This window comes from Staurois parvus, unplaced genomic scaffold (assembly GCF_062004578.1).
Source record: "Staurois parvus isolate SC_StPar_1 unplaced genomic scaffold, SC_StPar_1.0 ptg000682l, whole genome shotgun sequence".
In the NCBI taxonomy this organism is placed as follows: Eukaryota; Metazoa; Chordata; class Amphibia; order Anura; family Ranidae; genus Staurois; species Staurois parvus.
The window spans coordinates 2,770,219-2,842,307 of NW_028318478.1; the positions used below are offsets into that span (position 1 = coordinate 2,770,219).

The following is a 72,089-nucleotide window of genomic DNA, read 5'->3' on the forward strand; positions in this document are numbered from 1 at the left end:
TATAAAGAGATACTTGTACAAATATGGTCTTCATGGAAGAGTCATCAGAAGAAAACCTCTTCTACGTCCTCACCACAAAAATCATCGTTTGAACTTTGAAAATGAACATATAGACAAGCCTGATGCATTTTGGAAACAAGTTCTGTGGACCGATGAGGTTAAAATTGAACTTTTTGGCCGGAATGAGCAAAGGTACGTTTGGAGAAGAAGGGGCACAGAATTTAATGAAAAGAACCTCTGTCCAACTGTTAAGCATGGGGTTGGATCAATCATGCTTTGGGGTTGTGTTGCAGCCAGTGGCACAGGGAACATCTCACGAGTAGAAGGAAAAATGGATTCAATAAAATTTCAGCAAATTTTGGATGGTAACTTGATGCCATCTGTGAAAAAGCAGAAGTTAAAGAGAGGATGGCTTCTACAAATGGATAATGATCCTAAACAAACCTCGAAATCCACGGGGGATTACATCAAGAGGCGTAAACTGAAGGTTTTGCCATGGCCTTCACAATCTCCTGACCTCAACATAATTGAAAATCTATGGATAGACCTTAAAAGAGCAGTGCGTGACAGACAGCCCAGAAATCTCAAAGAACTGGAAGACTTTTGTAAGGAAGAATGGGCAAAGATACCTCAAACAAGAAGGCTGGCTATAAAAAGCGTTTACAAGCTGTGATACTTGCCAAAGGGGGCAGTACAAGATATTAACTCTGCAGGGTGCCCAAACTTTTGCAGACGCCATTTTTTTGTTTTCTGTTATTTTGAAAGTGTAAATGATGGAAATAAAATCTAACTTTTGTTGACATATTATAAGAATGTCTAATCTGTAATTTGATGCCTTTTGGAGATTTTTCCATCTTTCCTTGGCTTCTTTATGCACATTAATACAAATTTTTAGCTGGGGTGCCCAAACTTTCGATCCCCACTGTATATAAGATGTGCCTTAGAGATAGAGCGGCACACGCACACAGACACACAGCCATACATTATACAGCTGACACGCACTGACATTTTTGTTTTCTTAAGGCCTACAAAGCCTTGATACACCTGTTGTCTTCCCTGCCAAGACTGAAACACTTGTCATAGAACAGGCAAGAGATTAGATATTTTTTTTCAAAGCTAATTTATTTTTCCATAATCTACAACTTTTGTTATATTTTACTCTGTATTTTATTTTATCTTTTGTATTCATTTTATGTTGATGCCAAGTGTGAATTAAATAAAAGTCACACTGTTTTAAATCAGCCCGGCACTAGAACACTTTACCTCAAACGCCTAAGACAGACACTTAAATAATATAAGTGTCACGATATTTAACAGCAGCCTTCTCTTCTCTATATCTATTTAAAATCCTGAATTTATAAAGCTTTTCTGAGAGTTCAGAAAACGGGGTGGAAAGCTTAAATGTACACTGCAGAGCTCAGAGATGAAAGTGCAGAGAGCTGATTGGAGGGAAGAGACACACCCCCTTCACACAGCTCACAGGAACAGAGCTGAGGCTGTCAATCTGTTGGAGGCCCCTCCCCCATCACCATTTTTCTCTTGGAGTCAGGAAAACTTGTCAGAAGTGACTCATGCTAACAGCAGAGGAACAAAGCAGCAGACAGAAATGACACCTTGTGCTTAATTGAGACAAGTACACACTATAAAGCAGGCATCACTAAATGGGTCCGAATGTGGACTGAGTCACTATCCTATCCGGACCCACGCGGTCCCTCCATTTAGGAGACTTTTCTACCCCCAGCCATCTCGTGGTCATTCCTTCCTTTAGATTGTAAATTCCACGAGCAGGGCCCTCATGTTCCTTCTGTACTGAAATGTATTGTAATTGTACTGTCTCCCTTTTATATTGTAAAGCACTGCGCAAACTGTTGGCACTATATAAATCCTGTATAATAATAATAATCCTCACAGAGCTGACAGTGGGAGACAGGACAGTTCTGGATGGAGAGCAGGAGCTGCCCGAGGTTGACAAGCAGGTGGTTGGTTGCTGGGATGAAGGGCAGTCTTAGCAATCAATCACTGTCTGTGTAAGTTAGAAGTGTGTGTGTGTGTGGGGGGGGGGGGGGGGCGAAGTTAAAGGGGCTAAGGACATTAGTGTGAAGGGGGGCTGAAGTGAAAAGGAGGCGAGGACTGAATGTAGGGGGACTGAGGACTGAATGTGGGGGGCTTAGAACAGTAATGTTGGGGGACTGAGGACAGTAGTGTGGGGGGGACATTAAAATTAAAGTGAAGGAACTGAGAATTTTAAATGTGGGGGGGGGGGGGCTGGGAGCATTAAAGTGGGGGGGGGGGTTGAGGACAGTAATGTGGGAGATTAAGGGACTGCAGTGTGTGGGGGCTGAGGACAGTAATGTGGAGGGAAGGCTGAGGATAGTAATGTGGGGGCTGAGGACAGTAATGTGGGGGGATGATGTAAAAAGGGGTGGATTACTCTGCAGTGAAGGGGGAAGAGGGCAGTATTTTTTTTTGGGGGGGGGGGGTTGATGTCAAGAAAGTGTGGGAACACTAATGTGAAAGGGGTGGAGGGGGTGATGGAAAGGGGGAGCTGAGAACACTCATCAAGAGGGGACCTTGCTGTGAATGAGGAGGGACTGTGATGTGCTGTGGTGATTGAGGACACTGATGTTAGAACAGGCTGAGATCTGTCCAGTGCATTTGGTGTACACGTCGTGGGTAAGTCATCCCATTCATTTTAATGGGCTGCACTACGTGCGAGATACATGAAGAAGCCCCCCGACCCTCTTTTTCAAAATTGCACCGCAGCAACACACAGTATGTTACCACAGGGGCTTACATGAGATTCAGACCTCTGATGGATGAAAATTTTACTGCCCGGACCTCAGTGAATTTTAATTCAATATCCCTGCTATAAAGGGATATGCTTTGTTCATATTTCATGTCCGAAGTTTACAACCACTTTTAGTATAGACACCCCTTCTGTCCCTGGGGCAGGTTGGTTAGGCATCAAGCTCTGTATTGTTAGAGGTAAGTAGAGTGAACATGTTTGCCCCATAACCAAAAACTTGAGTTTTTTAGGGAGCTCAATTAGAGCTCTTGAGCCATGGACGTAATAAAGCATTGAAGGTTGACCTCACTATAGCTGCAGGCCCAAGCTGAATACACACAAATCAAAACTCAGCTAGTTCCACAGGGGCCAGACAAACTTCAATCCATGTGTTGCCCTCCCTGTTTGACAGAAGCCAATCATTAGATTGGCTACTGTTGAATGAACCTGCTGGAAAAAATAAATTCAATCAGCTTCTACAGCCAATCAGCTGCAGCTCTGATCGATGTATTCTGACCATGGGGAGTCCTCGGTGTCAGATTACAATGCCCTGGCAGGGGGATTCCTGCATCCGCTTCACGTGTGTGGATTCAGGAATCTATTAGTTTTTTCGTTCAACAAACAAAAAATGACCCGTGTGTACCTAGCTTTAGTTTTTTCTATCTTTATATAGATGTATTTTATTATACAAAAGCATAACAAATATTAGTGATAATAAAATAATGCAGTGCAGGTATCTCTCAATGGACCACTAAGGTGCACACATTACATTGTAGGGTGTAGGTGTCAGAATTCTTAAAGTGATTTTTTTATTAAATAAGAAACATGTTATACTTACCTGCCCTGTGCAGTGGTTTTGCACAGAGCAGTCCAGATCCTCCTCTTCTCATGTCCCCCGCTGGTTCTCCTGGCTGCTCCCTCCGCCAAGTCCCCCCACAGCAAATGGCTTGCTATGGGGGCACCCAAGCATGCTCACTCCCGAACCGCTGCTCTGTGTGTCCATTCGTACACAGCCACGACTTGGCCCCTACCCTCTTTCTCTCCTCATTGGCTCACTGGCTATGTCTCAACCAGTGAGGTGGGGGGGACCCGGGATAGCCGAGGTTCTTGTGCACATCACTGGATCGAGATGGGGCTCAGGTAAGTGTTAGGGGGGACGTTAAAGCCTCCTATTCTAGTCTATGGTGCTGCTCCACAAATGCCCGGCAGCGTTTGCGGTGAAATTGCGATGCGGTTGCGGGCCGTTTGCGGAGCGGTAACACCATTCAAACTTCATTATAGGCGTTTGTGGGGTGTTTTTAACACTCGGCAAATGCCTAGCAACCGCCGCTGAACCGAGCATGCGGCGTTTGCGGAGTGTTTGCCGAGCATTAAAAAACGCTTGCCAAATGCTATAGGGGCATTTGGCAACAGTTGGTAAAACAGTCAAGTTTGAACAAGCCCTAACATTCCCTTTGACTGAGTGAGGCGACAATGTCTCTTTAAAGTCAAACTTCTGGCCATTTAGAAAATACACTGCATGAGCTGTTAATAGATAAAACTGCAAGTGATTTCAAGGACAAATCTATGAAATTCACAATATAATACATTTGACAGCATGAGTGGAAATTAAAATATAAATATCATTTTGCATTTGACAACATGGGTGGAAATTAGAAATATAAATTTCATTTCACTGAGATGGCTGCAGATCGGGGCTGACTTTCCATAAAGTCATCATATGTCACAACATGGGTACCAGATCTTGGAAAGTATTTATTACAAATGTATGTTTCTTCCAGATACTTTGGTCTAAATTGGCCCTAGTATGTATTCATGTGAGATAAGGAACCTTATGTTGGCCATAGATGATTTGATCATCACCCAGCCAGCTGATAGTAAAAAATAAAACAAATGCATTCCCTATCCACAGAAGTAAGGTGGATGGAGGAATACTCCTGCTGTGCCATTGTATTCTGACAGTGGTGAATTTCTGCTGTCAGAATACACTGATCAAGCCAATTGGCTGCAGCTGCTGATCAAGGAAAAATTTGCAGCAAGCCCGTTTGACAGAAGTCATTAATTACATCAACTACTGTCCAGTGAGAGCAGCCACATATGAATCAAAATGTGACCAGACCCTGTTGTCAGCACTATATAAATATCTGAAAAATTTAGATATTTAACACGTTCCTGCTTGGCCTATAGCAGATTGACAGCCGGGCGGGACACTCGCCGTTGTGACTGGGCATCATATGACATCCTGTCAAAACGAGCCACTCACGCGGCCGCAGGCCATGCAGCGGCGCGATCTGTCACCAGCTGTGTCCATGGGACACAGCCGATGACATCACTACACTGGTCCCGTTGCCAGTGTCATGTGACTGCTGTGACCAATCACAGCAAATCACATGTCAATTGTATACAATGGATGGCTTCCATTCATGCCATCCATTGTATACAATTATGTTGTCAGCTGTGTCTTGTCAAGGCAGTCACATGATACAGACAGGGCCAATCACAGCCCATCTGTATCATGTGATCAGCTTTGCCCAATCACAGCTAATCACTGAATAGCTAATCACGGTCTGAAAAGACTAAATGAATCAGTTTCATTCAGTAACAATGATTGCAAATATCAATGAAATACATTGGTATTAGCAATCATAATGTGTTAAAAAAAAATAGAAAATCCTGATCACTTGCCCAGAGTAGTTCAATGTTACTATGGTAACATTATATTGCTTTGGTCACAGTGCTGAAAAACAAAATAGTAAAATAAAGAAAAAATGTAATAAAAAATAAAAAAAATAGAAACATTTGAAAAAAAAAAACAAATTCAATTATTATTATTATTATTTTCACCAAAGAAATGTAGCAGAATACATTTTGACCTAAATGTATGAAGAAAGGTTATTTATTTGAAAAATTTTGTAAAAGAAACGAAGAAAAGTGTGGTGTTTTTCAAAAGTTTCAGGTGTTTTTTGTTTTATTTAGCAAAAAATAAATAAAACACTCAGTGGGGATTAAATACCACCAAAAGAAAGCTCTATTTGTGTGAAAAAAAAATATAAAAATTTCATATGGGTACAGTGTTGTGTGACCGCGCAATTGTCATTCAAAGTGCGACAGCGCTGAAAGCTGAAAATTGGCCTGGGGCAGGAAGGGGATATAAGTGCCTGGTATTGAAGTGGTTAAACATCGGTATTGAGCTAAAATAATGTATACTTAACAATGAAAAAGATTAGACTTTAGTTGCTCAAAATCATTTAATGAACTTTAGAAAGGCATTATTGCTGCATCAACATTATATACTGTACAGAGTGAGTTCACATGTTACATTACCATTGAGAAGGTTTACATCATTTTTGTAACAATCATAACTAAAGTATGAACTGATAATAAACATTCACCCAAGAATATCAATTGTGGCTCCCATGTCTGATATGCTGCACATATTGACATTGCGTTTGACGTTTCCAAATCCTTTGTTTCCCCACTCCTCTCCCCAGCTGTAAGGAATAAAAAGTAGAAATAAAGCTTGGATGGGAGTACTCAGTAACAAATGCAATAATTACTGAAGCTTGAAAAACATTTTTTACTATTTGGCATCTTGCCTATATGTACGCTTCATAACCCTTGGGCTTTACTGACATTAAAGCAGTATTAAACCCAAAAGCAAGCATTTATTATATTGCAGCTTATGAATTAGATGTGAAGACTGCATTAGTTTTCTTTTTTAGGATTCTTTCCCTTATTTTCATCTTGTAATCTGGCCAGTAAGTCTGCTGATTTTCAAAAGAGCAAGCTGTCCTGCAGATGTATTGGTTTACAGGGTTGAGACAAACCATTTACCCAGAGGCGTAACTAGAACCTTCAGGGCCCCGATGCTAGAAACCATGAAGTGTTCCCCAGCCCCCCCACCCACCCCCTGAGCCGGGGCCATTCCCACTGATCCCAGGGCCCTTTACTCCTGTTGTAGAGCCCTTTCTTACAGTCTAGTGATAGGCCAAACACTCCACTGTTTGGTTCCCAGTCAAACAACTGAACCCACCAAAAGTTTGACCGTGATCTTCGAACAGGGACAATTCACTAAGCGGTATCTTACCACATCTGTGTATGGGGTAAGATATTGCACAGCTACTAAAATACCACAAGTTATATTATTAAGTCATGCGGTATTTTAGTAGTGAATACATTCTTTAATGTTTCAGCTGTCAGCAGGGTTCCCCGCTGACAGATGAATGTAAACAGAATTACCAGCACTGCCTGCCATTTAAAAAAAATTCATACCAAGCTCTTTGGGTCTGATATGGATTTTAAGGGGAAACTTCTCAAAAAAATGAAAAAAAAAAAGTGGCATGGGGGACCCCCTCAAAATCCATACCAGACGCTTATCTGAGAATGCAGCCCGGCAGGTCAGGGACCATACCAGGCCCTCCCAAAGCACCTTGTCCCCATGTTGATGGGGACAAAGGCCTCTTCCCCACAACCTTAGTCGGTGGTTGTGGGGGTCTGCGGGCGGGGGGCTTATTGGGATCTGGAAGACCCCTTTAACAAGGGGTTCCCCAGATCCTGGTCCCCTCCCCTATTTGAATGAGTATGGGGTACATGGTACCACTACCTATTCACAAAAAAAGTGTAGTGTAAAAATGACAGTAGACGGTCTTCAACAAGTTCTTTATTAAAAACAAAAATTAAAAAAATGTCCCCAAAAGCAGATCCAACATCAATCAAGATGCCGCTGCCCCCCTGAAAAAAGAAAAAAAATGCTCTGCAGTTGACACTGGCTCCCACCGACTGACAGCTGCTCCGGGATGACAGTCACCCCCGCTCTCTTGTGATGTCATCATGCGCTGTGATTGGCCAAAGCATTGCACCTGACCTGTGGTTAGGTGCATTGCTTTGGCCAATTACAATGCATGTGATTGCAGCAGGACAGAGTAGTAGACACTGGGCAAGCTAGTGCATCCGGTTCTCTCCTGTCAAGCCTGCCACATTGCACCTGATGGCGTCACCCACACCAGGGCTTTTTTTCTCAGAGAATAGGTGCAGAAAGTCATCCACACCTCCACCGCAACCCCCCACAGGGGAAGAGCACACCCCATGAAAGGGTAGGTGTGGTCGAATTGCACTAATAGTGGGAGGGCCGTACAGAGGCATTGTTCAATATCATGGGTGCATTATGTACAGGGTTTAGAAGTACACTACAGTACAGGGTTCAGGAGTGTTATACAAACAGGGTGCAAAACTCAGGAGTGCGTTATGTACATATTGCAGGACTCAGGAGTGTGTTATGTACAGATTGCAGGACTCAGGAGTGCCCTATGTACAGATTGCAGGACTCGGGAGAGCATTAGGTACATATCGCAGGACAAAGAACCAACAAACACAAATGCTCCTGCGCTTGGGGATGGACTCGATGCTACAACCACATTAAGAATGTCCTGGAACATGCACACCTTGCTGCCCTCAAATGGACCGGGGGAATCCAAATATACTGAATGGGGAAAGAACAAAAAGAGGGCGCACAGGCCTAGTGCATTACCATAAAAAATGTTTAATAAAAAATAAAGTAGGTGTTGTACTCACAAACGACAATAAAGTCAGAGTGGCTCTGAGGAAGAGGCAAGTCCTCGAAACGCGTCAGCCTTTTGGATGTCTAAACTCCCTATTGCGGACTGTTACTCAGCGCGGTGTTGATCCAGCTGTTCTTCTATGATGTGCCTTGACTTTATTGTCGTTTGTGAGTACAACACCTACTTTATTTTTTATTAAACATTTTTTATGGTAATGCACATATCGCAGGACACCAGAGTGCCCTATGTACAGATTGCAGGACTCAGGAGTGCCCTACGTACAGATTGAAGGACTCAGGAGTGCCCTACGTACAGATTGAAGGACTCAGGAGTGCCCTACATACAGATTGCAGGACTCAGGAGTGCCTTACGTATAGATTGCAGGACTCAGGAGTGCCCTACGTACAGATTGCAGGACTCAGGAGTGCCCTACGTATAGATTTCAGAACTCAGGAGTGCCCTACTTACAGATTGCAGGACTCAGGAGTGCCCTACGTACAGATTGCAGGACACAGGAGTGCCCTACGTACAGATTGCAGGACTCAGGAGTGCCCTACTTACAGATTGCAGGACACAGGAGTGCCCTACTTACAGATTGCAGGACTCAGGAGTGCCCTACGTACAGATTGCAGGACTCAGGAGTGCCCTACGTACAGATTGCAGGACTCATGAGTGCCCTACGTACATATTGCAGGACTCAGGAGTGTGTTATGTACATATTGCAGGACTCAGAAGTGCCATATGTACATATTACAGGACTCTGGAATGCCCTATGTACATATTGCAGGACTCAGGAGTGCCCTTTGTACATATTGCAGGACTCAGGAGTACCCTATGTACATATTGCAGAACTCAGGAGTGCGTTATGTACAGATTACAGGACTCAGGAGTGCCCTATGTACAGATTGCAGGACTCGGGAGAGCTTTAGGTACATATTGCAGGACTCAGGAGTGCCCTACGTACAGATTGCAGGACTCAGGAGTGCCCTACGTACAGATTGCAGGACTCAGGAGTGCCCTACGTACAGATTGAAGGACTCAGGAGTGCCCTACGCATAGATTGAAGGACTCAGGAGTGCCCTACTTACAGATTGCAGGACTCAGGAGTGCCCTACGTACAGATTGCAGGAGTGCCCTACGTACAGATTGCAGGACTCAGGAGTGCCCTACGTACAGATTGCAGGACTCAGGAGTGCCCTACGTATAGATTAAAGGACTCAGGAGTGCCCTACGTATAGATTGCAAGACTCAGGAGTGCCCTACGTACAGATTGCAGGACTCAGGAGTGCCCTACGTACAGATTGCAGGACTCAGGAGTGCCCTACGTATAGATTGCAAGACTCAGGAGTGCCCTACGTACAGATTGCAGGACTCAGGAGTGCAAGGCTCAGGGGCTAGAGAAGAGAGGGGCTGCTGCTGAAGTGCAGCTACAACTTACGAAGTGTGCTCAGTCTGCTCATACGGGCTTCAGAAGGAGCTGCCGCCGGGACAGTAGAGCGGTGGTGCACATCCCCCGCCCCTTCCTATATGGGCGGGCTACACAGTGACTGATCACTGTGATAGCCAAACAGAGACTATCTCAGGTGACTGAGAACCAGGGGTCCAGGGTCCCAATCGTTAGTATGAGACCATGGGCTCTCAGTGAGAGCCCAGTCACTGTTCTGGTAGCGCGCTGTGGAGCAAGCTCCCAGCACAAACACGAGAACACATATATGCGGCGCTCAGGTTTAAAGCCCACCTCCTGGATGCTGCATACATGTGTTACTGTGTTGTTATGGGATTAAACTTTTATTGCAATGTTCATTTGGATTTAGAGAAAGGAAGCCCACACTTAGGCTCATACAAGTTTCTTCATCAAATCCAAGTTATGCAAACAATTCCACAGGCCAGTGTCAACGAACTTTTGTTCACTTCAGAATGGCTTTTGTCTCCATAAAAATTTAAGGGAATGAAAAAGCAGCTGAAGAAGGTTCATAAAGCAGCACAAAGATCTGCGACAACATTTAAAGTACAGTAACCCATAACTCATTTTTATTTATCATTAGCAGGTTGACAAAAGTTGATGTCAGAATGGTTGTTATGAAATGCAACACTCTTATGCCCTACAGAATATACGACTATAGTTTGCGTAGGTAGACATTGTACATACCTGTTCTTTATTATCCAGTAGTCCTGGCTACCATTTATATCATCATTTTCTGTCCCATAACCCACAATAATTATTGCGTGATTCGGACGTGGAGCACATGATCCATCAAAAACACCTAAAAATAAAATGTAAAAAATATTTTCTGCATGTTTCACATTATTAGAATATTAACTTTTGTATATTAAAAAGGCCATGAGCGAATCTAGTACTATAGTATTAATATAATTCCTGGAGTAGAATTCCAGCTTGACGTCACTTTAAACTATCTCAATTAGGAAACGGTGAAGCTGTTGTGTGTGCTGTAATATACAGTAGCAGCAATAGCTACTTTCTCTTCCCGTCTGCTTCTGGAATTAAAAAGAGTCTAGCTGATTGCTCTTCTGCCATTCAGAAGAAGCCTTGTATTTTTATCAATGAATACAAGGCTTACTGCGATTGGCTGAGGTGGAGAGGTGGGCTGATGACACCACGTTTTCTACCTCGGCTAGTCAGAGGAAACTTTGTATTCACTGATAAAAATACAAGCCTTCTCCTGAATGGTGAAGATGCACTCAGCCCAGCATTATTTGATTCTGGGAAGTTACCTGTACTTGAAGGTGTCAGCTGGCTGTCCACACACACTCATATTTTTGTTGCGCACACAGTAACCTTCTTTATTTTTAAGTCACCTGTACCGCTCCTGGTACATACTGTAGTTCCATATGTAGCTAAATACTACAGTATATTACAGCACACGCACAGGGGTTTGAATAGTTATGTTATAGAAATAGTTTATTTGGGTCAGCTTGGCAGGATCAACAGCTAGTAATTCTACGTTACAGGAGGGGCTTAGGAATCAGAAATTGCTGTGTTAATGTTAGTGACAGATAAATATATTTATATTTTATTTTGCCCCTAGTTCTACTTTAAAGCATGATAAAGTTGTGGGCATGGCTTAGTGCCTGATACGGGGACTCTTTGAACATGCTTGCTAATGCTCTGGGAACACGGGCACGGGGCCGCAGTCAGGCCGGACTTAAACTTAAGGTGGCACCCCAACTCGGAAGCAAACTGTTCACCTTTGCACAGTTCCACTTGTTGGCTTAAGACACTCTACAGCAAAAGCACTCTTCCCATGTCACTGTACACTTCCCTTACCGAATGCAGCAATTACGATGGGGACACAGCAGAGCTCATGTCCCACTCACCAACATAGCTTGTTACCTCACTCCCAATGACATTGCAAGTTCCCACCAATTTCCCAGTTTAGAAGTCTGTTGCTTTTGAGCTTCACACTTGACTTGGATCCACTTCCTTGCTGTCTTTTCCTTCCTCCAAGCTAGGTCCCTAAGTCTCCCTTGCCGCAATATAGGTCCGGTGTAGGGGGAACCGATTACTAGAGCGGAGCCTTCACTATTAAGGTGAGCATCACCCTTACCAGGTACCAACCACCCGCTGGCTGGTCGGTATTGCATTCTCACCACTGCGCTGGTTACCCATAGCAATGGCATCTTCCCTTCATTCCCTTTTGTACAAGCCCTGCATGCACCCTTTTTTACGGAAGAACTTCAGACCAGGCACTTCAACAGTTCATGGAACTTTTGCTGGAGAACTTTGTGGCAAGTATAGACACTTTCAACAGTGTCTTACAGGCATACTATGGCATAACTCTCTCTCCTCTCTATCTCAGATTGCCAGTCCACTTTATCTTCTGTGGGACCCTGACTGTGGACCTACACTGGGGTTGCTCTCTTTGGAGGTGTCAGCTACATCAGTGCATAGCCAAGCTTGCTTCCCTTCCCATGTGCTCCAGCCAGCCCAGGAGCAAAGTCTTCCCCCTTTTATAGCAAGACAGGGTAGAGGGCAGAGCACAAAAAGACCAGGAAAATACAGAGCCTATAAACACAGACCCCATGTTAACCCTTTACTAGACCCCTGGCAGCCTGCTAGCTAAAGCACAATATACATAACTCAAAGTAATCATGAGACAGCAATAAACAGTGGTCTGTCAAAATTACAAAACATTTTAAGTTGTGCCCCACACTGTAAGCATCAGCCTACAATCTGAGGACGCCCAGTGGGAGGGGCGAAACGCATTAGGTACAAACCGTGGTGACGTCATTACTGGTGTTTGGAGCACACAAACGGTGTACTGCCTTCCAAGCTAGTGTTTTATGCCTTTTTTACTCTGGGAACATGCAAGTGCAATATAAGTGTAGCTGCTTCTATTTAATAAATGGAATCACACTATTTGGATGCCTTTCTCCATTCTTTGCATGCACAAACTCTACATTATGGCACTATGTTGGGGTGATTGAGGAGGATAAGCATCATTTAAACCAGGAGGACTACAAGACCCAGCAAAAACTCCACATGCCCCACCAAAGAGTGGATGACTCTTGTTTCATTATGAGTCCAATATAACTGGTGAGTTAGTGGGCACACAGGTGGGGAGCACAGAGCACGAATCACCTATTGTTTGTGGAAAAAGCACAGGCACTAATTATTTCACACCAAGGACTTTATTATTATTTTCACACCACGGACTTCACTATTATTTTCACACCAAGGACTTTATTGGTTTATTGTATGCATATATAATGGTCATTTAGTCTACGCCATTTCTTATAATTGCATTTGAGCAGCGCTTTTATATGTATGTTGTTTAGCAATAAGCAGTGGTCTGTCAAAATTACAAAACATTTAAAATGTTGCCCCACACTGTAAGCATCAGCCTACAATCTGCTTACAACTTACCTTCATGATATAACATGAATTCTAAGGTCACTGCAAATCCGACAGTAATTGGACCTTCAAGTGCCACTGAAGATGCCATGTTGTCTTCTCCAGTCATATAGTAGGATTTGCTAGCATTCAGAAATAACGCCTTATCAGAGTTATAGGAACAGGCCATTTTCTTTAACAAATAAAATGGAATTCAGATCAGTATATAGAATGGCATCTCTGATTTTAACTGTTACTTTGCTTTCTCCAAACAAAAAATTTGCTTTATAGCAATGACCTTGACTAAAGGAAACACTTCATGGTTGCTATTCAGTGCTGCTTCTCTTTGTTGAAGAGTATTGTGTCATTTGTCACAGCATATGGATGGAGATGAATATGGATGTATGTGGACATGCCATTGAAATATGTCTGCTATCTCTTCTATTGGTGCAAAGAGAACAAAAGGTCTTCAAAAGAGAAACCAATGTCTTCATGACTCTTGGATTTCACTGCCAGAAATATATTAATCCTTGAAGGCTTCACATTCTGCAAATTTTGTAAATTTTTTATATCAATCTAGGGCACATGGATGCACATGGCCATGAACAATAAACAATACATAATACATAAAAAAACTTTGGAGGGGTTTTAGTTTTAAAGTCTATGTCTGAGTGAAATAAAAACATATTGAGGTAATGAAAGTGGTTCTAAAAACGCAAAAGTTTTTTTTTTCTTACCTTAATGCAATGTCTGCATTAAGTAAAAAAAACCACTACCTGTTCTCCCCCTTCCCTCATCCCTAAACACTTACTTGATTCCTCTGACTGCTCTCCTCATTGAGGGCGGGCTCCTGCAATTGTCAGTCGAACTCCTGTGAGGAGAAAGCGGGGGCTTGGCTAGCACTGTGTGTGTCTATGGATGCACAAAGCCCAACTCAGGAGCATACTTGTACTGGTGTGCCTTTAGCACCCAGCTTGCTGAGGGGGCACTTAGAAGAAGAAGAAAAAGCAGAGAGCACTAGCGGGGGAACTCCAAAAAGAAGATAAGGGACCGCTCTAATTGCACAGAGCAGCTAAGTATAACATCTTTTTTATATCAATAAAAAAAATTGCCTTTAATACCACTTTAACAAAGAGTGGTGCAAGCAAAAATTTTGTGAAGATGCTGCTTCAAATTAACAAAATTGGCACAATTAGGAGTGATCAGAAAGCTCCCTGGCTCAATAATCAGTCCAGGGGTTTTTCCTTTTTTCTGTGGTTTTTATTGGGGAACAATGAACTTGGATGGGGATGGGGAACATGGAGACCCCAGAACTGTAGAACTCAAACAACTTGGGGACTGCAAACTTTCTAGCTGCTCTTGCTCAACACTTGAAATTTGTACAACTCTGGCTGCACTTGTACAACACCCGATGGTATTTCACTCCTTTGTGGCTGTATTTGCACAACTTCTGTCTGCCCTTCTCCCAGGAAAAGGTTCCAAAGAATCTCCATACTGCCTGTTACCTGATATCTTCCCAGAGACTAAAGCACCACACAGTCACTCTTGCAGCCCTCGGGTCTTGTACTCACTCAGCAACAGGATCATTGGTTACATCCTGCTGATATCCACCAGGATCTTTCCCCATGAGGGAGACAGAGACCCACCTAGCCTCTGGACAACATGGGCTCTCTCCCACAGCTTCCTTCTTGGCTTTCCTAACTTGAGCTTTCTCGTGACCTCCTGGATTCTCAGGATGCTCTGCAAATAGGCCCCCAGCTAAGCCTAGCTGGGACCTTAGTGTCTTCAAATTGGCTTCTTCCCCTGGTGTTTGACAAGGAGGGGAGGATATACCCAGTATTGCATAATTCAATCGCTCCTGCTACTCAGGCTTTAGGCTATTTATGGGCTCTTCCCCACCTTCTAGTCACACCTCCTCAGGGATTGGCTGAAGCTTTATAAATTTTCAGGCTGCAGCATTTACCCTCCCTTCCACTATGTTCTATAAATCTCTAGAATACAAGGGGAAGTAGTAGATCAGTAGCCTGTGAATACCCATGCAGCCCTAACCCATCAACACCTAAAATACTAAATACTTAGCAGCCTACCCTAAACCTAGGAGGGTGCTACACATACAGTCAGGTCCATAAATATTGGGACATTGACACAATTCTAACATTCTAACAAATCAGGTGAACGGTGTAGGAATTACAACAGTTTGCATATGTGACTCCCACTTGTTAAGGGACCAAAAGTAATGGGACAGAATAATAGTCATAAATCAAACTTTCACTTTTTAATACTTGGTTGCAAATCCTTTGCAGTCAATTACAGCCTGAAGTCTGCAACGCATAGACATCACCAGACGCTGGGTTTCATCCCTGGTGATGCTCTGCCAGGCCTCTACTGCAACTGTCTTCAGTATCTGCTTGTTCTTGGGGCATTTTCCCTTCAGTTTTGTCTTCAGCAAGTGAAATGCATGCTTAATCGGATTCAGGTCAGGTGATTGACTTGGCCATTGCAAAACATTCCACTTCTTTCCCTTAAAAAACTCTTTGGTTGCTTTTGCAGTATGCTTTGGGTCATTGTCCATCTGCACTGTGAAGCGGCGTCCAATGAGTCCTGAAGCATTTGGCTGAATATGAGCAGATAATATTGCCCGAAACACTTCAGAATTCATCCTGCTGCTTTTGTCAGCAGTCACATCATCAATAAATACAAGAGAACCAGTTCCATTGGCAGCCATACATGCCCACGCCATGACACTACCACCACCATGCTTCACTGATGAGGTGGTATGCTTAGGATCATGAGCAGTTCCTTTCCTTCTCCATATTCTTCTCTTCCCATCACTCTGGTACAAGTTGATCTTGGTCTCATCTGTTCATAGGATGTTGTTCCAGAACTGTGAAGGCTTTTTTAGATGTCGTTTGGCAAACTCTAATCTGGCCTTCCTGTTTTTGAGGCTCACCAATGGTTTACATCTTGTGGTGAACCCTCTGTATTGACTCTGGTGAAGTCTTCTCTTGATTGTTGACTTTGACACACATACACCTACCTCCTGGAGAGAGTTCTTGATCTGGCCAACTGTTGTGAAGGGTGTTTTCTTCACCAGGGAAAGAATTCTTCGGTCATCCACCACAGTTGTTTTCCGTAGTCTTCCGGGTCTTTTGGTGTTCCTGAGCTCACCGGTGCGTTCCTTCTTTTTAAGAATGTCCCAAACAGTTGTTTTGGCCACGCCTAATGTTATTGCTATCTCTCTGATGGGTTTGTTTTGTTTTTTCAGCCTAATGATGGCTTGCTTCACTGATAGTGACAGCTCTTTGGATCTCATCTTGAGAGTTGCCAGCAACAGATGCCAAATGCAAATAGCACACTTGAAATGAACTCTGGACCTTTTATCTGCTCAATGTAATTGGGATAATGAGGGAATAACACACATCTGGCCATGGAACAGCTGAGAAGATAATTGTCTCATTACTTTTGGTCCCTTAACAAGTAGAAGGCACATATGCAAACTGGTGGCTTATTACATACTGAGGCTCTGATTTGTCCGGTAAGGGCACTCATGTCCCCAGTGTAGTTCTCGGTGTAGTTCTCCTTCCTGGCCACTAGATATCACTAGAGGGCTGCTTGGATTATTAGGCAGGGCTTATTGATCAATAGGCAGGCTCATACATGTAAGATACCAGTGATTGAAAGGGTCACTAAGAGTTAGGGCCAGTTCACACTATAGAAACGCAGTCCAGATGTGTTCCGGATGCCTTTTTGCATGCGTGTTTTTGACAAGTTTTTGGTGCATTCCGGTGCATTTTTTATGCGTTTTTATGCGTTCCAGTGTGTTTTTATGCATTCTAGTTTATTTTTCTAATTTTTTTTCTTCAATTTAAATAGGGACATGTGCGTTCCAGTGCGTGGTGCATTTTGGTGCGTTGTAGTGAGTTTTTGATGCGTTTTACCATGTTCCAGTGCAGGAAAAATGCAGCCTGTTCTACTTTTTTTTCTGCAACTGGAACGCACTGGAACTGCAAGCACTGATATGAACTATGACATTGACAACCATATAACCTACTTTATGTGCATTTTGGATGCAGAAAAACAAGCAACTGAAATGCATGTAGTGTGAACTGGCCCTTAAAGCCAGTCCTGTCCCTCGCAGCAATGGGGCACTTTGCGTAACAAGAATAGGGGCTGCCTATGCCACCTACAATAGTTACTTAATAGCTATGAGAACCTAGAATATGGCTGGGACTTCTTGTCTGTAAGGAAGCATTTGACTGGCTGGGGGAATTTCTCCAACATATCCGTATGAGCAGGTACGAAAAATCTCTTACTCTCTCAGCGCTTGTCAAATGTATTTCTACTATATGGGTAAAAGCAATCCAGCAATACATAATAAAACAATGGAAAAAAACCCAATAAATTATGTAAATGTGAAACCACCACTTCCTCTTAGCATTAATATATAGCAACAGTCTCTATGTCACCATTCAACAATCTCCATTTGCACTAGTGCGACTTGTTATGCGACTTTGGACATCAAAGTCGCATGACAAGTTGCAGCCCATTCTTTGCAATGGCACCTGTTCAAATATGTGCAACTTTAAGTCACAGTGTTCTTGAAAAGGTGCCTGCACTACTTTGGTCCGACTTTTGATGCGACTTTGGTCATGAGAATGTAAAGTCGGATCAAAGTCGCACCAAAAGTCCCATCGAAGTTGCGCTCCAATGTCCCACTGGAAATCATGTGCGCTACTGTGATTGGAGCCAAAGACCAACGTTCTCCATGCTCTTATGCGGATCCACTACTTCCTCTTAGCACCTAGTGCTAAGAAGAAGTAGTGAATCTGCATAAGGAAGGATATGCATACAAAAAAATGTAACATATCAAAAAACGAAATATTTGTTCACTGAACATACAGTATACTTTCCTTTAAGGCAGAATTCAGTTCGGGAAAGGAGCATTGTCCATGTGCAATTCCCACACTGCAGGTGAATTTGTTGCCCTTGTGAACTGCATGTGGGCGCCAATGTTAATGGCACCCCAAATGCAGATTGCAAATGCAGTGCGTTTGTGGGCACCAGATTTCATGTTACCGCAGTACCATGTAGTTTGGTGCAGTGCATTTTTCTTTCTATCATTTGTATTGTTGTAAATCCAATAAAGAAAACAAAATAACATATACAGTACATTCACAAGAACATTACAAAATGTAAAAGTTAACTAGTGAATTGCTAACAAATAATGTCCTAGGGAAAGAAACAAATAAGTCATATGAAATAAAATATATTGAAGATAATACATGTTTATTCTGATGTGATTTGTTGCAGAAGAGTAAACTGAAACATACTGTATCTCTTTGAATTCCTAGAGGTATTAAAAAAAGAATAGAGAATATGAAAAAAAAAGTGAGGTGACCAGCCCCAGGGACACATAGAGATGGAACAAATCCTGCCATACAAGGTGCACCCACCCATTTTTGCCCTCTGTTCTCCACAGTTGCACAAAGTATGGAGTTCACACAGCCCATCTGAGCTTTCAGAAAACGAGGCGGGGAGCTGAGGCCACACTCTGCAGATCCCAGTAAGTGGAGCTCTGAGAATTGACTGGAGGGAAGGAACATGTTCCCCCTTCCCTACACAGCATACAGGAAAAGAACTGAGGCTGCCAATCACAGGCTGTGTGCCAGAGGTCCCTGCCTTGTCACCCTTCCACATCTTGGTGTCAGGAAAACCTTCCAGAAGTGACTCATGCAGATAGCAAAGGAAAAAGACAGCAGACAGAAGTGACACTTAGTGCTCTGGATTGAGACAAGCACACACCACAGAGGAACATGTCCTGCCCATACATCATGTCTGAGGTCTACAACCACCCCAGGAAGGGAAGAATATAATAAGTGCACAACATACCAAGATTTTGAATTATTATTGTTTTGTGCAAGATACTTCTATATTTCATTGACTACAGTCATGTTATCATTCAATACAGCAGTTCATTTTCTGTTTATCATAATCCACGACAATATCATTTTGATTAAATTGGAATGGAAGAGGATCGCCAAGATTTGGCAATTGCTATTTTAGCTGCTAAGAAAGAAAACATGAATAAAGTGTGTTTTTAAAAGTGTCGTAAGCACCACATTTTCCTAGGTCCAGTGCATTTTGCAGCTCTTTTAAATAAATGAGACGTCAAAGCGCACTGTGCAGAGACTGTTGGGAATGGCGCGGATTCAAACTGTGCGTTCCTGTGCAACCTTGATGTGCACCGGCCCTCAAAGCAAAAATAAAGACAACACTTTTTTTTTTTCATTTTGAATAGAGTAAGGGAGGGTTATAACCCTTGTCAGGATTTTTTCACCATCTGCATCCCTTTGGGGAGATTTTCCTACACTTCCTTTCACTCAGTAAGAGGAAATCCCTTCAGAGAGAGGAAATTTCCTGATAGTCATCAAGTGTTGCCAGAGGTAATCCCCCCATTGTAAGATTTCTTGTTCTGGTGACCACTCAAAATTTGTGACTTTCTTTCACTTTCAGTGATAGTGGTCACCTGGAAAAAGAGAGAGGAGAATTTCCCTAATGGGGACACAGATGAAAAAAAAAAGGTGGCTTCAGTTATACTTTGACCAACTCTGGTAAATGAGTCAGTGCTCCCAGTGTGACATTTTTAAACTTTCAAGGCTCTCTTCTCTCTGTGATTTAACCTCTTCCCATCTGCTCAATGCCTATAAATGGCGGATGGAAAGTTTTGCCGATGTGGGCTAACGTACCTATACGTCAGCCCGCATCGGCAGCTGCTGCACAGCTCACAGAGCATGCACCCGGGAGCCTGGCGATCCCAATGTCACATGAACACAGTGGATCACATTACTGCTGTGTCAGGGCGATCACATGGTGTTTTACCATGTGACTTCTGTGCCCAATCGGGGCTCACATGGTAAAAAATTGAAAGTAAAAGTAATGATCAGCTCTCTACCCTCATTGTGACAGCAGAGAGAAGCGATGCACCAGGTTGTGAATGTGCAGCAGTCTGTCAGGCTGCATGTACACTCAAAAACTAGTGTGTCATCCACCCCAGTGTCCCTGATCACTGCCCAGTGTAGTCTATAGTACACAATACAGCCAGCCCTGTCACCTGTCCCACTGCACACAATAACATGGTCATACGCCATACCAGCGTCCTGATCACCACCACACCTCATACCAGCACCCTGATCACCGCCATATGCCATACCAGCGTCCTGATCACCACCACATCTCATACAAGCACCCTGATCACCGCCATATGCCATAACAGCATTCTGATCACCGCTATACCCTATACCAGCGCCATGATCCCTGCCATACCCCATAACAGCATCCTGATTACCCTCTAAGTCGTACCAGTGCCCTGATCCCCACTATACCAGCATCCTGATTACCCTATACGCCGTACCAGTATCCTGATCACCACCATGCCCATACCAGCATCCTGATCACCCCAACTGCCATACCAACGTTCTATTCACCACCATATCCCATACCAGCATCCTGATCACTGCCATACTCCATACCAGCGTCCTGATTACTGCCATACCCCATACCAGTGTCCTGATGACTGCCATACCTCATGCTAATGTCCTGATCACCGCCATCCCCATACCAGCGCCCTGATCACTGCCATACGTCATACCAGCTTCCGGCATTTTAGGGTATCAACTGATCAATTTTCAAATGTAAATCCCAGTTTGTAGACTCTATAGCTTTCACACAGACTAAATAATATATACTGTGTTTACTCCAAAAATGTAGCAGAATACATTTTGGCCTAAATTTATAAAGAAAGATCATTGATTTGCAAAATTTTTATAACAAAAACTGAGCAAAAATAATTTTTTTTACTTTTTTTGTATTTTTTCATTTGTATAGCAAAAATTAACAAACCTAGTGGTGATAAAATACCACCAAAAGAAAGCTCTATCTGTCTCAGAAAAATGATAAAAATTTTATATGGGCACAGTGTTGGTCAACTGCACCAGCGTCCCTCAAAGTGTGATAGTGAAGAAAGCTTCAAATTGGCCTGGACTGGAAGGGGGTGAAAGTGTCCAGACTTGAAGTGGTTAAAGTTCCTGAGAGGATTAACAGCAGCCACTGCCACTGTGAAACGTTGGGCTGTTTGCTCGCCCCCTTCTGCCCTCTCAGTCATTTATATTGCTTGTGTTACTATTCTCACATAATGCATTGAATTCTGTAAATGGGCGTTGGAGCTCCTGTCATTCAACTGCTTCTCCTCCATTCACAGAATGTAATGCACAGTGGTACAATGATAGTAGGAGTTCTGTGAATGAGGGCAGAAGAGGGTCGGTGAGTGGTGCCACTTTTCTCAGTAGCAGAAGCAGCTAACTGTCACAGCAACAGAAGACAGACGCTCATGAGAGTATTCAGCAGGAGTCACAGAATGGAAGATTTTTTCCCAGAAGCAGCCACCAGCAGGTAATCAGATACACATCATTGCAGATTCCTAATTTGTTTGGTGCTATATCTTTTAAAAGAAAATTAAAATGGGCCCCCTTGTAGGTTTATGCCATAATGTGCCAGTATGAACTACATGCTAGCCCATTATGACAGACTTACCTTTCAAACAGAGCCCCCCAGTGTTCAGCTGTAACTGCACCCAGTGCTTTCATCTTTGCCCAGTCTTCCTTTTGGGCCCACACTCTCCGGCCATTTAAATGGCTGGGCTGTGATGATGTCTCTCGTACACATGAGCACAGGAGTAACCATCGCAGCATGATGCTCTCTGTATTCACTGCACACTTTGTGAAGAGAGTACTGACCTTGCGCCAGTGACAATCATTGACTGGAGCCAATGTCATTACTAAACAGCACAGGTTCAGGCTGTTTCAAAGGCACCTATAGGTAAGACTTTTTATAAGCTTACCTGCAGGGCAAACGTTTGACTTTGATACCACTTTAAAATTAAATAAATGATATCTTTATTCTAAAAAAATAATCCATGCACATCCACTACCTTATGGCTATGTAATCTATTTTTCATAAAAAAATTTTTTTTTACTGTGATTTTCTGCCTCCTTGTAATGTCCTATGTGAGCTCCTGAACCTCTCCCTTTTCCCACTCACTTCCTTTTGCTTGGAGTGAGCAGTCATATTAGTTGTGGTCATGTACACTGACTGCTCTATGCAACCTACTAATCCCATAGTCCATAGTCCTTGGTGTATCTCGGGGGCTAACAAGAGAGGGTGGCTACATTCCTATATAAAGTGGGACCAAGGAGAGTGACTGTAGCCACATATATGTAGAACATATACTTGAATAGAATATTTTTTAAAAACAGATTTTAGTGTTACTTTAAACACAGAAATCTCCCACTGTCTTTGTTACTCCATTTTCACTGACCAGCAAATGTAATAAATCACAGCAGGCACCTGAACAAAATGTGTATAGCTTGAGGTTCCTAAAAATTATGATGTTTGCCGGTCAGAAAAACAGCACAATGAGCCAGTCGAAGCTTGTAATAAACATTATTAATGAGGGCAGTTAAACTGCCAAGACCAGGATTAAACAAAAAAAAGCTTGTTATATTGTATTTACTGTGTTAGTGTTACTTTATAACATGTCCAACAAATGTTTGTCTTTCCATATTTTTTTAGTCAATGTCAGTAAAACTAGAGAATCAGGGATGACACCTCAATGGGAATATTGATAAGAACATTTATTATTATTATTATTATTATTATATCGAGTTTATATAGCGCCAAAGGGTTTACTCAGCACTGTACAATAGAGAGGGGGGGGACGACAATACAAGAAACAGAACAGCAACAACAACAGTACACGAGGGGTTAGAGGACCCTACTCTTTCAAGCTTACAAGCTAGGAGGGAGGGGATAGTGGCACAGGAGGAAGTGGCTGTGGGGGATGGAGTGGTAGGAGGAATGAAGGAGAAAGGCTGTTAGGTGAGGGAGGGGTAGGCTTCCCTGAAGAGGTGGGTTTTCAGGGTGCGCCTGAAGGTGAGGAGGGAAAGTGACAGTCTGATGGATTGGGGCAGTGAGTTCCAGAGGATGGGAGAGGACCTGGAGAAGTCTTGCAGTCGTGCGTGGGAATAAGAGACCAGGGAGCAAGATAGAAGGAGGTCCTGTGAGGAGCGAAGGGTACGGGTAGGGTGGTACTTGGGAATCAGGTTGGTGAGGTAGTTAGGGGCAGTGTTGTGAATGGCTTTGTAGGCCAGGGTTAGTAGTTTTAATTTGATGCGTTGGGCAATCGGGAGCCAGTGGAGGGATAGGCAGAGGGGGGTGGCAGAGGTGGAGCGGTTGGTGAGGTGAATGAGTCTGGCCGCTGAGTTCAGGATGGTCTGGAGCGAGGAGAGCCTGCACTGGGGTAGGCCGGTGTTGCAGTAGTCAAGGCGTGAGATAATCAGGGAGTGTACGAGTAGTTTAGTGGTGTCTGGGGTAAGGAAGGAGTGTATCTTGGCAATGTTGCGGAGGTGGAGCCTGCATGTGTTTGTAAGTGATTTGACATGAGGTTGGAAGGAAAGGTTTGAGTCCAGAATGACGCCAAGGACTTTGGCTTGCGGGGCGGGATTGATGGTGGTGTTGTTGGTGATGATGGATAGGATGGGGGGGGGGGGTGAGTGGGCAGGGCGAAAGACAAGGAGCTCGGTTTTGGAGAGGTTAAGCTTGAGGAAATGGAGCGACATCAAATCTGAGATGTCGTTTAGGAGGTGAGTGATGCGGGCGGAGAATGTGGGGGTGAGGTGAGGGGTGGAGAGGTAAATTTGAGTGTCGTCAGCGTAGAGGTGATAGTTGAAGCCGTGGGAGTGTATGAGTTTGCCAAGGGAGGAGGTGTAGATGGAGAAGAGAAGGGGTCCAAGGACAGAGCCTTGGGGACCCCAACAGAGAGGGGGAGGGAAGGGGATGTGGCACCGTTGTAGGAAAATGCTGAAGGATCCACTTTAAGTTTAGGTTTGTATATTTACAGTGACACAGAGCAATAAATCCAAAAAGTAATGCTGAGGATCCACTTTAAGTTTAGGTTTGTATATTCACAGTGACACAGAACAATAAATCCAGAAAGTAATGCTGAGTAGCAAACATATTAAAATTATAATTAAAAATGTGCCAGGCACAAAAAGGTTTCAAACCAAGCTTTCCTAGGACATGATGAAGATACAGTCTTAAAGCCTAGGTGCAGCTACAAGAAAAAAAAAGAAAAAGAAAAGAAAAATCAGCACAAGGGACATAACTGACGGTCAGTAGGATGCCCCTTGGTCTTATGCCTCTTCTTTTAGGTGAAATCCACCTTTGTCCATGCCCCCCCCCCCCCCCCCATCTCCCCAAGCAAACACTGTAATCTTCCTGTTCATCAAGAGAGCCCAACTAGGCCCACCCTTTCTGCCCAGCTGCTCCATTCATACAAGCCGCACAACAGCTTCTATGAATGAAACATGGTCTATGAATGGAACGGGCAGACCTTTCAATCATCCACCCATCCTCCATTCATAGTGTTTAGGGTTGCTCACTCATCCCTTTAAAAGTGAACACATATTAATTACACAGGTTCTGAGGCTAATTTAATGCAGATAAGGCACTAAGTGAGTTTAATTACCACATTAATTAGCTATAGAACCTGTGTAATTAACATGTGTTTAGTTTTAAAGGGATGAGGTGGCAACCATAATCACGTTTCATTCATAAATCATGGAAAGGGTAGACATTGTTGGGTTCTCTTGATGGGAGCCTGTGACAGTCTAGTTCTATTAACCCCCACTGCACAGGAAGATTATGGTGGTAGGGGTTGGGGGAACATGAATGGAGAAGGATTTCACCTAAAAACATCAGCACAAGGGACACATCCTACTGACTGTAAGTTATGTCCCTTGTGCTGTTTTTTCTGGGGTTTTTTTTGGATAAACTTAGGTTTTAAAAAAAGATATATCTGCATTGGTGTTGGGAACTCATCATAGCTGTTTAAGGAAGAAATATCATGGTTTCCATTTAGCAATTGAGGTTCCAAAAATAGAAAAAATAGAAATAAATAAAGCAAACCTTTCCTGTGTATTCATAATCTTCAGCCTTCATAACGCCATTCATTTCTGTATACAAAAGTGCTATGACTGGAAGCCCTCCACAGCATCCACTGTCTTCAGGGTCACAGTCTACCAGCTGCTGCTCACTGAGGTTCATAAGTTCGTTGCCCATTATACATAACCGAGATTCAATAGCACCCACCTGAAACAGAAGAAATCAGAGACTTATGGCTGGTATACACAAACCAAAAATTGGCTGGTTCAGTAGGAAATGGGCAAATTTTGCTCTGCGTGTACCATTGCCTGTTGAACAGAAGCATATCTAACAACCTGTTACATGGTCATGCTGGAAAACCAGCATTCAATCGGCACATGTAGCCAATGGCCAGGTGCTTGGCTAAAGAGAGAGCTGCTATAAAGACACTGTGCTGCAGCTGCTTTGTGTGTCTATACATGGCTTTTATGCTGGCTTTCAATGTCGTTCAGCCTCCACTCACCAGAGGGACACAATGCAGGTTGCATTGAACTGTTGGAGATGTAGGCTAGAAAAGGGCCATGCCAAGAGTAAATGGAGTGATGGGCTACAACTCCCAGGACTAACATGAGGGGAAAGGAGCAATTTTCTCCCAGGTTTAGTGGAGAGAACTTCCTTTTGCTGGAGGGGACTGCAGAGTGCACATCTCCACTACTGTGTGTGTAATTATGGTCTGTAATATTATTTCTCCATTGCAGGAACAGACATGCAGCCTTACGGAAGCAAATTCAGAAATGCAAAACACCTGGGCTTTATACAGATATCCATCTGAAGGGCATATTACTTCTCCATGTCTATTCCTGTAATGGAGAAGTAATATGCTCTTCAGAGGGAATTCTGCATAAAGCCCTGCTGATTTCTATTTCTGGGCCTGAATGACGAAACGTGTCAGACCATGACCATCTGTGACATCAGCATGCATGCCTGCCAGGACCACGTGGTGCAATCACTTGACCGCTGCTGTGGAAATCCACTAGGAACCAGTGTGTTGTGAGACTGTCACTAGCCGCACAAGCGGCGGCCATTTTACTGGGTGTGCTTACAATGTGCATTACCTTTCAACCTAATGTGAGTGGTATTTTAAGGGGGGAGTTTTAAGACAATACATTTTTTTATGGAATCACACTATGTGATTGTTTTATTTTGCCCATATATGGATTGGAATTTATATAATTTAATCTGGATGATGAGGAGACCGGGGCGAGAGGGATCCATGATTCATTGAATGGAGATTGTTTTGAGTTGCTGGCCGATTATCTTATTATTGCTTTCACAACTATTCAGCATTAAGGAGGTTGATTTGCCACTGATTTTCCACTCCTGGTTATTCACCAGCTTCTGGTGAGTGTTAATTTCATTGGGGTGGTAATCACTGCAGGATCACATTGATGGTGGATCAAGATACCTTAAAGAGATCATAACACTGAAATGAACTGAACTTTTTTCACATTATTATTATATTTTTCACTTTTGGTGGAAGTTTCTATTACAATTTTTTATTTAATTATTTTTTTTCTGTATAATTGTTTTTCATTTTTTGGATGTTGATTTATTTGCTTTCTTTTTTTAAAAAAAAGGTTAATTTAGTATGACAGAGCGCTGTGTGGGTGTACCCTTTTAGTCATCGTTTACTGAATTCATACACTTACCAACTGCTCCACAAGGACCCTGAACTGAGTTACTAATAGTTAGAGCTACCGCTCTCTCTCTCTCTCTCTCTCTCTCTCTCTCTGTATATATATATATATATATTGCATAGAGAGAGAGAATGCACTTTGAGACATTTACTGACTTGACTGCAAAGGGCTACTGTGGGATTATTCATCACTGTTGATACGGTTTATTACTGATGCTGTTTATTGCTAGGTTATTCCTGCTTTAGTTAAAATGGTGATATAGACTAGACTGCTATAATTTAATGACATCATTTATCTTACTATGAGCAAACAGTTATTTCTACCTTCTCCTACCTGCTCATTGATATATGTGCATTGCTATTTACTCTTAATTTGTGACAGTATACATACTTCATTTACAGCTGAGTAATCTGGTGCTTATTTCCCGATACTCTAGTATAGCTGTGTGCAGGGTAGTTATATTTGTGCATAGGTATAGGTATAGTATAGATATAGGTATTTGCAGCAGTCCTCTACCCAGCCAGGTGTGTCAAAACGGACTAAGTTATTCACAGAGTTTGACATAAGAACAAAACCCAATACATCCAATTGCTCTTCCAGGGGTAAGCACTACACTTGTATTCTGGGGGTGGAGGGGAATCCCCACTGACAGAATACAATAGTGCAGCAGGAGAGATCTGTGATTTTTTTTAATTCAACCAGCTAAATGTGTGGCAGCGTTTTTAACCATGGTCATATTTCTCATCACCAAAGGAGATCTGTATATAGTAGTCTTTGAATTCCCATACTTTTCAAGATTTACTATTGGGCAATATAGATGAATAGTTACTGATTGACAGAAATTAACATAATCTTGGTGTATAAATTCTTTTCTGGCCTATGCTGTTCATGTGTTTTCAATAGGATCATTAATTAAAGGTACAGAGATTCTTCACATTAGAAAGTATATGTTTACTTTGCACAGAGACTGTTGACTTAGTTTATAAACAGGGATGAAGTTGTGTCTATGACGAGTACCCAATCATGCGCATGGGAAATTTAAAAAACAGGATTTATGAGATGTGGATGATTGAAGTCAGCACATTTTCATTCTATTTACCGAGCTAAGCCAACATTCACTTTTCCTTTAATAACTCAACCTAATTGTGCTCACATAAAAGTGACAGTTTCCCCCTCAATCTAATCACGGTGATATTTTTGTTATAGATCGAGCCTGGTAACCTAGGGCATCTGATAATTCTTGGATACTCCAACACCAAGATCTCCCTGCCATAGCGCCCAACTCTGTACCTGTCTACCTGGTCATTTTGGATGTTGCCACTCACTTCTGGGTGGTCCAGCATTCTCCATATGCATTCTCTACAACATAAAATAAATGTAAGATATAGCCCTCTTATAATGGCCACAACAGATGTGCAGACCCGGGAACTCAAGCATAGAGATCTCACCAATACGGTCACAGCTAAGTGCAGTATAATTTTTGGTGGACCCTTTAACCTTTTCACTGCCACTGATGTATGACCTACGTCGGCAGCAGCAGGGGGGGATTTTATGGCAAGCTGACTGTTGAATGTCATACGGAAGTGAATGGGTAGCTGTACAGCTGGCCAAATGCTTTTACACATCCCAGCAACAGTTGTCCCCCCCCCACCCCACACACACACCCCTACCATGTTTCCTGGACTCTTTGCTCTCATTGGTGGACCCAGGACCACCATGGCGGATGCCACTGGGTTGAGGGGAGGGAGATCAGCAAATGGATGGGTTCTTACTAAGAACCCAGAAGTGACATTTAAAATGTTAGTTCTGAGTCTGGCCCGGGAAGAAGCTAATGAAGCGTGATCTGTGCTTCCTTAGCTTCAATAGAGGGCAAGTGAGCAAGTGAGACAGCAGAGGTCTCATTAAAGAGAACCTGTGATCAAGAAAAGCATCATATATTGGACTTTTATCCCTTATGTGGTGAAAAAATAAAGTTTACTGAAAAAAGCGTAAAAAAATTAGTTGTACAGGGTTTGCCTATGTACAAAAGTGTCAACTGTGCTACACATAATACAAATCACATACACAGCAGAGTGGAAGCTATAATTCTCAATAATACCAAATTTTGTCACTGCTTCACAGGCACGTACAATTTATTCAGCGTAAGCTTATTTATATTTTGCTGAAAATGGGGTAATATATTGCGTTTGTGTGTCTTGAAATAAACTGTTGCGTATTTTTTATTGATATTTTGTGCTTCATAAGCTAATGTCTTATATCTTGTAGAATAAAAAAAACCTTTCCTTAAAATAATAATAAAATAAGTTTTGCTGTAGTTTGTAAAAAAAAAAAAGCAAGTAGTTACGTGTGAGCATTACTTACTGTAGCAAAAGCCCAGCAGGATCCACAGATGCCTTGTTGTTTAACGGGAGTCACACAATTCGTATCTCTCCAGTCAACATGCTCAGGTAGATTACTATGTGAGCCATATGTCTGTTTTGGAACATTCACTGGGTGTTCTGTAGGAAACAGGCAGCTCCTTGATTCCACTTTTTCACTTGTCTGAAACAAAAGTGTCAACATAAAGTTTTTTTCCCATATATTCTGCAAATATAAATTGTGTTTTCAAAGCCCAGACCCTTCTTTTTCTTTTCATTTCATTTTATTTTCAAAAATTCTTTTCATTTGGCTTTGAATAAAATAGAGCATTCTTAGAGCCTCTGTCAATTTTTTTTATTGCCACTTGCTTCCCTATTAAGACTTTATTGCAGTCCATGTTTTCTGGTTCCACTGGCTATCACATTGTCTCCCATGTTTCTATGTGGGGGTCAGAGGGACAGGAAGTAAGGAACCCCCCCCCCAAATATGATCAAATAAAGAAATAAAGACACAACACAAATTTTAACTCTTCCCTACTGGAGTACGGCTTTAAATTATTGCATTTAATGGAGCCAATCTATTCCTGCGGATTACAGCAATAATATCATTATGATTGAGTGTCTGCCTAAAAAAAAATAAAAAAAACACAAAAAAACTGTAATATACAACCACCACGAAAACAAGCCCATATGCCAAGCTATAGGTACAAATAATAAAGCATAAGTGCAGCTATCTCTCATTATGACAAACATTTGGACGTATAAGCCACAGCCTGCACTTCTGTGCATGCGGACTGCAATACCCTCTGTGAATCATGTACTATGGAGTTTTCACTTTCAATGTTTCTTTACCATTCACCTTTAAGGATATCAGTGTGCACTTAGAGGAAGTTCCATGTTGACCCTAAATATGCCATCACTTAGCTGGCTTACATTAGGACACGCTAAAATATGAGCTGAATAGCAAACCACATACTGTATGTTATTCAGCTACCTATTTATTTACTGTCATTGGTGTGCATATACTGTAATGCGAGATCACTCTTAAAGCTGAAGTCCAGGTATGAGATAGATACAAAGATAGATCTGCTTGGACCAGTGTAAGTATGTATATTTCATACCTGAGGGGCCACAGTAGAAGCTGATACTCACTGTAAAAATAAGAATTACTACAATGATAACCACTATCTACCTGTGCTGAGCAACTTCTCCTGTGCCCACTGACCATCATCACCCATCCTCTCCACCAAAACAATACAAGAGGTCCTGTAAATAATGGCAGTGCCAAGTAAGAGACCCCTGAGGGCAATTTGCAGAGTGGAACCTCCTCGGCACAAGACCTAGAACATCACGGCTATGTCTGTACTACTACACTGATTGTTAGCTTCTCCAGACTTCCATCGGGTATGAGAAATGCATGCTTGCATTGATCCAAACTGGACCAATATAAGTATGCAATAAAGATCATTCCTGGATTTCAGCCTTAGCCTAGTTTGCAGGCTCATTATGTGACTGTGATATTCTTAGGAAAACTAGGCCTAGTCTTTGCACCAGTGTTTCTTATTTGCCTTTTTATGTTACTAAACCTGTTTTATGTGATTCCTTGCCTGCTTCCCATTTTATTCCATGTGCCTCATTTGTCCACCTTGTTCCCTCTACTTATGTCTCTGTTGTACTGTTTTTTTTTCTACAACCGCAGTCATTTTCTGCATCCTTCTCTACACCCATTTCTCTATTAACATTCATGATATTTTTGAAAGACCTTTTAGTTCTGAATTCTGAGCATTACTTCGTACAAACTGATCTGAATGACAAGTAACAGTTTTATCTGGAAGCCTGAGTCCAACAGTTACTTTTATCACTAAACAAGTCTTATCTTTGATAAGAGTCAGTGCTTCTCTTCATCGATGGGGTCTTGTAGAACAGATGCCTATGATAAGAGAAAGTCCTGGAAACCAACAGTAAAATGTGTTCTCTTACCAAATCTGCAAAATGATTCATTGCCATTTTGAAGGTGCTGAGGCCTTGGTCAGCCAATGCATTATGTTTCTGAACCATGTGCCAGTTGTCTTCCCAGGCTTTCCTTCGTGACTCCTCTTCTTCCACAGAGGGATATGTTTTGTCTGTTATGTTGTAGGTATGACAGTAAAGAGTGACAAAGGGTAATTTTACACATTAACAATGTAGATAGAAAAAGCTATCAATATTGTCAGTACTAGTGGTATCTAAAGTATATCTATATCCAAAACTTTTTCAATTAATTTTGGATAGAGAAGGGAAAGATTAAAGCATGTGCCCGTTTTTTTTTCCATCTGTGTCCTAGTGGACAGTTTCCCCCACTTCCTTTGCTATACAACAGGAAATCTCTCCAAATCAAGAAAATGCCCTTTTAGTTGTCAACAGACAAAAGTGTCCCTATTAAAAATTTTGTCTTCAAAATGCTGGATTATCCCTTACTTCATTTCTAGTTACAGGGGGTTATCTGTACCTGAGTGCAAGAAGTTTCTTTTATAAAGGGACCATACCCACCTTTAAGACCCATTCACATTGTACTGTGCTGTGGAAAATGGGCCCCAATGAAAAAATAAAGCATTGCACCTGCAGTATTTTTTTTTACTGTAAAACACCACAACCAGCATCATTTGATGTGGTGTAATATGGTGCAGTGTACTGCAAAATAAAAGGCAACACACATGTGCCTCACATTGCAGGAAAGCAAGTGGTACAAAACACTTTACTGCAACACACTATATGTAAATGGACCTTTAGCGAGTTTTTAACATTTATTTTGTTCATTTCATGTTTACTCATAATAAAAAAGAACTATAAGCATGTATGTGGGTGAACCTGGACCTCATTTATCCAGGTCATGGTATAACTAGTATTATTTTGTCACATTCAACTGGACTTGTTCTGTAATGTTGAAGACATTTCATAGCTTATCCAGGCTACTTCTTCAGTTCTAGTGAGTGTCAGGAAAATATCCCCTCATTAAACATGGGTGGGGGACTTTAAGGCCTTTGACACCATGGAGTTGATTTACTGAAACTGGAGAGTGCACAATCTGGTGCAACTGTTGATGGTAGCTAATCAGCTTCTAATTTCAGTTTGTTCAATTACACTTTGACAAAAAAAAACCTGGAAGCTAATTATTTTCTATGCAGAGTTGCACCAGATTTTGCACTCTAGTTTTTGCAATCAACCCCATCTATCTAACTTGCCGACCTCCTCCACTCTTCCTACCACTCCATCCCCCACAGCTATCTCCTCCTGTGCCACCATCCCCTCCCTCCTAGATTGTAAGCTCAAAAGAGCAGGGCCCTCAATCCCTTCATGTTTTGCATTGTATTGGTATTGTTCTGTCACATGTTCTGTCCCCCTTTGTAATGTACAGCGCTGAGCGTACTATCGGCGCTTTATAAATACTGTATAATAATAATAATAATAATCTATCTTTCAAATATAGTGCAATTTTAACATCTCTAGCTTTTGAAAACATTCCAAAAGAATTAATGGCAATAGTGAACTCACCACTAACTGACAGACTTCTGGCTACATCAGGTTTGCATGAGCAGGTGAACTGGCCAAATATGGCCAGTTTTTTGCCCCTTCACCAAACTGTGAACAAACTGGATTCGGGTCATACTCATGTTCAACCCAAGCCACAAACTCATCCCTAGTGGTCAGCCCTGTTACATATATTGGTTGTATTATATTGCACAGCTGCACTATCACATAGCTTCACTTTTATTAGTATGGATATTCCGTAGGTGCTCCTTCATCCTCCTAATCAAAGTTCTAGCTTAATGTGGTTCTAAAGGCTCGAGGTTTTTTACCTTCATGCATTCTGTGCATGAAGGTAAAAAACCTTCAGTGTGCAGCGGCACCCCCAGCCCCCCTAATACTTACCTGAGCTCCATCGCGATCCAGTGATGTACACTAGAGCCTCAGCTCTCCAGGGACTCTCCCTCCTCATTGGCTGAGACAGTCAATCACATCCAATGAGCCAATGAGGAGAGAGAATGGGCAGGCTTGAATGGAGACACAGAGCAGTGGCTTAGGAATGAGCCTGCTTGGGTGTTCTCATAGCAAACTGTTTGCTCTGGGGGGGGGGGCACGTGGCAGGAGGGAGGGTCCAGGAGTGCCAGCGGGGGAACCGAGAAGAGGAGGATCGGGGCTAGGAGTGTATATCAGTATAAGATAGAAATTCAATTGTGAGTTCCTGCAGGGACTGGTATAAAAATCCCAGCTACTCTGTAAAAAAATAAATATCTAAACATTATATGATATTCTTCAGGAAGTTTATTTGTATAACTGTTTACCATATTTCAACTTCCAGGCATGCCACTCTTCATCAAAGAAACTGGAAGCCCAGGTACAGACGACCAGAACTGATAGTATGGCCAACATTTTGTTGAAATGCATTCTACAAAGGCAAGATGAGTTTAAGAGTCAAAAATATGCTGATTAACATATGGTGAGTTAATGCACTAGTCAATGATCATACAAATTCTATTACAATGCACTGATAGAAAACACAATATAGTGGATCATTTAATTCCACTTCAAGCACATTTTTTTTACAAATGAAGATCATGGTTTTGTTGGACAAGCTTGCAAAATGCATACAGTGCTTTTAGAAAGTACTGTATATTTATTACCAAGTACGTAGCAAGGGAAATTCTGAGCTTTTATTTAAATTTAAATTTCTGACAGAAAGCTGCATTAAAACTGCATAATGTCAGAGCTCTTGGCACAACATATATTTGTACAATGAGCAAATTCAGTATGTAAAGACATTCTTTTTTCTTTTAAAATAACAAACATGTTATACTTACCTGCTCTGTGCAATGGTATTGCACGAAGCAGCCCAGATCCTCCTCTTCTCGGGTTCCCCTCTGGTGCTCCAGGCTCCTCCTCATCTCTGTGTGCCACCATATAGTTACATAGTTAGTCTGGCTGAAAAAAGTCCATCCAGTTCAACCATATAACAAAAAAAAAAAAGCTGCTTCATACGGTGGCACACCTGTGGGCTCGATCTCAAACCAGGTTGTGTGTGTCCATTGACTACATGGCTTGGCTCGGCCTCGCCTCTTGCTATCTCGCAGGATTTGATTGACAGTAGCCATTGTGGCTTCCACTGCTGTCAACCATAGCCAGTGAGTAGGGAGTAGGTGGTGGGGCCAAGTCTATGGACACCGAGTGCCGGCTCAGGAGCGAGCCAACATGAGTGTCAGCATAGCAAGGGACTTGCTATGGTGGGCACTCAGCAGAAAGGAGGATCCAGGAGTGCTGGAGGGAGACCCAAGAAGAGGAGGATTGGAGCCTGACTGTTCAAAACCATTGCACAGGACAGGAAAGCATAACATGTTTGTTATTTAAAAAAAATTAAAAATATGGGTTTACAATCACTTAATGCAGAGAATGCATTAAGGTAAAAATAATCCAAACTTTAGAACCACTTTAATGAACATAAAATGTAATCGCAAATCAGGAGATTTTGACAAATATCTGCCAGTTGGACAAATGTGTTGTAGTCTTGGGGAAAGTATAAGTACATTTTTTTTTGCTTGCACCTAAGGGTGCAGTCCTGAAGATCGTTCCTTTCAACTTTTCTTGTGCCAAAAAAGCTTATTTATTAAAACATTTTTTTGAGAAAAAATAAATAAAATAGAGTGCACAAGAAATAATGAATAGCATAAAACAGGAAAAAAACCTTAATACAAAGAACACTAAATTAAATAAACTAAACTGCATCAAAGTACATCTTTTATTTTTAAAGGCAAAATCTATATCACTGAAGTAATTTGCTTATTCCTAGTGGGGAATGACAGCACAGAGCAAACATACAGTACATGATTTACATTTCTCATTTTAAACTGCACATAACTGTTTTAAAAGTCAAAATGTACAGCTAAAATATAAAAACGGCATACTTATGCCCCACCTATTCTGACATAATTTCAGCAGAGACATGCGTGAGTGCGCACGCATACACACACCTGTGAAGTAGATGACAAGCAGTGCTGTAATAGATACAATGTGCTACTGACCTGAAAGATTTGCTTCTTGAATTCAGTGGATCCCCAGGCCTACGTAATCATCATATTTATTCAGATCGTATCTTTCCTTTTTTTTGATAGATGTCATTTACTTAGTTCTGTTTGGGCAGCTTGCAATCTAATCAGCAGGAAATGTGAATTCCAATGATAAGACTGCTACTGTTATAGTACAATGTGATAACTCATCATATAACGAGGCCAACATACCTCTTTTACTGCACTGTCCTTTAACCCTTTCTCTGCTTGGCCATGCCTCCCATTTTGCAGCTCAATTGACTAGACCAATTCTTCTGTTTTTGCAATTTTCTCATGCAAATCACAGCCTTTAAAGTTTGTGAAAGCCCCACTGAAGAATTTATTTTCTGCAGGATGTGGAACCACCATATGGCGCTCTTGATTTTGTACATCTAATCATAGTTGCACAAATGCTTATCAAAACAATATTTTCGATGACAAAAAAAAAATCATTACTAGCATATGTGTAGTGCTATTTTCGCAGGGGCTGCTTGATAATACTTGTCCCAAGTGGTTGCCCTGACCTTGCAAGCCTAGAAATAGCAACTTGAGTCCTGAGATGTTTAAAGTTCCTGATGTGATAGTAGCCATTGTCTTCTGCTAGCAATTGTGGGGCCCATATACAGTAATGGTAATTCAATGAAAATAACAGGCTTTACTAAATGCTCAAAGCAAACATCTCTTGGCACTGATGTATAAAGGTTTATGCATGCAGTGTCTCTAGAGAGTTGTCAGTAAGAGGTTGGGCATCCGCCTGCTGACCAATCCCATGGATAGCACGGTCTCCTAGAAACAGGGTTCTTGCACAGGCTCTTGTCTGTTTACAGAGAAGTGCAGTTACCGTCTGACACCCTGTCAGCATGGCAAGCAGAGATGACTGGCTAGTGACAGTCCTGATGCAGAGAAACAGATGTGGGGATCCTCTCTGCTAACAGGAAGTGATGTAGCAGTCCCAGTACTGGGCGCTAGGGGGAAAAGGGATTAATCACAGTCTCATATGTAAATGTCCCTGAATGGCATAATGATGTAGCTTGCACCTGGGTACACATGCATATACAACATCTCCAAAATTTCTATTAATTCTAAGGCTGCTTTAACACGGATCTGTTTTTCTTCGGCTTTTGCGTTTAAAAAAAAGGAAGAAAAATGTATGATCGTGTATTCCTATGGAACTCTTCACACTGATCCATTGCGGGTCAGGTAAGTTTTTTACAAATCCTGCAATTTTGGTGCAGCTTTTGGTGCGGTAAAAAAAAACGCAACTCCCCACTGAAATCAATGTAAAATGTGGCAAAAACGCACCCGTGGTGCGTTTTTGGTGCGTTTTTGAATCACATATCCTGTAAAAAAAATGCGGAACATGGCAAAAACACGGTAAAAATGCATATTTATTTTTGCTGCAATTTTGCTAGGATCAGTGTGAATGTAGCCTAACAGATAAAACAAATAATTTTAAATTGTGTTTATTGTGAAACAGTAGAAATTGTCGTACATAAAAATGTAAATAAGAGGCCTACATCAGAATTTTTACTGCTTACCCTATGTAAAATTAAGCCCATATTGTTTATAAATCTCAAACATGTTTAGTGTATATATGTATGTCATACTGTAATGGTAGGTACATTGCATCCAGAAAGTATTCACAGCGTTTAACTTTTGCCACCTTTTGTTATGTTACAGCCTTATTCCAAAATGGATTAAATTAATTTTTTTTCTCAACATTCTACAAACAATACCCCATAATAACAACATGAAAAAAGTTCATTTTGAAATCTTTGCAATTTATTAAAAATTGAAAAACCACATGTACATAAGTATTCACAGCCTTTGCTCAATACTTTGCTGAAGCAGCATTGGCACCAATTACAACCTCAAGTCATTTTGATTATGATGCTACAAGCTTGGCACACTTATTTTTGGGCAATTTCTCCCATTATTCTTTGCAGTACCTCTCAAGCTCCATCAGGTTGGATTGGGAGCATCGGTTCACAGCCATTTTCAGATCTCTCCAGAGATGTGCAATCGGGTTCAAGTCTGGGCTCTGGCTGGGCCACTCCAGGACATTCACAGAGTTGGCCCGTAGACATTCCTTTGTTATGTGGGCTGTGTGCTTAGGGTCATTGTCCTGTTGAAAGATGAACCGTTGCCCCAGTCTAAGGTCCAGAGTGCTCTGGAACAGGTTTTCATCAAGAATGTCTCTGTACATTGCTACATTCATCTTTTCTTCGATCCTGGCTAGTCTCCCAGTTCCTGCCGGTGAAAAACATCCCCACAGCATGATGCTGCCACCACCATGTGTGAGATGGGGAAACAGCTCTCATTGTTTGAACACTGTTTGTGTGCAGTAAATTATTGTGTGGAGTAAATTAAATGTTCTGGACTGACATTCTGCGGTTTAGCCACAAGATGCCACTGTTTTCCTAACACAGCCTCAGACTGCATAGATATTTCTATATCCATGAAGAGGTGGGGTTTTTCACACAGAGTTTAGAGAACAGGAAGGAGAGAGACAGCAGCCATGTTTTGGAGGATGGTGAATGCAGGAGCCGTGTGAGCAGAGAATCTGATGGCATCCAGGTGTGAGAACATCCCTCAGTAACCAGAGCTGCAGCTCAGTGAAGCTGATCGTGTCCAAGACCCTGATCCTGTTCAGAGAAAGGAAGATTGCTGCCAGGAATGCTGATGAAAGCAGAGGAACAAAGCAACATACACTGCGATACCGCATGCTTATTGGAGAGACATTTGTTCTGTTCAGAGTCACCAGCGGATGCAAAGCAGACCAGGGTTGGTAAGATCGTGCATACACCTCATTTCAGTGTTGGTGCCTAGAGACTGAGTCCAGGCCTATAGTTAGTTAGTTAGGGTCTCTGTTTGTGTCAGGCCACAAGTGTTATTACTGATCATTGGAAGGACTCCATAACTTAAAGTGACATTTCACATTGGGGAGCTGATAACATCCCACAAACTCAAGCCAGACTGGCGTTTTGCTCAGAAGGAATACCCAGGCACGTGCTACAGGACCAGTTATGGGAGGGGGAATACTGTAGATTTGTGTAAGATTGTAAGCTGTTGTGCTGCACTGCAAGCTAGCCCATACCATACACCCATACACTGATTCCTGCTCTTTTAGGGTAATAACGGGTAAGGTGTGGCAGCTTAGTTGTGCCCGCCAGTAGGTAAATTACTACACCTTCTACCTTCATCCATCAGAAGGCGCCGTGCTGTGCAGCACAAGGGTCTCAGCCTTTGTGCTGGGTGTATGTAAATTTATTGTATGTTCTCAGCATTTGTGGTTGTGTTTATTTGCCACATCTAAGTAAAATTCTGTTGTGGCAAAAGCTGGTGTTAGGGTTGCTTTCCACGTTTGTGACTTCACTGTATCCTGGGGAGCCCACCCCGGTACACGGCTTACACATGCTTCACTGTGGGGATGGTTTTGGTCAGGTGGTGAGCGGTGCCTGGTTTCCTCCAGACATGACGCTTGGCATTCAGGTGCATGAGCGAGTAGCGCTGCGTTTCCTGAATGGCCCCATAGTCTTCTAGGACCTGTCACATGTCCCAGAAGACTACGGGAAGGGAGGGTAGGAGGACAACTTCTGCTTCCAATCACCTAGGCAAAATTGACAAGTACCCACTCCCCAAAGGTGCCAATCCATAATGGGGAGCAGGGGACCAATCTTTAAAGCGGAACTTCCCCTTTTTGGTGGAACTCCGCTCTAAGCATTTTTTTTTACAAAACAGAGCACTGCATGTTGATATACTTAGCACACTCGGGGATGTTTTTGATAAGCCAGTACAGGTGAATCAGCCCTTTAACAACATTATATTTTATATGTTTTACCCAACCTTCCTCCTTTGCTGGCAGACATATGTGCAGAAATATAGTAGTGGAATTGAAATTTGCAACACAACACAACACTGCGCCCCTATCTGGTGCTAAAAAACTACTCTGAGAAGCCAGTGCAACGTCTATGCAGGCATTGGTGGTGGTGGAGTGCTCTCCTTTCTGACAGTACCATCTTAGTTTCTGGCAGTGACATCAGAGGTGCAGGATACAGAGCAAGACACATAGGTAAGTGTGGGCCGAATGCTAATCCTGTGAGTGGGATAATGCTGGGGGTATCTGGATTAACCAGTAGTGAGCTGTCAGGGCCAGCAAGACCTTCTTTGCTGGTCTAAACACTGCCTAAACTATCAGAATCAGTGGCTTACATTATATAATGTATATTTTTCCATGAGTATGTATTAACTTATTTCCAATAGTCTGTTCTCTTCATTTCATAGCTTTTCTGCTGGTTGCACAGCTTCCAGTAATGTATCTTTTCATGTTAGAGCTTTTATACAATGAATCAAGTCTATACTCTACTCTATAAATATACTGTATTAAGGTAATATACCCAATAACAATTTAACTGCTTCCCAACCGCGCTATAGCCGAAAGACAGCTACAGCACGGTTGTCCAGTTCTGGCAGGGCATCCATGGTTGTCTTCTCGGAACATGCCCCCTGCGCACCCCCAGCGGTTCGCACCTGGCGCTATCGGCGATTACTGTGTCCTATGGACACAGCTGCTCATGTGATTAGGTAAAAGGCCAATCACAGCGGAATTTTACCACGTGATGAGCTGTGTTCAATGACACAGCAGATCGCAGTGCAAATACAGTTGCCAGTTATTGGCAGCACTTTCCTCACGCTGTCACAGATTGAGGAAAGTACTGCCGATAACCGGCAAATGTAACGGGAGATCTGCACTGATAATTGGGGCACTGATTATCTGTGCCGCCCAGCAGTGTCACCCATCAGTGACACCCAGCAGTGCCGGCTGTCAGTGCCCAGCAGTGCCGCCCATCAGTGTTATCTGTCAGTGTCTCCAGTCAAGAAAGCTCTATTTGTGTGAAAAAACATTATACAAATTTCATATGGGTACAGTGTTGCATGACCGCGCAATTGTCATTCAAAATGCAACAACACTGAAAGCTGAAAATTGGCCTGGGCAGGAAGGGACTGAAAGTGCCTGGTAGGCAAGTGGTTAAAGTACATAAATAATAGACATCAGGTCCATTACACTTTGTCTTATAAAAGCTCATCTTCTTCCAGCTGTAAGTTTGTAAAAAATGTTGTTGCAACCTATGAGCTGGATCTTTACAAGTAGTGATAATCTTGGGGCCGACGTGCACACTGCATAGTTCAATGTTATCATATTAGAGCATGTGCACAAGAAACCTCCAGGAATCTGCAAAGGGGGGGCCCAAGGTTTCGACTGGCAGGGGGATCCCAGCGTTGGAGAAGGGGTTGTAATATCAGGTAATTGGCTTAATGCTAAGGAAGAGTTTTAATACAGTGCAAGGGCTTTTAATGAGTAGGTGGTCTAAAGCAAAAGAAGGGTCCAAACTCAGAAATGGGGACTAGCAATGAGGGGAGATTCAGTGCTGTGGAAGGGAGTGTAATGTTGGGGGATCCTGTTCGAGAGAAAGTGGACTAAGACTAGGGAAGAGCCCAATGCTGAGAAAGGGAGTTTAATGATGTGGGGAGATCCAATACTGCTGAAGAGGTCAATCGCTATTGTTTTTAATTTTAAATGTATAGACTTGTTCAATAAGGTAGCAAAATGTTTTAAAATGATATAATATGCCCTCTAAAATCAGAAATAATAATGTGACACAAGAAGACCGTACTAAAGGGTATTGGTGTTAAGGTGTGCCTAGGACAACACATTGGCCAAATATGAACTGCATATGTAATTAATCCTATATTTTCTGTGAAATGAAGGAAAACCTCTTCTGTCAAATGATTATTTAATTCCCTATGTAAAAATAGCAATACTTTCAGTAGTAAATATTGTTATATTCTTGCTGGTTCACAAATTGATGGAAGGTTCCATGTTCTGGTGATTATAGTAATTATAGGACAATTATATTGTCATTTTTGATGTCTGTTCATCTGTGACCAGCTATAATGGCCAATGTATACAAAGGAAGTATGCACAGCTTCACTGCTTGGCACTCATGAAATGTATTGAACCTGAAGTACCTATGGAGCCCATTCGTTGTCCATGAAGATACTTATCTTGTACCAATTTGTTGAGATAGGTATATGGTTATCTTGTAGATCACATTTGTGAGGCAAAGCTTACAACTGATTTCTTACCCTCTGTTGGTAGGAATGTCAATTCATGCATGTATCCAATGACGACTTCACAAGGGAAAATAATCTGTTGTTCAGATTATTTTAACATGGCCCTTTATTATAGAATACATTGCAACATATGGATCTTTATAAAATCAAATCAAAAATTTATTGGACTTACATTCTTCATCCTCGTTTGTTAATTTCAGTTTGAACAAACAGAAGGCCTTGTATATATCTTATCATAAATCAGTAACAAAGATAATTAGGAAGACGTTAAGATACCCAGTGATTACAAAATCATTTGCAGGAAATGTGATATTCTAAGCACTGATGTTTCTGGATAAGAAGAGAAAAAGAAAAAAATAGAATTCTCAGAAAGAATTTATTTTTATGATTGCCACAGCAATGAGTACTATAAATCGGTATCTAGACTGTGGGGTTGATTTAATAAAGGCAAATAGACTGTGCACTCTGCAAATGAAATTGTACTCTGAAAGTGCAGTTGCTCCAGAGCTTGGTAAATGAACAGAAGTTCTGCTGACTTCCATCTTCCAATCATGCGCAAGCAAAAATGCTGTTTTTTTACTTTCATTACATGTTGTTGGTTATTGTTTGTAAAGTGAAGCTTCACCTTATTTACTAAGCTCTGGAGCAGCTGTACTTGCAAAGTGCAAAGTCTATTTTCCTTTATTAAACTAACCATGATGCGTGTATGTGTAATCAGCTTCTGTTGTAGCATCCTGAGAACATCAAATGCCAAGGGGTTCTAATATGCAACTAATAACTCCTTTTCAGAAAGCTGGTACTTTGAACCACCCACTACTCTCTTCTAATCCTCACTACTGGTCTATTATAAGGCACAAGTGTTGCTTTCTTTGTAGGCAGTTGCTATTTGACTTATAAAGTTTCTCTGGTTTAAAAGCTCTCACTTTCTAAGAATGACACTAAGATATGGTGCCAGAAGTCCAGTTTAGTGCTGCCTAAAGTATCATAAAAATTCTAACTGCTCGATAGCATCCTACTAACACTTGACTTTACTTAAACCTCTAGAACTAGCCTTTAACACCTTCAGGCACACAACCCTCAACCTGAACCATAAAATGTGATATTTCTTAACTCTAAACCCCAAAACATAACTTAGCACCTAAAATGTGTCCTTAGCTTTTGACACTCATCACCACTTAACTAAGATCTACTGATTGACTTCTGTCGAATAGGGAAAGCCACACACAAATCAACATTCGCCCGGTCCCCGATGAATTTTTAACAGTGTATACTAACTAAATCTAATCACTGATTACACTGATGAACATCCTTAAGGCTAGGCTCACACCTATGCAGTTTGCATTTGAGCCGTTTCTGCATTGTGTTTTGTGTTGCATTTTGTTATTTTGCTCATTTTTGCATGATTTTGCCAGGTTTTTATAGTGTTTTGCATTTTTTTTTTCTTGTTGCTAGGCAGATTTAAAACACAAAATGCACAAAAAAAGTAGTAAAAGCGCATCAAAAACATTCTATATGCTTTTCTGCAGCATTTCCATTGAAGCCTATAGAACCAAAAATGCAACTTTTTTTGCATTCAAAATAGTCCCTGATCCTTTCCAAAAAATGCATCAGGTGAAAATGCAGAGATGCCTTTGCCCCATAGGAAATCATGTTATATGGACTGTAGTGCGTTTCTGTGAAACACTGGGAAAAATGCTTAGGTGTGAACCTAGGGTAAGGCTAAGTGTCCCTTCTACATCACACTACCCTCCTCATGTCCTGGAAGGATTCTGCAAAGAGGCATCAGTTTTGTGATGGTCAGCACCAAGATTCCAGTGCCTGAAGCTACTGATATGCTGGAAGAGAAACATAACATTTAGTGACCTGTAAGTGATCATTGGCATGCCCAACTGACTATTTGTAGTACTCACTGCCTCACTTACATAAAAATGTCATAATGTTACCACAACTTGAAGTGATGGTAACAAAAAAGAGTTTTTAATTTTAGTTGCAGGTTTTTCTGTAAGAACAATGAGGAATTTATTAGGCCTGGTTCACAACAATGCAGTTTGCTTTTGATCTATTTTTGCAATACTTTCTGCAGTTCACTTTGAGTTTTTACATTTTTGCCACGTTTTGCATCTTTTTCAGCGTTTGTTTTTGTTGTTTTTTGTGAAAGGGGAAATGTTTTTGTTGCTGGGCAAAATAAAAATGCAAAACGCAAAATGCTGCAAAAATGCACTACATGCGTTTCAGCAGCATCTCCATTGAACTCTATTGTAGCAAAAATGCTGCTTTTCGCTTTAAAAAAAGTCCCTGACCCTTTACAAAAAGGTGCTCAAAAAAAGCATAGATGTGAACATGTCCCATAGGAAACCATGTATAATGGACTGTAGCGTGTTTCTGCAAAAAGCAGTAGAAAATGCATTGGTGTGAACCAGGCCTAAAGAATGAAGCACCTGTGCATGGCACACAACCAGCTTCTAGTTTTTATTTTCAAAGCTTAACTAAAAAGCTGATTGTTTTTTCCGTACAGCTGCTCTAAATTCTCTCTTCTTAAGTTTTAATAAATTCTCCCCAATATATTTGCTTTTATTAGAGCAATTAACATCTTTTTATTATATGGCCTCTTTTACTATCTATAGCTATATATACTTGTTGAAGTGTAGCATTGCATAGTAACCAATCAGACATTAGCTTTCAGTTTTTTATGAGTTGAAATCTGTCAAAAGAACACACCATTTAGTTCTACATGGTTTGTTTTATAAAGCAACATCAAAGCCTGATTCAGTGGTCCAGGAGCAGGGGTGTATCTTGTTTCTCAGGTTAGAAATAACGCTAATGATCTTTTTTGCTGTCTGTCAAGGGAATCATTCTTCTCATTGATCCCCAATGTGGGGCATCCCTTCCACTAACTACCAATTATTGGGACATTCTTCCCACTGATCACCAAAATAATGAGGCACTGCTTCAACCGATCACAAATGTTACTGGGTACCATGCTACTTCCTTGAAAAGGACACATTTCCACTGACAACCAATGTAAAGTGGCATTTTACCATTAGTAAATAAATAAAGTGCAGCGCTAAAACTAGAATAAAATGAATAAATGAATAAAGGTTTGTTTAAAAGTTTGTCCAATAAATTAAATCTCATAAATGGCGCCAATAATATTCTCCACAGCAGCAGATATCTCTTAGAAGCTTGTGACAAGAGAGAATGGCAGAAATGCGCACTCACCGACTGCGCGTAGGAAATGTGCATGTAAATAACCATCAGACGGAGTGTAAAACAGAAGGTGGATGGTGAGGCTTCCCTCAGGAGAAATGGTCATCAAGCTTGGGTGAAGTAATGGTCTGCTGGACTCAGAGGATTCCTTTAAGGGTGTGTGGGTAAACAGCCTGGATACAGGGCTCCCTCCTCCTGATGCGTAAAGTAAGATGGCCGCCAGGCCTCCTCGTGGTCTCGGCAGCGATGACGTCACAGGCTGTCAGCTCCTCCTGAGGCCTTTTGTGCTAAGGCACATTGTCAGAGGGGAGGCTAAGGTTATTGTGATTTCCTCTAGTGTCCTAGCTGCTATTCTTTTTATAGAGCGCTCGCTTTATTCTCTTTTATTTGGCATTTTACCATTGACCACCATTATAAGAGAACATGTCTCCACTAACTACCAATTTAAAGGGCAGTCACCAGTGCAAGTGCTGAGTGGTTACACCTTTAAGATTTGACTGCGTATAAAAATGGAATGCAAACACAATTATTTTCTCTTGTAGAGAAATGTCATCGCTCCAATCATCTATGAAAATCCCCTTCCTCTGGAACTCCAAGTGCAGACCAAAAGAAACACAACCATTCCCAACCACTCTCTAATGCAGCCTTTCTCAATCAGGGTTTCCAGGTACCTTGGGGTCCCTTGAGGTTCTTTCAGGGGTGCCTTGTCAAAATGTCTAAAAATTGCCCAAAATTTCTATACAAACCAGTGATGGAACAAGCCTACCTTTTTAGTTACACAAAGCCACAGGTTTTCATTGTGCACCATTACGACCTTCTAGCACCGGCATCCTGACAACCAATGACATCATCAATTGATAAGGAGGATGTCAGCTGCCTGCACAGCATCCTAGTTTGACCCTCCCCTGCCCTTCTCCATCAGTGCTGGGGTCACATCAGCTCAGTGATGGAGAAAAACTGAGGGAGAAGAGAAACACTAGAATACTACTTAGTGTGCAAACGTGTATTTCCTTTGGAAGAATAAATCACCTCTAATGTTGGGTGTCCTACATATGTGGATGTTGCTGCATTATATAAAACTATTAGAATAGTTTTTCATATTTTAGAATGCAGTGCCCTTTTATAATTATGGTCAGTCTAGAGGCACGCCATTTTAGAATGGGGTGCCTTAAGACTGTCTATAATTCGAAAGGGCGCCTTGGCTGAAAAAAAGGTTGAGAAACACAGCTGTAATGTTTCACCCAATACAGGCTCAATATCTGTAATCAAGCTCGTATTTCGTGAAGTGCTAGGAAGGGGCAGTTCTAGATTGGGCAGTAGCGTTCTATGTTAAGATTGAATAAAATTGGACGTGGTCCAACTGACGTCATCAGTGTGCCACTTCCTGATTTCCAATTGAATTTCCTCTATTATAGGAGGACACATTCATTTCCATAGGTGTTCATTTTCTCTGGATACTTACTCTATAATTTGTCGATATGGCTATGTTATAGGAAAAAGGGTCAGCCGCACAGTGGAGGATAGATGAATATAGTGTGTATTTAATAATCCATTGGAGACTCAAAACACCAGGACATGAATACAGGACCTGTTAAGGCGTTTCACATGATCTTGTGCTTAATCACAATGGGTTATGATTAAGCATGAGATCGTGTGAAACACGTTAACAGGTCCTGTATTAATGTCCTGGTGTTTTGAGTCTCCAATGGATTATTAAATACACACTATATTCATCTATCCTCCAGTGTGCGGCTGACCCTTCTTCCTATTGCATTGTGTGTGGTGGCGAGCCAAAGCCTGCACCTGTTGTGGATTGATCTGGATTGTTTGCCTGAGTGGTATACCTTTGTTCTTTGGATATGGCTATGTTGCAAGAAAACCACATAAGCAATAGCACATCTTTTAAACATTGAAAACCCAGTGAAATGAGAAAGACGGCCATTTAACAATATTACAAAGCAGGAAGCAAAAAATAAACACAAATGCTGTAAAAACAACAATTTATTCAAATCAAATATGAAAACATGCTCAAACAATTTGCAGTGCTCAACAAAGAACCTTCTGAAATGAAGGATTAGAACACAGAATCCATAAACACAGCAGGCCACGTTACGTAAATGCTGTAGGAGAATTACAACATAAACAGCCTCGTTAACATTTCTCACACAGAAACCCAGTGTCACTATTAAGACAACAGCATCACTGAAAGTAAAAGAAGCAAGTAAATCCAGTTACGCAGGATCATTTCACAGTAAATGTTATAAGAGTTAAATCATTTGCTGGAGATTGCAAGACTCAAGGGTGAGTCAAAGGCAACCACATTTTGGCTTCCAAAAACCTTAAATGCAATCTTAAATAAAAATGTGTATACTCTCCTAAAAAGCATAATACCAAAATCTTTTAAAAAATCTTTTCTATTTATATTTACACAATTAAGCAGCAGTTGTCCAGTAGGTATGAGTAGGGGGAGTAAGAGGAACAGGCTCTTATTTTAGATGTCTGTCAAGAACAATACCATGATGAAGCATATGCCCCTTCCTGATTGCACGCTATTACTAGATTGTTAGACTATTGATAGGATATTCTTAAAGCAGAGTTCCACCCAAAAGGGGAAGTTCCGCTTTAAAGATTGGTCCCCTGCTCCCCATTAAGGATTGGCACCTTTGGGGATGGGTACCCGAAATTGACAGATGCCCGCTCCCACTTCCGTTGCGAATGCCTAGGCGATCGGAAGCGAAAGTTGTCCTCCTACCCTCCCTCCCCATAGTCTTGTGGGACACGTGACAGGTTCCAGAAGACTATGGGGCCATTCACAAAGCACAGCGCTACTCACGCATGTGCAGTGGGCACCCAGCTGTGAAGCCGCAAGCTGTCACAGCCGGTTGCCCACAATGAAGATGCCGGCAACTGGAATACAGGACCGCCGGTGAAACGGGCTGTGGCGGGGGCACCGCGGGATCGTGGGACAGGTGAGTGGCTGTTTTTTAAAAGTCAGCAGCTACAGTTTTTGTAGCTGCTGACTTTAATTTTTTTTACAGTGTGAGTGGAATTCCGCTTTAATATGGATTGCTGGGAAGAATTCAAGAAAGCAATAAAGACACTGCACCTAATTCATAAATGCTGTGAGGCAGTTTCGGTGCCACCAAAATATGCACCGGGTTCAAGCAGTTCTTACTACCAGCACATTTAGAATATGTTGCTATGCCTCTGATAGATATTAAAGGATAAGTTCACCTTTCGGAACATGTTACATGTTCCACCTGACAGCAGTTCGGGGAGAAGTTCCCTGTACTAGCTGTCACTTTTTAAAAACAGCGTAGCCATGCGGGGCCCCACCCACACAGCCGCATCATTCATTCTCAGTGTACTGTGAATGAATGGGCAGCAAGTCCCAACAGCCATAGTGGCTGTTGGCTTGTTCTTCTCAATGAACTGCCACGGTGCTGCGATCACTGTGTTAGTTCATTGAGCCTTCCCGTCAGAAGTATTGGCTTGACCATACGGGATGTACAAGCAAGCAGATACACTGGCAGTCTGCGGGAGGCCTGCATGGCAACAGCAATCTGCTGCTTGTTGGTGCAATGCTTTACAGGCTCCTACTAAAAAAAAATTATAAATGCACCTTTTTTTACCAGCAAAAATGTGCATTTATTATTTTTTGTAGAAAGGTGAACATATCCTTTAAATGAAGTAATATTAATTTGCATATAAGTAAACTGGTGGTAATTAAGACCAACTTCCTGCAGAGGGCTCATGGTTGCTAGGATGCTGGCAGCTGCCAGCTTCCTAGCAACTGATTAAGCACCTTTCAGGCCAGATAGAAATTGGAACATATTCCTTTGTGGTGTAAAGCAAACATAGTCTGGGAAATTCATAAAGAGTGTTATAGGCACTGTTTAGAATTCTCTTGTTTGTCTGCATGACTAATGCAAACAACAGAATCTTGTACCTGTGTGGAACAATTACATGAATCTAGAGGGAGGCTGCACTGAGACTGGAATATCCATACCGCTGTACAGCCAACAGCATCCTAACAATATATGTCTATATCCCAGCCTCAGGAGATTCCCCAGCTGACAGCTGAAAGTAAACACAGGGTGGGGATGCTGGCAGACATCATTGTCCAAATATCATCATGGCCATATCTGGGTAATAATGCGCATCATATTTGCCTTTAGTAACTCAACCCCATTATGCCTTGTTCTGCATTGTAAAGCTGCCCCCCCCCCCCAATGACTGGTGAGCTGACAAGTGCTATGTTTCAAGAGGACCTCAAGACAAAGGGTACATTTTTTCAGGGTACTGCAAACTTAACATTTTAGACGTTTCCTATAGTATGGCAAATCTTCATTTTTTTCAGTTAAGGCCCATGTTATCTAGCAGACAGTTTCATTTTCACACAGAGCCTGCTAGTTTGGCTTTGCTAAATAATAAGAGAAATTAGTAAAATTAAAAAGTATTATTTGTTTACCTAATTGTCCAGTATTGAATATTAGATTTTAATAAGGGATTATTGTAAACGTTTGCAATAGAAGAGCAGATCGAGATGAGGGCTCTTCCTTACCCTGGAACTTATGAAGAGTGCCACAGACACTCTTCAGAATTTGAAGAATTTGCCTCTGCACAAAAATGTCAGTGCCTGGAGAGCATGGAGGCATGGTGGGAGGTGGCAGTGATGCCGGAGTGTTTATACTATGAACATTCTCTCCTCAGTCCAAGTTCAGCTTCCAGCCACACAGTGTTCTTAGTTGCTAGGCTGCTGTCAGATGCAGAGCATTATTGGTTGCTAAGACATTGTCATCTGTGCAGTTGACAGCATCCTATCAGCCAATAATGTATCCCTGCCCCCATTCAGCACACGCTGAAGTGAGAAGCTGATTGGTCACCATGCACAAGTGCACCAGATTCTGAATGCACCAGTTTTTGTAAATCTCCCCCTAAATGTCCTTATTCTCCAAAATCAATCCATACACATCTACTACTTAATGGCCCTGTTATCTGTTTTTCATGATGTAGTTTCCTACCGTGTTTTTCTGCCTCCTTGTAACCGTGTGTGTGCCACCCTGTGGAATAACATACACTACTGCATTGTTTTCCCATTATTGTCATTTGGAACAGTTACAAGAGGCAAAGAATAGTGTGCTTGGTTGTTGATTAATCCATGACACCATGCTTGCTGTTCTGAATGAAAAGAATAATGAAATGTGAAAGGTTGTTGTAAGTTTCACAACGGTTTTATTATGTAATCCCAAAGTATACTGTATGTAAACACAATCAATAAAATCTAATATGAGTTTTAACATGTCAATATTATTTCAATAGCAATTTTGAATATTACACCTTTCAATAAAATAATTATTTTAATAATTATTATTATAGCTGGTGATCCTACCATATAGGTCCTTGTTCAGGAACCTCCTGTTATAGGATGACAGTGCTCTGTCCCTGTCTATCTGTTCTTGCATTGCCAATTTATCACAGAAGTATCCAAGGGATGCTACCAGTGGCTGTTTGAATACACATTACGCAGACATTGTCCAATGTCACCATCAAGAAATGCCAGGCAGCCATCACTGAAGTGCATGCACATAGATAGGAAGTGCAGGCGAAGAAGCTACAGGAGATCAGCAGCACTTAGATGTAAAAAGTGATGAGAAATGTTGAAAACAATTGTTTTATTAAAAAATACAAATAAGGAGATTGTTTATGATACCTGATGTACTAGTAAACTTAAAGTGTTACTAAACCCTGGACCCTGCATTCACTATATCTGGGCTCCCACAGTACACACAACATGGAAGTGCAATTAGTTTAAATATAAACTGCTAAATACCTTTTCTCATCAGCAGTATATAGCAGTCTTGTGACTTTTAGCAGTGTCCAGCAGAGCACTGGTAAAAGCTTGTAGGAGTTTTCTTTCTGCTGTAGGAGGATGCAAAACCCCTGACCCTCTGTCTGGACAGTGCTGATTGGCCCTGTACTAATCACATGCACTCTCCCAAGAAAAAAAAACTCTCTAGCAATACACAAAAAACTGAGCATGTGCATGTAGCTATGGGTTCAGTCTGTCTTATCAGGAGATAAGACGTGGACATTTGAACAAGAGGAGGGGCAGAGAAGACTGGATCAAAAGGCCTTCTTACACAATGCAGAGGATTAACCCCTTAGGTTCCACAGTGAGTTTACTGTCGTGGGTTTAGTAACACTTTCATTTAATTTAGTTAGTGTTTTCTGTACAGCTTTAGTTACATTACTTATGTATTGATCTAATGAAATATATCTCGTATTGTGCAGGCTGCACACTATAATGAAGTATGTCCCAGGGTGTGCAGGCTGTTGGATTCTGTAGAAATCTTCACTGCAGGGCTGCCCTGTCCTCCTCCTGCTCCTGCATTGGTTAGCAGCTTCAGGTCTCCAGACTCAGCTGCACTAAAGATGATCTGACAGGGACACACCCATTCCTGCCCTCTCCTCCATTCAGAAAACTTCTTTCACTGATTACACTGCTTTCAATATGATATGTAAATGGTAGAGAGAATCTTGTGATTGATCTAACCCTTTCCCAGATGGTGAAAGATCTTTTCTTAATGGAGGAGGAGGAAGAAGGAGGGGATGTATCATCTTCTTTAGTGCAGCAGATCATGGAGACCCCACAGCACTGAAAGTTCAGCAGCAGGAAGAATACCCCCACAGCACTGAAAGTTCAGCAGCAGGAAGAAGACCCCCACAGCACTGAAAGTTCAGCAGCAGGAAGAAGACCTCCACAGCACTGAAAGTTCAGTAGCAGGAAGAAGACCCCCACAGCACTGAAAGTTCAGCAGCAGGAAGAAGACCCCCACAGCACTGAAAGTTCAGCAGCAGGAAGAAGACCCCCACAGCACTGAAAGTTCAGCAGCAGGAAGAAGACCCCCACAGCACTGAAAGTTCAGCAGCAGGAAGAAGACCCCCACAGCACTGAAAATTCAGCAGCAGGAAGAAGACCTCCACAGCACTGAAAGTTCAGCAGCAGGAAGAAGACCCCCACAGCACTGAAAGTTCAGCAGCAGGAAGAAGACCCCCACAGCACTGAAAGTTCAGCAGAAGGAAGAAGACCCCCACAGCACTGAAAATTCAGCAGCAGGAAGAAGACCCCCACAGCACTGAAAGTTCAGCAGCAGGAAGAAGACCCCCACAGCACTGAAAGTTCAGCAGCAGGAAGAAGACAGGGCAGCCCTGCAGTAAAGATTCCTACAGCAGTCTGTAAATTGTGAGACCTACTGCATTGCAGGTAAGCAATGTAACTAAAGCTGTAGAGATTTTTTTAAACTTAAGTTTTTGCTAGTAGAGCTGCCACCAAGCCTCAGCTACAAGCTTCATCATTGAGATCATAATCCTGGCTTCACGATCCAGTGAGTCACTAACTTGGAACAAGTGTCAGGTCTCCAAAAGTGTAAGTGCAGAATTGCTAGGGTCAGGTGACAGTGCCAGGGCCTGCAACTTTGAAAATATTTGAGCAATAGCAGCTTTTCTGTCCTCACTGGTTCTCCTAAAATTAATGTTGTGATCATTTTCCTTTAATTAACAGAGTAAAGAAAATATATAAATAATAAACATTGTATGTACAGAGATAAAACCTAATAAATGCTTCTCACTGTAATCAGGCAACTGTAAAATGTGAACATAACCCAACATTTGTAATTCTGAGTGGGTATTGGTACGCTCAATCACCTGCTGGCTTCTTAGAATCATATGAACCATTTTTCTGCAATAGTTTGTGTAACTGTACCCTCCTACCAGGCCTTAAAGTTGTTGGAAACAATTAGATATACCCAGTGAAGTGACCAGACACGGAGTTGAAACAAATCTTCCTACATACGTTCTGCCTGTTTAATTCGTTCAAAGTGTACAGTTTACACAGCATTTCTGATCATCAGAAGGCAGGGGTTGAGGATCTGATGTCATACACTGCACAGCATAGAGCAGGGAGCTGAGTGTAATCTGAGACCCGAGTAAAGGGATTAGACACACTTTCCTCTACACAGTCTCATAGAGAAATATGCACAGCTGAGGTTGTCAATCACAGGCTGTGTGCTCTAGCCCCCCTTCCCCATCCCTATGGATACCTTGAAGTCGGCATAACCTGTCAAAAGTGACTCATGCACATAACAGAGAGAAATCACACCAGGTGCCTTAGACTGAGGCAAGTATACACTATAGAGAAATATGCTTTGTTCATTCTTCATTTCAGAGGCTTACAGCCACTTTAATGACTGTGTTACCCTCTTGCACAGTAACTGATTCTACATTATGAAGAATCTATCATAGGAACATAACATCAGTGTGTATATATGAGATATTCATGGAAAATGGGCTTATCTGGGAATTCAATGCTCAGAAATAAAAGAAGCCAGCATGCTTGAGCTCACCAGCAACCATCCCATACTATTCAGTTTTTGTGCACATGAGGCTTTATTTTTATTCATATTTACATTAATAAATACAAGAGAAATCTGCTTTAGTACAAACATTAAAAGGAAAAAATATTTAAAGATAACATTGTACAACTAAAGAAATGATTTGTTATAAAAAGAGAGTATGACAAAAAAGCATGCATAGTTAAAAAAATATTCCTTCAAGTTGGGGGGTTGATAAAGTTATTAGAACGTCTGGTGCTACTTTGGTTGCTCTTTAATATTGTCCAAGCTGGGATATAAATGGTCATAGTTGACATATGTGCCTGTGAGATCCGGTGCTCTGACTGTAGGACTCCATGGGGTTTATTTACTAAAGCTGGAGAGTCCAAAATCAGACTCCCTTCTGCATAGAAACCAATCAGCTTCTAACCTCAGCTTGTTCAATGAAGCTTTGGCAATGAAACCTGGAAGCTGATTGGTTTCTATGCAGAAGGGAGTCTGATTTTGGACTCTCCAGCTTTAGTAAATAAACCCCCATATGTCAGGAGCAGTGTTAAGATATAAAGAGGGATATTGAGCAGAAGATTGCTAATGTACAGTAGATGACAAAGGGGCAAATGTCTACCTTTCTTTGGGCCTTTCTTTGTTTTACAAATGAGTACCAGTTCTCAGGAGTGACAAACCCCCTTCGATGCGCCCCACAGTCAATACAGCAGCCACATTACAGGTCATCCAAATAGTTCTTGATTTGACTTCCCAGACTCATGTACAGTTATGTTCAAAATAATAGCAGTCACACTTCACTAACCTGATCAATCACTGTTTTTGGTAGAAATGATATTTCTACATGGCAAATAATTTACTAGCAGGTGTAGTAGAGTAATAGAAATCCAACAGACCCAACAGTCATGACATGCATGCTGCTGATTCTGTGTAATTGAATCACTAATTGAAAGGGGCATGTTCAAAATAATATCAGTGTGGAGTTCTATTAGTGAGGTCATTCATTCTTTGAAAAACAGGTGGCAATTATTGCCCTTATTTAAGGAAGGAAGGCAGCAAATGTTGTACATGCTGATTACAGTGCATTTCTCTTTGAAATTCTGAGGAAAATGGATCGTTCCAGACATTGTTCAGAAGAACAGCGTACCTTGATTAAAAAAGTTGATTGGAGAGGGGAAAACATATAAAGATGTGCAGAAAATGATAGGCTGCTCAGCTAAAATGATCACAGATGCTTTAAAATGGCAACCAAAACCTGAAAGACGTGGAAGAAAGCAAAAAACTACTATTGGAATAGATAGAAAAATGGCCAAAATGTCAAGGACTCAGCAAACAATCAGCTCCAGGAAGATCAAAGATCAAAGTTCCCTGTGAGTACTGTTACAATTAGAAGATGCCTATGTGAAGCCAAGCTATCTGCAAGAAGCCCCCGCAAAGTCCCACTGTTGTAAAAAAGACGTGCTGAAGAGGTTACAATTTGCCAAAGAGCACATTGACTGGCCTAAAGAGAAATGGCGCAACATTTTGTGGACTGATGAAAGTAAGATTGTTCTTTTTGGGTCTAGTGGCCGGAGACAGTTTGTCAGACGACCCCCAAACACTGAATTCAAGCCACAGTACACTGTGAAGACAGTGAAGCATGGTGGTGCAAGCATCATGATATGGGGATGTTTCTCATACTACGGTGTTGGGCCTATTTATCGCATACCAGGGATCATGGATCAGTTTGAATACATCAGAATACTTGAAGAGGTCATGTTGCCTTTTGCTGAAGAGGAAATGCCCTTGAAATGGGTGTTCCAACAAGACAACGACCCCAAACACCCCAGTAAACGTGCAACATTTTGGTTCCAGACCAACAAGATTGACGTTATGGAGTGGCCAGCCCAATCCCCGGATCTTAATCCAATAGAAAACCTGTGGGGTGACATCAAAAATTCTGTTTCTAAGGCAAAACCAAGAAATAGAGAAGAACTGTGGAATGTAGTCCAATCATCCTGGGCTGGAATACCTGTTCACAGGTGCCAGAAGTTGGTTGACTCCATGCAACACAGATGTACAGCAGTTCTCAGAAACAGTGCTTATACAACGAAATATTCATTAAGTGATTCAAAGGAAAGCAAAATCTTCAAACATTTTTCAGTTTATATAGTGAATGTTTGAGTTTGTAAAGAAGAATACAAACACTGCTATTTTTTTGAACAGTCTAATATTCACTTTTCTTCAATTTTTTTAGAGGAACAACACAAATATGATATATTTTTCTTCATGTATTGATTTGGAATAGAATGTGTAGTGTTCCCATTTGTGTGTATAGAAATAAAAAGCTATTAGAAGGATTTTCAGCTTTATTCACTTTTTTCAACACACTGCTATTATTTTTAACACAACTGTAGTTAATTTTGTAAATTTATATTTTAGGTTTTTTTTTGACGAAGAGAAAATGGACAAATATGACTAACCTTAACGTGGTTGTAAAGGCTCAAGGTTTTTTACCTTCATGCATTCTATGGATGATGGTAAAAAACTGTCAGTGTGCAGCAGCCCCCGTAGCCCCCCCTCCTCATTGGCTGAGACAGCTGCTGGAGTGATTGGCTCCCATTGCTGTCAATCAAAACCAGTGAGCAAATGAGCAGAGAGAGGGGGCGGGTCCGAGCTGCGGATCTGAGTGTGAATGCAAGGGAGAATGTCACCAGCACACCGAGGATCACCAATATGGGTCCAAAGGTTATAATGAACGATCACATAGTTACAGCAAGGCAACATTTCGGAGTCTCGCAGGGCCCCTTCATCAGACTTGTGACACTTTACACTTTCTGTGTTGCTAAATGCAGCCCATTGCTTTACATTATCACCCATTCAACCAGGCAATAAACCAAGAACAATCTGTCTGTGATGTCATGCAATAGTACTTGATGTAGCAAAATCTAGTCTTCTCCTTAAATTAGAACTTTAGTCAGAAAATTAGGTCCTGCTAGATCACTTCAGGATGGCCCCATTTTTCAGGTATAGCTATAAAACCTTAAAAATAAGTGCCAGTACTGTTTAAAATCCGGTAATACACTGCCTCACCCTGCTCTGCACATGCTCAGTTGCTCTCTATTTTTAGGCACTTTGTAGAGGCCAATCTGCCGACAGCCTAAACATTTACTGCTGCACAGGGGCTCTGGACTTCAGTAACATGACAGCCTCCGGCAAGAAAAGAACATGAACAATGCTGGAGGCAGTTTACAGCACACACTAATTTTAGTAGCATAATTATTAATGTGGAACTTATGTTTCTTATTTTTTACCAAGTCATTATGGGTAACGTTCTGCTTTAATATCCCCAGAATAGTAAATTGTGATCAGCTCTTGAGGTTTTAGTCAAACATTAAACGTAAAACCTTGTAGAAGCCAAATTTATTTTTTTTGTATTTTTTAAGACTGCAGAGTGCTATCTAAGAAGTGTACTGTCTTGCTTTAGATTAGCCTTAAAGTAGTTGTAAACCTCAGACATGAACAAGGCACATGACTCTATAGTGTGTACTTGTCTCTATTCAGAGCACTAAGTGTCATTTCGCTCTGCTGCCTCGTTCCTCTGTTATCAGTGTGAGTCACTTCTGAGGAGTACTCCTGACACCAAAAGGAAAATGGTGACAGGGAGGATCTCCAGTAGATTGACAGCCTCACCTCTGTTCCTGTGTGCTGTGTGAAGGGGGTGCGTCCCTACCCTCTAATCAGGTCTCAGAGCTCTCCTCACTGATGTAACTTCATCTGCACTCCCCCTGCTTTTCAGAACTGAGTGATCATGTGTAAATTCTGAACTTTGAATGGATGTGCAGGACAGATGATTGCAGATAATCAGCTACAATCTATGTATGAAGATTTATTTAATCTCCTTGTATCACCCGAGGCCAGTCACTTTACTGGGTATATGTAAGGGTTTACAACCACTTTAAGTAACATGTAAAATCAGAAAAATCAGAGTTTTGCTATAGGCACAGTATGTAGAGAGTCCAACCTGGGGCATTGTTTTTCTGAGCCTCAAACTTTTTTCTTTCTGTGTTATATAATTTATGTCTATGAGTATCATAGGTGCCACACTTGTGAGCAAACTGCAAAATAACCTACAGTCATGATCTCATAGATGCACAGGATAATAATAACCACATGAAATTCTCAAAGGATCAAGCTTATGAAGAGCCCAGCTTATGTTAATAATTGTGTTCCAAGTAAAATATTTTTTTTATAACAGATCATGTATCTCTCCTATATACATCTCTTCTATCGTTTGTATTTGTTAAGTGTGACAAATAGGGAACTTCTGAGTTCTTGCAGGATAAATTCCAAAATGAGGACAATCCTCCTATTATTGGCCAGAAACTGGCTTTGTTATGTCTTTATTTCATGCTTGTGCTATTCCCGAGAGATGACTGTTCAGTGTCATCATCCTTAAACACTCTAGTAAGGGCTTCATTGACTGAACCCCCAAACCTTTTTTTCCTGTGCCTACCCACAAAAAAATATATGAAAGGATTGGCACTGCTATTGAACACAGTGCAGTATGTACTGGAGAAGAAGAAAGCCAAGGCAGACACCGTGTTTGTAAATGATTTAAAGAAGAGTAAAGACCACAGCAATCTGATTGGCGCCACAGAGATGAGAAAAACCATAACAGTGAGTATTATGGCGATGTAAATTTTTGGCGGCCTTGATTTTTTGGATGTGGATTTGACAATATAGATTAAGATAAAACTGGACAAAAGCATCAAAGGAATGATGAAAACAAAGGTGACAACTGTAGAAAAAACTTGGACTCCAGTGCATTCCTTAGTCATGTTTTGAAAGGAATCTGGAGGACAAACAAAATTATCAAGAAGGGAGAAGAGGGCACCCAATATCCAGATGAAGCCACAGGTGAAGGATGATAAATGCTTAGGACGGTAACATTTATACCATATTGGGAAAAGGACAGAAAGGCATCTTTCAACACTTATTGAAGTTAGAAAGAGCATACTTGCTGCATATCCAAAGTCATACATCACTTCTAGAGCAAAGATCACCGTTGGACTATGTGAATGGCGACGCACCATTTGGGAAACCATTAAGAGCATCACAACAGCAACAAAGAGAAGGTAAATGAAGTCAGCAACGGCAAGGTTGAGAATATACACAGTGTACTTGGTCCTCTTTATCTTAAATGAAAGGATCCAGATAACAATTGCATTTCCTAACAACCCAAACAGGCAGAGAAGAGCAGCAAAGCTGGCAACAACAGAATATGTCACTATGATACTTGTGTCAGCTGGGTTGCTGCTGTTTGATGAGTTGTTTCCCAGTTGGGCCATAATGGCTGGATTCACAGTAGGAATTCTTCTACAGACAACACGTACGCTTTTCTCTACAAGATTGTCACTCCTAGAAAAGAAGCAAAGGAAATTAAGTTGGTTCATTTATTGAGTGAAAAATACAGTTAAAGAGTATGTATAGACAAAAGTTTTTTGGCTATACATATACTTTATTTTTTTTTTTTTTATTGTATGGATGTACAGCGCAAACTGATTTTCTGGTGCAGTATTTAAAGGAAAAAAATCAACCAAAAATAACATGGAAAAAATAAATAGCACATCAAAAGATAAAATAACAAAACCAGCCTTTGTAGTAATATTTGCCTTCAGTCCAGAGATTTCTATATAGTCAGGATCTGGATCACCTGCTGGTGACACTTTGGTGTTCCCAGAGCAGAAGGCTGTAGTTCTGGTGTCCACCAGTAGATGGTGTCTCTGATCCCATTAGACCCTCATAACAAAGATCAAACCAGGCATAGTAGATGGTATGTCCTTGGATAGAAATCTTTTATGGAACACCCCAATGAGAGATCTATGAAAGATTTCTATCTGAAGACATATCATCTACTATGCCTGTTTTGACATTTGTTGAGGGTTATACTATAAGATGAGAATACACCCTTGGGGGTTTAGGGGGAGATGTTAAGGTGATTCAGTACAAGAAGACTCATGGTCTACTTTGCACTAATGATTGATTATGTTTTTGTTAGCAAAGACACTTTTATTTCATCTTTGTTCAGTCGTTCATTTTCTAATACTGATTTGTAATTTCTTCAGAATGGACCTTTGGGACTTTGTGAAGAAATTTTAAAGGGATGTGTATGTGTATGAATTTTTGTTTCTACGCATGTAGAATTGTTTATATTGCATTTTTATTGATTTTTTTGACAGGGAAACACAATTTTAATTAATGTATTTATTACTGTTACACCAGCTTAGTTAGGGGGTAGCGTGGAAATTTTCTTTATACAAGTTAAACTGAAATGCTGAGGTAATAGAAATCTTCAGGACTGCATGATAGCCTCTAGTACCAAAATTCCCCTTGATTTTACTGAGCAGAAAGACACATTTGAATTTGATTAGCTTTCTTATCAGTGTAGATTTATTGCCTTCATCCTGAAATTAACCCTGTATGCCTAATGCAGTCTTCTGGCTGTAAAAATATCCCAGCATGTCTACTAGCTAAGAACTGATAACATAGTTGAGGTTTGTAGTTCTGCAAAATAATGCCATAGTTTTAAAATGTGTATATTAGGATTACAGAGTAAATAGGCCACCTGCCTTTAGATGCAAATGAACTTCAATGGCATCCAAGTCTTAGTCCGTAGGGTTCAATATTGAGTTGGCCCACCCTTTGCAGCTACAACAGCTTCAACTCTTCTGGGAAGGCTGTCCTCAAGCTTTTGTAATGTGTCTATGAGAATGTTTAACCATTCTTCCTGAAGCGCATTTGTGAGGTAAGGCACTGATGTCGGACAAGAAGGCCTGGCTTGCAGTCTCCGCTCTAATTCATCCCAAAGGTGTTCTATCGGAGGACTCTATGCAGGCCAGTCAAGTTCCTCCACCCCAAACTCGCTCATCCATGTCTTTATGGACCTTGCTTTGTGCACTGGTGCGCAGTCATGTTGGAACAGGAAGGGGCCAACCCCAAACTGTTCCCACAAAGTTGCAAGCATGAAATTGTCCAAAATGTTTTGGTATGCTGACGCCTTAAGAGTTCCCTTCACTGGAACTAAGGGGCCAAGACCAATCCCTGAAAAACAACACCACACCATAATCCCCCCTCCACCAAAATTTACACTTGGCAAAATGCAGTCAGGCAAGTACTACTCTCCAGGCAACCGCCAAACCTAGACATGTCGATCAGATTGCCAGAGAAGGGTGATTTGTCACTCCAGAGAACACATCTCCACTGCTCTAGAGTCCAGTGGTGGAGTTCTTTACGCCACTGTATCCAACGCTTTTCAATGCACTTGGTGATGTGAGGGTTGGATGCAGCTGCTCGGCCATGGAAACCCATTCCATGAAGCTCTCTACGCACTATTGTCGTGCTAATCTGAAGGCCACATGAAATTTCACGAAGGTCTTTAGCTATTGACTCTGCAGACAGTTGGGGACTTCTGTGCACTGTGCATTTGAGCATGCGCTGACCTCGCTCTGTCATTTTATTTGGCCTACCATTTTGTGGCTGAGTTGCTGTTGTTCCCTGGTGCTTCCACTTTGTTATAATACCACTAACAGTTGACCGTGGAATATTTAGTAGCAAGGAAATTTCATGGATGGACTTATTGCACAGGTAACAACCTATCATGGTACCACACTTGGATTCACTGAGCTCCTGAGAGCGACCCATTCTTTCACAAATGTTTGTAGAAGCAGTCTGCCTAGGTGCTTGATTTTATACACCTGTGGCCATGGAAGTGATTGGAACATCTGAATCCAATGATTTGGAGGGCTGTCCCAATACTTTTGGCAATATAGTGTAGATGTATAGATTGGACACATACTCTGAATGTCTAGAGTGTCTACAGTATATGCTTGATAAGATATGAACAGAAGGACATTCTGAAGGGGATTCCGAAGGCTTCTGATAATTGTGTTATTTTGTGTAGAGTTTCTTGGACTTGTCATTTGTTGCTGGGATTCAGTAAACATTACATTTTCTAAAAAAGAGCCTAGGTTGCCTGAAAATCATTTGGAGAAGGTTACGTTTATCCCCTGCATGACTTCTGTTTCCATGATAATTTAATAATAATTTCTGAAAATAACAAAAGTAACTTATTACTAATATTGAAAACAGTGGGCAGTTGGAGAACAATGTTATACTAAAGTGTCACTGATAACATCACCTAAAAAATGCATCTTTTTAACTGAAATTAATCAGATTGGAGTGCTGATACTGTATATAAGCTACTTCTAAACAAAAACAATAAAATCCGCAGCCAAATATGCATTGTCAGAGTACACTGTCTGAGGCTATCTGCATAAATTGAACTGTTCTGTAACACCACTTGCAACTTTAACACATCCCTTAAACCTGGTATTCATTAGCTTTGTGTGTTTTCAATGTTGTCCTTAAAGTCTTAAAAGGACCTCTACTCACTGTGTTTTATTATTATTTTTTATTTTGACTTTGGAACATGTCCTTTATTACAGTGCTTGACCTTCTTTTTCAATAGTTTACTTAGCTTCACAAAATGAACAAATTTAATACAGAGATCCTCCCAAACCTGTGAATGAAACCCAGGCAGATGAGCTAATCCCAAATCCTGACCCCTGCACTCTGTGCATGAAATATTCCTGACCCCTGCAAACTGCATGCTACATATTCATGATCTCTGCTATCATCTGTACTGTTCTACTCCTTACTGTTGGACTTTTTACATCCTGGCTTTGCAATTCAGCTTGTGTACTGCCACCTAAACCACTCTGCACCTTTACCATGACAACTTTTCTTTTGTTGTGCTGCATTGGCCTACTGCCATCCGCAATGTCCTACTTCTTCACTGCCCTGGCCAATGTGTTGCATGCTATGTACTGTCATATGCATTGCTCTAATTTCTTTCACTATGGCTATCCTTTTCCTTAGCGTTGTGCCACAATCTCCTCCTAAGCTCTGTACAGGAGACTGTGTACTGTGATCTGCACTGTTCCTATTTTTCACTCTGGCTCCTCTCTTCCTGAACACTGTAATGTAGGCGATAGCCTCTCATCCTACTAGTTCTAATATTCAGTGTGTTTCCTTCTCTCACTATTATCTGCATAGCAAATTGTATGCTGTGGTCTGTGCTTTAACACACTTTCACTTTGGCTCATTCTCTTTCTTGCTGTTTGATGCACATAATTGCTTCTCATCAGTTGCATGTTTGATAAGGAAACTGCATATTTCATATTCCTTATTAATTTTGGTCTCACAGATATCTAAGAAAACCTCTAATATCCTGGTTATTCTGGATACCTTAACTGACTATATGAATTTTATTGTAAGTTGCCTATATGGAGGAGCCAGCCCACTAATCTCCTTTTGGGAATGTGTAATTGCAAACTGACCAAGTCCTTAAAAGGTCATATTGTTTGCAATGGGAGTTGACCATTTCCTTACATTCAAGTCCTATATTACCACAGTCATATCTTGTAAGTTGCAGTCTTGTCAGAGCTGCGTTATGCATGCATCTGTGGTCATCTATGCCACGCCATCATGGAGGGACTCTGTGGTGAAACAGCATCTTTAGTTAAGTATCCTTATTATATTTTCTAATATTGTCTTTATCTGTATCTGTTATTACTTTTAATAAATGCTATACTTATATGTACTTGTGTGATCTCTCTTTGCACATATCGAATACAACCCCAAAATCGTAACAACACAGTGCTGCATCATCCTATTATCTATACATCTTTCAGTGGCGGACATATTGTTTTTTTCTATCTTTTTCCATGTCCACTCTCTGTTGCCTCCCCTCTATGATCATTCTTCACTTCCATCCATGCCTGTTTATATCTCTCATCAATTTCTTCTACATCCATCCATGCCTATTCTCCTATATGTGATTTTCCCCATCTACGTCCATCTGTTCACTTTCTGCTTCCATTTATGTCTGCTGTCCTCTCCACTTGTGATTATTTTCTTCCAAATTTTATCTTACCAAATCTGGGAATGTCCTGATGGTTCTTCAGAATGAATCTACTGTGACAAGTTCCGTGGAAAAGCAAACTCGCTAAAAAGAAGAAGAAAATAATTACTTAGTTTAAAAAAAATTGACTGTATTTATTGTTCTTTTTTTAAAACAACAGAATCTGTATAAAACAGGTTAAACAAGTATATTACCTCGATATTGACAAATGTAAAGCTAGAGGTTTATTTATGTGTATAAACACATTGTAATTGAAAAAAAATATGTGATGCTTGGAGAAAGTTTACTGGGGACAATGTGGTAAGTTAACTGGTTCAAAATTCAAAGCTCATCAGAGCTCATGGATTCTCCTGGATCATTTTACACTCTTTCCAAATCATATGTTATTGACCCCTTTTCCTTCTGACCACTATTCTCCTGTTAAGGCAGCTTTTGTCAACCTTTTTATCCCAGGAGAACCCTTCAAATAATGTTCAGGACTCAAGGAAGCTCTGCTAAGATGAATGCATCTGGGGCTATTGGGAAAATGCCTCATGCATTGGTGGCCAGTGGAAAAATGCTCATTTTACATTGGAAATCGCCAATGCCACACATTCAGACAGCTACAGCTATCATTGGTGTTATGCTTATGGCTCTACCAAGTGGTGTTGGACCCAGAACTATACAGACACCATCAGATGGGAGATCCATCAGATGCAACTCAAAGAAGCCCTCACAACCTCTGGAGGAACCCTAGTTGAGAACAGCTGTGTAAGTTATAGGACGTTTATTAATGGACAAGACTACATTCATCCCTGAGCATTTTGAAGCTCCAAGTCTAAAGCTTGAAGACACTCAACAAGCACAATCCCATGCTCAGATGTGAACAAGGGCCATCGAAATGAATGGAATTTTGCTTGTTGAGTGTCTTCGAGCTTCAAGCTTTGAGCTACAAAACACTCAAGTGTGAATGTAGTCTTGAACCAGAGATTCTCTAAAGATGTTTAGAGATGGCGCATCAGTTATAGGTAGGAAAGCAATCCTTGAAAACTAAATCCTGCTCAGTTTACTCTCCTGACATTCCTTCGTAAAGGAACTCCATGCTCTTAAAGGTCCGAACCGGGCTTTTGTGGTCCTTTGACTTTCTTTATTATTTGTCCCTACCCTCTTAGATGTTATATTTATCCTCAGCCTCAATCCAGCGTTCTTCACTGATTGGGCCCGCTTGGAACAACAAAACCTTTCCTTCAAAAATGGTCACTTCATAATATACTGTACATGGATGCCATTGCCCCATTCATTCATTTCATAAAATCAAACTCTGAGCTACTGCTTGAGGCTGCCAATGCCATGAGTATGGCTTTCCCATATGAATGTGCTTGTGCAGTACTAAGTGGCCATTTTCAGAGAAAAGGCTGAGCGGCTCCAAGCAGAGCCTCAAAGTCAAAAGCGCTTAATATGGGCTGAAGGTAAGTGTGACACTTATTTGGCAATACCCAGGGGTGTGGGGACAGCTAATTAAAGAAAAATAAATGGACAGCAAAAGAAAAGATCATGCAGGCGCAACTAATACACCACGTAAGGGACCCCAAAACCTCATTCTTCTGCTTTAAATTGATATTGATTCTTCTGTTCTTCTCAAGATCTGTAAGATGTTACTTAAATCACTCTTCTGTTTTCACAATCTTCCCATGAAAAAGACTCTCACTTCATAGGGAAGCAGAACCGCAGCTACATGTTCCAAACTCTAAGGCCTGGTTCACACATATGCAGGTTGCTTTTGATGCATTTTACTGGTGTGTTTTGCATTTTTTCACATGCATCTTTGATGTGTTTTAATGCATTTTGCGAGGTGTCTTGTCTACAAAAACACAGCAGAAACATATTAAAAACGCATAAAAATTGCAACATTGCGTTTTTGATGTGTTTCCATTAAAGTCTATGGAACCAAAAACACAACTTGTTGCAGGAAAAAAGTCTCTGACCCTTTTTGGAAAATGCGCAGATGTGAATGAAATCCATAGGAAACCATGTTAAATGAACTGCAAAACTGAATGCACACTGAAAAGCACATAGTTGTGAACCAGGCTGTTTCACACTGCTGTGCTGCGGTTCGGTGCAGCCTTGGTGTACCCACAGTTTTTGTGCGAGTTATCCATGGTTTCCCATAGACTTTCTATTATATCCTGTGTTTTTGGCACATTTTTGAATGTACACCAAAAGTGCATGCTGAATCATTTGTGCACTTTCAAAAAAAGTGTTTTAAACAGGAGACATAATAGAAACTCTATAGGAAACCAAAGGGTGACCTGCATGAAAACAGCAGGTACACCCACACTGTGGCCAAATCACAGTACAGCAGTGTGAAACAGCCCTAAGCTTTTTTTTTTTTTGAGGCTTTCCTCTGTGCTTTCCAAAGGAATTCCCCTTATTTGATCTGGTACAAGGTATTTACACTATATAGGGGAATTTATGAATGGATTTGCGGTTATTTGAAGCACGTTGCATCTCTGATCATTGTGCACTGTGCTTCTACCACACAGACAATTCAAACTTGCGGTTCTCCAGGTTCCACTATGATGTGGCATTTTACATATGCAAAAGTTTGTAAAAGAAAGCACAAAAATGTCATACGTGCAGCTGGAGATCTCCTCTGTGCTCCTTACTGGGTTCCACAACGCTTCTCACTTCTTCAGATTGCACAACTCCCAGATACGTTCAGCACCAGGGGCGGACTGACAACTCATGGGGCCCTGGGGCAATAGGGGATCATGGGGCCCCTGTGTCCTTGCCCAAACTCAAAAAAGCCTATGAAAAAGGTACCAGGGGCCCCCTACTGACCCCGGGCCCTCGGGCAGTGCCCGAGTTTCCAAATGGTCAGTCCGCCCCTGTTCAGCACAGTCTTGCTCCTATCACAGTTGTTACGTGTAATTTAGTTCCATGTAATTCAGTTTCATGTAATTCAGTTCCATGTAATTCAGTTTCATGTAATTCAGTTCCATGTAATTCAGTTCCATGTAATTCAGTTCCATGTAATTCAGTTCCATGTAATTCAGTTCCATGTATTTACATGCAATTTACACATTGTTTCCATTTGGAAGAAATAGGGTCCTTCCATCTCCATTCAATAGTCTCCCTCTAGTGGCCAGACCTGATATCACGTATATTTGTTGAATGAAATGCTTGTTACTGCAGGGGAATAACAGTATTGCAAGAGCAGTCCCAATTTTATATGTATGATGCAGTGTTGCTGCAAAAGTTTTAGTGTGTGACTGATTCAAAGATGGAAGCAGCATTAAAATATTAAATAAGCCTTAAATTGCAATTAAATTCTACACCGTGACTGAACAAAGATTGCAATGGATGCTTCGTTATTGATACATGTTCCACCATGCTATCGCTTAAATGGCTGCCGAAGGTGCCTGAGAGCTTGATGTCGAATTGTGACACAGACCAAGATGGTTCCTGGGGCCCACAACAGAGGACACATTAGTCCTATGATGCCCCCCCCCTCAGAAACACCCTACAAAGATAAATTGTAGACAAGTGGGGAGCACTGCAGCTGAATTCTTCCAAGAACCTACAACAGGGTCCTAACACCTTGTAACATACTAATGACATGCTATTGGTTCATTGTTCTAGATTAGTGACTCACTAGCTAGTGAAGGAAGGAAAAGGAAGACAGCCTCAGACCTTACATAGTTACATTGTTACATAGTTAGTCTGGCTGAAAAAAGACAAAAGTCCATTCAGTTCAACCATAAAAAAAACCATAATCATATTCCCACCATTGATCCAGTAATTGCAAGTTATGATTAGAGATGAGCGAATCGAAGTATCCGAAGTGGAATTCGAGTCGAATATCGGAAAAATTTCGATTCGTGCCGAATCCGAAAAATAGCATAATTCGGACGCGCGAATCGAAATTTTTCAGAAAATGGCGGCTGACATGTGCGGCGACGGAGCGGGGATGTCTGGGAAGGCGCGCAGACAAGGCGCGCTGACCCATAATGCATTCCTCAACTACATGTGATCGCATCAGCCTATCAGCAGCCAGCCAGCCAGCACTGTGTAATGGTCGAGCTATAAATAGCGGCCATTTTGGAATTCTTCATTTGCCTGCAGTTATTGAACAGAGGCAGACCGCTCTGTACTAGGGACAGGGACAGAGTTAGGGCCACAGAAACGATAATTGGGGACAGAGAAAAGTTACTTAGGGACAGAGAACCATTACTCAGGGACACAGACTTGTTAATGAGGGCCACAGAATCGTTATTTAGGGACAAAGAAACGCTAGTTAGGGCCACAGAATTCATAATCAGGGACAGACAGAATTGTTACTCAGTGCCAGAGAATTGTTACTTAGGGCCACAGAAACGTTATTAGGGCCACAGAATTGTTACTCAGGGACAGACAGAATTGTTACTGAGTGCCAGAGAATTGTTACTCAGGGACAGACAGAATTGTTACTGAGTGCCAGAGAATTGTTACTTAGGGCCACAGAAACTTTACTTAGGGCCACAGAATTTTTACTCAGGGACAGACAGAATTGTTACTGAGTGCCAGAGAATTTTTACTCAGGGACAGACAGAATTGTTACTCAGTGCCAGAGAATTGTTACTCAGGGACAGACAGAATTGTTACTGAGTGCCAGAGAATTGTTACTTAGGGCCACAGAAACTTTACTTAGGGCCACAGAATTTTTACTCAGGGACAGACAGAATTGTTACTGAGTGCCAGAGAATTGTTACTCAGGGACAGACAGAATTGTTACTGAGTGCCAGAGAATTGTTACTTAGGGCCACAGAAACTTTACTTAGGGCCACAGAATTGTTACTCGCACAGACACAGAATTGTTACTCGCACAGACACAGAATTGTTACTGAAGGCCACAGAACTGTTACTTAGGGCCACAGAATTGTTACTCGCACAGACACAGAATTGTTACTCGCACAGACACAGAACTGTTACTGAGGGCCACAGAACTGTTACTTAGGGCCACAGAATTGTTACTCGCACAGACACAGAATTGTTACTCAGGGCCACAGAACTGTTACTTAGGGACAAAGAAACGCTAGTTAGGGCCACAGAATTCATACTCAGGGACAGACAGAATTGTTACGGAGTGCCAGAGAATTGTTACTCTGGGCCACAGAAACTTTACTTAGGGCCACAGAATTTTTACTCAGGGACAGACAGAATTGTTACTGAGTGCCAGAGAATTGTTACTCAGGGACAGACAGAATTGTTACGGAGTGCCAGAGAATTGTTACTCAGGGCCACAGAATCTTTACTTAGGGCCACAGAATTTTTACTCAGGGACAGACAGAATTGTTACTGAGTGCCAGAGAATTGTTACTCAGGGACAGACAGAATTGTTACGGAGTGCCAGAGAATTGTTACTTAGGGCCACAGAAACTTTACTTAGGGCCACAGAATTGTTACTCGCACAGACACAGAATTGTTACTCGCACAGACACAGAACTGTTACTGAGGGCCACAGAAACTTTACTTAGGGACAAAGAAACGCTAGTTAGGGCTACGGAATTCATACTCAGGGACAGACAGAATTGTTACGGAGTGCCAGAGAATTGTTACTCAGGGCCACAGAAACTTTACTTAGGGCCACAGAATTTTTACTCAGGGACAGACAGAATTGTTACTGAGTGCCAGAGAATTGTTACTCAGGGACAGACAGAATTGTTACGGAGTGTCAGAGAATTGTTACTCAGGGACAGACAGAATTGTTACTGAGTGCCAGAGAATTGTTACTTAGGGCCACAGAAACTTTAATTAGGGCCACAGAATTTTTACTCAGGGACAGACAGAATTGTTACTGAGTGCCAGAGAATTGTTACTCAGGGACAGACAGAATTGTTACTGAGTGCCAGAGAATTGTTACTTAGGGCCACAGAAACTTTACTTAGGGCCACAGAATTTTTACTCAGGGACAGACAGAATTGTTACTGAGTGCCAGAGAATTGTTACTCAGGGACAGACAGAATTGTTACTGAGTGCCAGAGAATTGTTACTCAGGGCCCCAGAAACTTTACTTAGGGCCACAGAATTTTTACTCAGGGACAGACAGAATTGTTACTGAGTGCCAGAGAATTGTTACTCAGGGACAGACAGAATTGTTACTGAGTGCCAGAGAATTGTTACTCAGGGACAGACAGAATTGTTACTGAGTGCCAGAGAATTGTTACTTAGGGCCACAGAAACTTTACTTAGGGCCACAGAATTGTTACTCGCACAGACACAGAATTGTTACTCGCACAGACACAGAATTGTTACTGAAGGCCACAGAACTGTTACTTAGGGCCACAGAATTGTTACTCGCACAGACACAGAATTGTTACTCGCACAGACACAGAACTGTTACTGAGGGCCACAGAACTGTTACTTAGGGCCACAGAATTGTTACTCGCACAGACACAGAATTGTTACTCAGGGCCACAGAACTGTTACTTAGGGACAAAGAAACGCTAGTTAGGGCCACAGAATTCATACTCAGGGACAGACAGAATTGTTACGGAGTGCCAGAGAATTGTTACTCTGGGCCACAGAAACTTTACTTAGGGTCACAGAATTTTTACTCAGGGACAGACAGAATTGTTACTGAGTGCCAGAGAATTGTTACTCAGGGACAGACAGAATTGTTACGGAGTGCCAGAGAATTGTTACTCAGGGCCACAGAAACTTTACTTAGGGCCACAGAATTTTTACTCAGGGACAGACAGAATTGTTACTGAGTGCCAGAGAATTGTTACTCAGGGACAGACAGAATTGTTACGGAGTGCCAGAGAATTGTTACTTAGGGCCACAGAAACTTTACTTAGGGCCACAGAATTGTTACTCGCACAGACACAGAATTGTTACTCGCACAGACACAGAACTGTTACTGAGGGCCACAGAAACTTTACTTAGGGACAAAGAAACGCTAGTTAGGGCCACGGAATTCATACTCAGGGACAGACAGAATTGTTACGGAGTGCCAGAGAATTGTTACTCAGGGCCACAGAAACTTTACTTAGGGCCACAGAATTTTTACTCAGGGACAGACAGAATTGTTACTGAGTGCCAGAGAATTGTTACTCAGGGACAGACAGAATTGTTACGGAGTGCCAGAGAATTGTTACTCAGGGACAGACAGAATTGTTACTGAGTGCCAGAGAATTGTTACTTAGGGCCACAGAAACTTTAATTAGGGCCACAGAATTTTTACTCAGGGACAGACAGAATTGTTACTGAGTGCCAGAGAATTGTTACTCAGGGACAGACAGAATTGTTACTGAGTGCCAGAGAATTGTTACTTAGGGCCACAGAAACTTTACTTAGGGCCACAGAATTGTTACTCGCACAGACACAGAATTGTTACTCGCACAGACACAGAATTGTTACTGAGGGCCACAGAACTGTTACTTGGGGCCACAGAAACGTTAATCAAGGACACAGAATTGTTACTGAGGGCCACAGAACTGTTACTTAGGGCCACAGAATTGTTACTCGCACAGACACAGAATTGTTACTCAGGGACACAGAATTGTTACTCAGGGACACATAATCGTTTAATTAAAGAGTATGTCAGACAACATGCAGAGGAGTGGCAGAGGAGGCAATGTTTTAGGAGCAAGCAGACGTGGCAGCAGAGGAAGGGGTCGAGGCAGCACTATTCGCAGCCAGAGGCCAGTGCTCCCGGTGTCATCCAGCGGTCGTGTCTCCACCGACAACCCTGCCGTCGTCGATTGGTTGGCTCGGTCGTCTTCCTCTTCCCAGGTCACCTCTGACACCTACAGCCAACGGTCGGTGGGTACGTCAGACACAACCGTTAGTTGGCATGGCCCGGGACCAAGCCCACTGAAATCACGTGTCCTCTACCTGCCCCTGTCCTTTGGTGTTCCCTCACCAAGCGAAGTATCGCATGCTGTGGGCTCAGCCCCACTGTACAGTGAGGAAGAGCTAACAGAGGGCGGTCAGGAACGGGGGGAGACATCCGCCTTTTCAGCAGCCAGGCGAAGAAGTAGTGGCGAGGAGAGTGGCTCGGTAGCCGGTCTAGAGACAGGTCTGTCTCCTGACCCAGACGCAGCCGAGGGGGCTAGTAGTGAGGCGGAGACCCTACTTGATGATGAGGAGGTTGATCGCACTTGGCAGCCTCGTCGTCATCAGGCAATTTCTTCCGCATCATCAGGAGAAGAGGGTGGCAGCTTGGCAGCGAGCAAAACAGTCGGTGGGTTGCCCAGGAGACAGCAGCAGGGTCGCAGCAGTGTCAGTGGAGCCAAACGTCCACGGAGTAGAGCACCAGCTCCACTGCAGCCTACCACCACGGCCAGTAGTGGTGCCGGTGTGCACGGAGGAAGCAGCAGTCAGCCAGTGAGGAGTATCGGGGGCAAAGTTTCCTACTCGGCGGTGTGGCAATTTTTCGTCAAGCCGCCCGAGGAAGTAAACGTAGCCGTATGTCGACTATGTGGCCAGAAAGTCAAGCGTGGCCAGGGGGCCCATGTTGGGACTACAGCGTTGCGGCAGCATATGCAGCGTCGCCATTTGGTGGCCTGGGAAAACCGTGATAAAGATACGGCGGTTCTGCCCGCCCCAGCCCCCGCTCCATCACCCGCTCCGTTACTTGCTCCGTCACCCGACGTCAATCGCCCTCCATCAGCCAGTCAAGGCTCCAACACCTCTGCTGAGGGGAGTTGTCGCTCGTTGGCATCTTCCGCTCGTTCAGATGCTCCTTCTCCTGCTACTCCTCTTCACGGATTCCGTCAGCAGTCTTTCTTGGAATCCGTTTCCAAGAGACAACAGTTTGCGTGCACGCACCCGACGGTGCAAAAGCTGAACGTCCTCCTGTCCAAGTTGCTGGTGCTGCAGTCCCTCCCTTTCCAAGTGGTGGACTCAGCACCTTTCAGAGAAATGATGGCTTGTGCCGCGCCGCGGTGGAGAGTGCCAAGCCGTCATTTCTTCGCCAAAAAGGCAGTGCCAGCCCTGCATTCACATGTAGAAGACATGGTGGGCCAGTCTTTGAGCATGTCGGTCTCTGCCAAAGTGCACGGCAGCGCCGACGTGTGGAGCTGTAACTATGGTCAGGGACAGTACATGTCATTTACGGCCC

At 41.9% G+C, this 72,089-nt stretch overlaps 2 protein-coding genes across 2 annotated transcripts in view; both read right to left on the minus strand.

Moving 5' to 3' along the window:
* Positions 1-6,014: 6,014 nt before the first annotated feature.
* Positions 6,015-35,317, minus strand: LOC149447538 (cathepsin K-like). Its single transcript, XM_089652413.1, has 8 exons — positions 35,279-35,317; positions 33,548-33,651; positions 31,206-31,348; positions 29,230-29,409; positions 25,217-25,399; positions 13,229-13,388; positions 10,493-10,607; positions 6,015-6,276 (listed from the first exon to the last, which is right to left on the minus strand). Exons 2-8 carry the CDS (start codon positions 33,648-33,650, stop codon positions 6,174-6,176), a joined length of 987 nt encoding a protein of 328 aa, XP_089508539.1. The 5' UTR covers position 33,651; positions 35,279-35,317; the 3' UTR covers positions 6,015-6,173.
* A 20,053-nt stretch (positions 35,318-55,370) lies between these two features.
* LOC149447539 (proto-oncogene Mas-like) overlaps positions 55,371-72,089 on the minus strand; it is a 47,847-nt gene continuing 31,128 nt past the window's right edge. The window contains exons 2-3 of the mRNA XM_089652337.1: positions 63,017-63,088; positions 55,371-58,440 (exon numbers count right to left, since the gene is read on the minus strand). Of these exons, the coding sequence (XP_089508463.1) occupies positions 57,423-58,370 (948 nt within the window). The 5' untranslated portion in view covers positions 58,371-58,440; positions 63,017-63,088 and the 3' untranslated portion in view covers positions 55,371-57,422. The remainder of the gene's footprint in view (positions 58,441-63,016; positions 63,089-72,089) is intronic.

What these genes read in the sequence shown, in the direction of transcription:
- LOC149447538 (XM_089652413.1), bottom strand. Translation starts at nt 33,650, where the DNA reads ATGCATTTCAACAAAATGTTGGCCATACTATCAGTTCTGGTCGTCTGT. An exon ending in TGAATCATTTTGCAGATTTG is followed by an intron (nt 29,410 to 31,205) that starts GTAAGAGAACAC and finishes CTTTTGTTTCAG; the next exon opens with ACAAGTGAAAAAGTGGAATC. An exon ending in TACTGGATAATAAAGAACAG is followed by an intron (nt 6,277 to 10,492) that starts GTATGTACAATG and finishes TATTCCTTACAG; the next exon opens with CTGGGGAGAGGAGTGGGGAA.